Here is a 72,089-nt window from a genome sequence, read left to right as displayed (position 1 = left end):
CCTACTTCTCCACCCACCTCTGATCCAGGACATCTCCTCCTGATGCTCTGTGTAAACACACCTTTCTTCTGAGGGCAGCCACAGTTTATGCCCCACCCCATCGTTCCTCTCTCCAGCCCTACCCAGTGAACATTCCTTTTATGATCTTTGGAGTGTTTTTTTCCCTCTTTGTATACTTTTGATCTTCATCAGCACTACTAGAGGTTCACCCATGTCTTAATTCTCCTTAAAGAATTAAAGTAAATTTCTTTTATTTTATCCAACCTATTTCCACTGAAAATCTTATAAGATCTCACTGCAAAGATCAGCAATGAGCTCCATCAAAGATCTGTTGCCAGTCTAGTAGTTTCTTTTAGCATCACTGAGTGTTCCCTTATAATTTGGTCAACTCTTTGAAGCATGGCATGCATACTTTTGATACAGAAATTAAAGGTATACAGCATGATAAAACATCATAATGTAAACATATGAACACACTTGCCAAGCCACTGTCCAGATCAAGATTCAGACACAATGCTTCCAGGTTGTTGAGGTCTCTCTTTTCAGAAAGCTGTGGCCTACCTTAGTCTCCTAAGCACATTTCCAGCTCTGTTTTCACCTCTGACTTCAACCCTAAAGAGATACTCACATGAAGACCCAGAGGGTCATTAAAATCTAGCTTACAGAAGTCATTTAAATCAATAGGGACTCATAGGATATTTGATATTTTTATTCCTATTTTAAGGATGGGATATTCATAACTCAAAATTTTCTTTAAAGTTGAAATACTAATGCATAATTAATTTGAATGAAGCCTTTCTGATTATATAACCCTGCACCTCTACTCTCAAATCCAGTGAGCTCCCAATTGTCCCTAACCTTGGTTGCTTTTCTCAAAGTTCATCCTGAGTCCTAAAAAATGTCTGTCCACCATCCCAAGTTTAAACTTACCTCATATTGTTTCTGCTTTCAACCAAAGTTATCCTATGTTCCTGTCCCCTCTCCCACATTCTTCATCCTTCATCCTCCCTTCATTTCCAAAAGAATCTCTTGATGTTGGCAGTACTCTCCAGACCTGGAGAGTAGTCTATAATTGTGTTCTCCACTTGAATCCTCCTTTCTAGGGTAACCTTGGCCTTAAGACTCCATCAACCCAATCTTCAATCCCTAGGTCAATCATCCGCATCCCTGAAGTTTTCTCTATTCAACTTTCTCTGATGGTCTATGTCTGGTAGTCCACATTTCTGACACCCAATAGAGGGAGGATTTATACAAGGCCCCTCCAGAAGGGGAAGAGCAAGCCAAGGAAATCAAAGATGACAATGCAGAGTCATGATGATTATTGTCCTTTATAGATCCCCTCCCCCCCGGGAAACCTTCTTTCCCTGCTAGATACTCTGTTATCCCACCTATTCCCTCTATACCCATTTTTCCTTTACCTCAGCTGAGCAGCCAAACATTGACTAGTGAGACTAGTTTATCCCTGCACCCTGCCTCTGGGGCTTGCAGAAGATGCTTAGGGACTGAAGAGTCTTTCTTTCATCAAGTCCTCAGAGAATAATTAAATATCAGAGTAATGATATACAGTGCATCCTGAAAGGAAAATAAAAGGTCCAACGTTATGTTTGTTAAAGTCTGCTATATGCTTCTCATAGATTGTTCTCATCAGATTTCACAGTCCTCTGATGTGAGCCATCAGTACATCTACATTTCATAGATGAATGTGAGGTACATAGAAGGTCACATAGCTATCAAGCCAGAGAATCGAGATTCACATTCTATCATGACAAATTTCACTGTTTTGTACAACTCTTGTACTTAATTGCTACTGTGAAAATGAGTATGTCTTCAAGATCCTGATTGAATCCTTTGAATATATATCCTTAAGTGAGATTCATGCATCATATTTTAGTTCTATTTTTTTATTTTTTGAGGAACCTTCACATTCTTTAACAGTGGTAACACCATATTATATCTGTGTTGACACTATACAAGGGTTTCAATTTTTCTATATCTTTGCTAACAGTTTTTACTGTTTTCTCTGGTGACCTCTGGCCATGTTTTGTCTCCTATTCCCCAAGGTTTCCCTGCTTCTGCTTCCTCAGTGACACAGTACTTTGGTATCAATGGTCTCAATTAAAAGGACTGCTACCTGTGGGATTGTAGACCCCACAATGGTGTCTACAATCCCACAGGTAGCAGTCCTTTTAATATTTCGCATAGAGTTGCTGCTGTGTAGGCCATCATTGATACTGAAGTCCTTCCTGACTTCCGGCAAGCAGTGGGAAGGGGCAACATCAGCCTCCAGACTGACCTTGATGTTCAGCAGGGCTTTATATGTCCTGGGTCTGGTCTGCCTTTTTGCCTGTATCTGTGCCAACTCTGATTCCAGGTGTAGCAAGACCCCATTACGTTATTCTATACAGAAGATGTAGGAAGTTTACATGCCCCTCAGACTGTTCTCTAAACTGGACTTCAGATTTCTCATGGCGTCCAGGTGGATCTCCAAGGACTGGGCTATGCACCTCAGCTCTGTGAGCATTATTTCACCAGCTCCAATCTCAGCACACTGCAAAGTGACCACTGTGGTGCTCTCCTTGATCTGCTGGAACCAGTACTTGTTCAGCTCCTCTCAGTTCTTCTGAGCCAGTTCATCATACTGGGCCTGGATGTCTGCCATGATCTTGCTAAGGTCCTGAGATCTGGGGGCATTCAACTCTTGGTCAATCCACAGGTGGCAATCTAACCTTGAAGACATGCCTCCTCGTGGTTCTTCTTCATAAAAAACTCCTCCTCTTTTAGAGCCTCAGTTTCCTCTAGTTGAAGTCAAGTGATACTAGTGTCATCAATGACCTTGAGGAGCCCCTGGATGTCACTGTCTATCAACTGGCACATGGTCATCTCTGTCTCATAATTGACTCTAATGTCCTCAACAGCAAGATGAAAATTGCCAATCTGCAGAGTAATTCAGGTATTGTCCACAAAGTTTGCCAAGATCTGAGCCTGAAGCTCCTTGATGATCTTGTAGTAATGCTCCCAGTCTTTTACTTGGGGTCCCTTCTCCAGATGTTCCCAGAGTTTTCTTTCTAGGATCCTCACTCTATCCAGGTAGGAGGGCAAGTCTTGCATGGCCTCCATACTCTGAATGTTTCCCATTTCTGCCAGACCCTTGGTCATCCCCACCACAAGGAAATTGGAACCCCAGCCTCCCTGGAAACTAGGAAGAATGGGAAGCAAGCTAACATCCCTGAACCCAAGCCTCCAGAGCCTGCATAGACTCTGGCTGTGCTACTGCCAGGCCAGACCTGATGACGAGGTGACCAGATGGAGCCAGAGACCAGTAATTTGTGGAGCAGGGAGTGGAGTGGGTGATAAAACTCATACTGGAAGCAGGCCAGGGACCAGGATTCAGGTTCAGGCTGCCTCTATTTTATTTTTTATAGGTGTTATTCTAGTGGTCATGAGGTAATACCTACTTCTAATTTTCCTTACATTAATATTGATGATATAAAACATCTTTTATCCATTACATATCATCTTTACAGAAATACTAAGCCCTTTGCCCAGTTTTTATTGGGGTCTTTGATGTTTTTGTTGAGCTGTAGGTGTTCTAAAATTACTAAATAGGAGACCCTTAATAAATATGACATGCAAATATTTTCTTCCATTCTGCAGCTTGTTCTTTACTTGGTTGGGTACTTTGTTACACACCATCAATTATGTTTCATGCATATTTTGCCTTTGTTTACTGTGCTTTTGATGTCATATCTAAAAAATTCTCATGACAGGAGAACAGGTAAAATATTCTGTGTTTAATGACTATTTTTCTGTATTATTGATCTTATAAATAACTTATCTGATTATAAAATTTTAGTTTAGAGTGATTCCAAGAAAATTGAATAAAGTTACCCACAGATCACCTCCTCCACACCAAAAAATAACCAAATAAACAGATGTGTAATTGCATATTAAAATTAATGAACAACAGAGAATGCTACAACTGAGCAAGGGAAAGTCTGAAACCCTTTAAGAATCAGATACCTGGAATGGCAGCATAGAAACAAGGAACAAAGCACAATAATTAGGGAGCTACTGTTTGCAGAGAAAAGGGCAAATTGAAGGATCCATCAGAAACTCCATCAGTATGTTAGCAATCATAGCTACCAGAGAGTTCCATGACCTCACAGGCTTATAGCCTACATAAGGAAGCTAAGTGGGGTCCTCATAATAGATTTACTTCGGGGAAGGGACTAATGTTTTCTTCCTTCAAATCCTCATAACTCAGGATGCTGTAACTCAGCACCAGCCTGAAAAGAGAATAATTCATAGTGTCCTGTGGTCAGAAACATCTGAATAACCTCATATTTGGAACCCCATAGATATTTCACCAACCAGCACAGGGGCCTGAAGCCTCATGAACCCAGAAATATCCAGCAGAGCAACTATAACCCTAGAACCAAATGGTTCAACTCTGGATGAGGGAAGGGTGATGCTTTCAAGATCTGATACATGAAGACACTTGTTTCCTACAACAAGGGGCATGGCCAGCTGTTCCAGATGGGAATGAAGGCAGGTGCTGATACTGCCTTTCCTCATAGCCAAATGTTCCTGGCGAGCATGCACCACTGCTGGATCTGAGAGCATGTGCTGCAGCCTTCTCACCACCATTGAAGTTGCCATGCCAGAGGTCCTTGCTAGTAGTAGAGTGCCTGAAAAAAAATGTCTACCAGATTACCAAGACAATCACTCCTATTTTCAGAGTGTCTATATAGTACACACACAACCCACACTGCTGTATGTACTACACTTGCCAGGGCTGCTAGAGTGCCCCACACCAGCATGGCCCCTGAGTATAGTAGGTCTCTCTTACCCCAACACCACTCACACTATACCCAAAGAGATCAACTACAAACAAAGTAGTCATAGGGAGGCAATATCACAGTGCCCAGATGGATCCAAACATAAGATCACCTTCCAAATTGACACCATGTTTATAGCAACAAATGCATACATCAAAACAGCATATAAAAATTTCAAATAAACAACCTAATGAAAGCAAGAGAAGATCAAGCCCAAAATCAATAGCAGGAAAGAAGTAATGAAGATCAGAGCAGAAACAAATAAAACAAATAAAATAGTGACTAAAAAGTTTATTCAAAAATCAGTGAAACAAAGAGTGGGTTCTTTGTAAAAACAAACAAATCAACAAAACTTTATGTAGACTAATCAAGGAAAAAAAAGAGACAAACCAAATAAGATTAGAGAAAAAAATGAGATATTACAACTGATAATACAAAAATATAAATATCACCAGGGACTAAACAACTAAATTATTTGCTATAAATTGGAAAACCTAGAAGAAATGGATAAATTCCTGGGTACATATAACCTACCAAAAGTGAACTGTGAAGGCATGAAAAACCTGCACATATCAATAATGACTAATGAAATTGAATGAGTAATAAAAAGTCTCAGGACAAGGAAAAGCCCAGGACTAGATGACCTCACTGCTAAATTCTACCAAATTTTGAGGAAGAACAGAAACCAATTCCTATCAAACTATTCCAAAATATTGAAAGGGAAATAATTGTTCTAAACTCAATCAACAAATTCAACCTTACCATGATATGGAAATACACACATACTTTTAAGACCAACACCTTTAGTGAACATATGTGCAAAAGTTCTCAATAAAATAATAATAAATCAAATACAAGAGCATATCAAAAAGTACATTCACCTCAATCAAATGAAATTCATTCCAAGTATGCAAATATGGTTCAATATGAACAATAAGCACATCAACAATCAAAGGACAAAAATCATGATTCTTTCAATAGATGGAGAAAAAACATTCAATAAAATTCAACATTCCTTTCATCTAAAATCTATTCTATATTTTATGAATAGCTAGAAGGGAGGAGCTCAGAGTTTCTACACAAAAAATGATAAGAAGATGAGAATATTGAATTATTCTGATTTGATCACTACACATTATAGGTATGTATTAAAATATCCCAGTGTACCTCATAAATATGAACAATTTTATATTAATCAAAATTCAAAAAAATGTTTAAGGAGACAGAAATGCTAAATACACTGAATTTAATCACTATTCATTATGCTGATGATGACACATAATGAATTATCACACTGTATCTCAAAAAATGTACAATTAAAATTATAATAAATTAAAATAAACCATTAAGAAAAAAATATTTTTAGTTCATAATTTCGGTTCTTGAGGGGTTTTGTTTTTGGTTTAAAATTGTTACTCTACTCTTATTGGATTTACATTCTGCTATCAAGAAATGCTACCCACAAAAATATGGCCCCAATCAGAACAAGATATATTTTATACTTGGATGATTTTATCAAAGTAGATTCTACTGTCATGTACAACTAAGAAGAACCAATAAAATAAAATTTTTTAAAAAAGAAGTTTAAGCCTGGTTTTACTTTCCTTGAACATGACTTAGGTTTGAGTTGTTTTGTTTATCTGCTTTCTGTTTTTGTTCAGTCTGAAAACCAAAGGCAATTTTTGTTACTTTAAATATTTGACAGACTCAAAAATATTATTAAAAGAGTTGACAATGACAATTTCAGATAAATATTTCCAGGTGAGTTCTTTAAAAATACATGTAAAAATCATCTTTAATTCCATTAATTTTGAAATCCTCTTGAGGTATTCCATGGATATAAAAATCTAATGCATATTCATTACACTTCTTTGTCTTCTTATGTCTGTTATTTTCTATTTGATCCCTGTCATCTCCTTATTTTGTTTTCTAGTCCAAGTGTTCTAATATTCTATCTTCAATGTTCCTAATGAAATTTTAATTTCAATCTCTTTTTTTTACCAAAATATAATTAATTCCTGGATATAATTTTGTCTTCTTTAAAACTACATTCCCAAGACCAATCAAGGTTTTTTTTTTTAATAATTCCTGATTTTTATTCATTTTTCTTCAAGATCTGAGTTTCTTATGTGAAAAAAAGTAAATTGCAAATATTTAAGACAAATGAATTCATGTTGTACTGCCATTTTCATTATTATCAGATTTTTGTAAGGCTTCCTCCTACTTTGTTGGCACCCAAGTAGAAAACTTCTTGGTTGGTAAAGAAGTCCAATGCTAGCAAAATTTATGGATTATGAGTTTTAGTCAGCAAATTTTTTTGAAAGAGTTATCATATTAATATTGATTTACACAGGACTAAGTTCCAATCCTAGCATTATCTTTTAAAGTTTGTCTAACACTAGTGTAATTTTAAGTATATAAAATGTGTCAAATGTTATGTAATTTTTTCCATTCATTATTTCTTGGAATCTTAATAAGTAAACATGGTTTCCACCATCCATAAAAACAACCCTACCATCCATAAAAAAAAACACACTACCACCATCCATAAAAACAACACACTACCAATGGTTTCTCCTTATACTGTCAATTTTACCACTATTAAGAATTTATATTTAAATTGATATTCAAATGTACCCTAATCAAAAATATGTGTCTCCTATGTATGAGATCTTTTTTTTTTTCATGGAGTTGAAAACTAGGTTTAAGACTTTCTGAAAAAAAATATAAAACAAAACCCATGTAAGTATGCATGGACCTATTAAAGAATGGTGATATTTCAATGTCTTTTTCTATATTGTGAAAGAAAGATCCTGAGATGTACCCACAGGAAGAAACACCTAGGTTATATTTGGTCCCTCTTTTCTATGTCTTAAAGTTGAGTGACAAAGAGCAGAACAGGGATCTATCTTGGTGTCAGAGGTGAAATAGAGCTAAACAGCCAGAAAAATGTTATCTGCATCATATATTGATAATTGGCTATGATTCTTTCTCCTCTTTCCAAGTTCAAGTCTTGAAAAATTGCCACCATCTTTGATCTCAAGTTTGTATGTCCTCGGATAAACTGGAATCTATTGTGGTAGGAAGACACTGGTTTAGGTGTGAGCACATGACCCAAATGAGTGGATCCTTAATGGACCAAAGAAAAGAGTCACATAGTAAGAGCATCCTCCATGTAATCATATGGGGAAGAAACAATTCTGAGAATCAGAGGAGGATTGGGGAAAGTTTTTTAAATAGTTTTTTTCCTTCAGCAAAGGAACTCTTGAGATATTAGGTTAAAACTACAGGTTAGAAACTAAAGAAAAAAAATCAAAAATATATTTTCGATGTCCAAATTGGTCCCTAATAAACAGTAATAAAAATGTTGTCAGACAATCAGAATTATTTCATTAACATTTTATTAGAAATTGAAACTTCATTGGAAGGATGCTCTTTATGGCTTCATCTTAGAATTCCTGGGGTATAGGTTAAAAAAAAAAAACTCCATAGATCACTAAGATACCTTTGAAGTTGGCTGGAATGTTCATGGTCTGAAGAGTTTGGTGTTCATGAACACTCACAAGTGTGTTCCAACACACAACAGATGAGCAAACTCCATATTCTCTTGCGCATTTGTTTTGTCCTCAGGCCATAGATGATAGGGTTCAAAGTGGGAGGAATGACCAAATACAAGTCAGCTAACAACACCTGAGTGTGCAGAGGGACTGAGTCCTGTCCTAGCCAGGCTACATAAATGGATGCCATCCCAGGTAGATAGTACAAAGCCATGACCCCAACATGGGAGCCACATGTACTTAATGCCTTCCACTGAGCATTCTTTGAAGAGAGACCAAATACTGCCCTGAGAATCAGGATATAGGAGGCAGCAATTAAGACTACATCAGAGCCTACAATAATGGAAGAACCAATTAAACTATAGAGACAGCTGGCCATGGGGTCAGCACATGCTGACTTGGCCACAGCCATGTGCTCACAATAGGAATGGGGAACCACGTGGGAGCTACAAAAAGGTAGATGACTAATCATCCAACTCAATGGGGTCATGAATATGACAGCCCTGATGGTGATGGTCACACTCATCCCTAGCATCACTCTGGGTGTGAGAATGCTCTTGTAGTGTAGGGGCTTGCAGATGGCTACATAGCGGTCAAAAGCCATGGCCAGCAGCAGCCCTGTCTCCACAGCTGTGGCTGCATGGACAAAGTACATCTGAGTGAAACAGGCCTGGAAGCTGATGGAGCTGTGTCCTGAGGAGAAGATGCTCACCATCTTGGGGACCACAGAGGAGGCCATGACGATGTCCACAGCAGCCAGAACACACAGGAAGCAAAACATGGGCTCTCGTAGAGTGGAATCCATGCAAATTACCATCATGATGATGCTGTTTCCTACCAGGGCTGTGGTGTACATGGCACTCAGTGAGACAGCCAGCCAAAGGTGTGAAGACTGCAAGCCTGGAATGCCCACAAGGAAGAAGGTGGCAGGGGTTGCCACTGTGTGGTTGCAGGGTGGCCCCAGCATCACAGGTGAGACTGCTTTCCTGTGAATATAGAAAGTGGGATAAGAAAAGATGTAGACCTATAAAATTTGAACCTGTCTGTACTGATGATAAACTGTGTGAGTATTGTCAGCTGGATGGTAATCTCAGGATCAGAAAACTGACATATGATAATGTTATCCTACTCCACCTTCTGTCCTCCTCAATGTTCATCCCCTACTAATTTCTATTCATTGTTCAAAGATTAGCTTTTCAGATACCATCCTTGAGAAGTCATATCTCTTCTCTCTCCATGCCATGTTCAGTGAATTGAGGTACATTTGCTCTGGGCCTTCCTGAAATCTCACTTGCTGACCCGAGTGACCTAAACTGACAACTACAAGTATCGACCTATGGTTATGTATGCATTCAAGTATGTAGGTCTTGCTGGTTGCCTTATGCCAAATATGTAACCCTGAGCTGTGGTACAAAAAAACTATTATAAGTATATGTGTATTCTTATCATTTCCTCAGAATTAATAAATCCGAGAAGTTTTTCTTTCATCTCTTACGCTTAAGTACTAATAATCATTCTTGATCAACCTTAAGATCAAATGTTACATTTTGTGTCCTGTATAGAAACAAGGCAAAACCTCAACCAATCATTCTTGTGATTGAAGAAATTTATTAATGATTTCAGTCAAAATAAGATCACTAGAGAAAAACAGGAATTTCCACAGGGGATAACAAAATGTCTGGAAATATTTATAACCCCTATTTTCCCTAAATTTAGCTTGGATACCTTCAAGCTAGGTTCAAATAATAGATTAAAAAACTAAAAAAATAAATCCTTGGTACTAACTCATAGATGAACCCTCCCATAAGTTTTCTTGATTCTTCAATAAATTAACCAATTGATAATGATTAAGTGCCAAGACATTCTGGACAACAAGATGCTATATGCTTCAGAGAGTAGGCAATGTTTATAGCAGCAAAATTCACAACAGCTAAGCTATGGAACCCACCTAGATGCCCTTCAACAGATGAATGGATAAAGAAATCCTGATATATATACTTAATAGACTGTTACTCAGCCATAAAGAAGAACAACTCTAAGACATCTGTGACAAATAGATGGAACTGCGAAGTAAAATAAGCCGTCCCCCAAAGTCACAGGTAGAATGTTTTCTCTGATATGTAATCCAAAATAAGCAGGGGAGGGAGGAGAACAGAAAAAAAAGATTAGTGGAGAATAGACAAAGGGGAATAAAGGAAAGATAGAAGGTATGGGATTGGGAGAGACAGTGGAATGAATCTGACCCAACTGTTCTATATACCTATCTATATGAAATATACCACAGCAAATCTCACCATCGTGTACATCCACAAGACACTAATTTTTAAAAAAACCTATAAGTAAATATCAGATGATTGGTAAATTAGAAGAAAAGGAACAGGGAATGAGAGGAAGAGAGGAGAAGGGGAAGTACTGAGGACTGAATTAAAACAAATTATATTTCATGCTTTAATAATTATATCAAAATAAATTCTTTTTACTTATATATGATAATAGAACCAATACAAATAAAATAAAATACTCAATAAAAGAAAGTAAGACACGTTTTACAGAAGATGCTATGTGCTAGAACCAGAAGTGAACAATCCTTCCAAGGGCTCTTCTTCACTCAGTGGCATCACTCTGTCCTGGGAGATGTGGGCTGATCTTCTAGGAACCCTTATTCTACCTCTTATAATGTGCTGTTGTACCTACATCATTCTTGAAGGAATGATTGAACCAAAAAGAGAAGGAATTAGAGCATTCTTCTACAGTCATAGTCCCCAGACTGAAAACCACACTCTGTCATTTGCTGAACATTTTGCCTAGGTCAAAATACATAAATAATCCAAGCTTTAGATTGCCCCTTGGTAAGGTGGAGAGACTAGTTTCTCCATCAAAGAGATGTTTTCAGATTTATAGGAGATGCTATGTAAAAGGGCTTGGTACATAAGTGTTCAATAGATGGTAGCTAATAAAGCTGATATTACTTCCCTACATAATCCTATAGGTCCAGGTCGCTCCAAATAGCATAAATAAATGACTAAGTGTGACTCAGGGTCAAATTAAAAAAGAAAACATAACATATGCAAACCAACTCCACCTGAATTGGCTGAAGCTTTTCTCTTGTCCTCCCATGCTCTACCACTGAAGATCTCTCACCCCTGAGTGGCTATATACAATAAGGTTCTTACAATCTAGATAGAAATTATGTGGAGCTCATTGTGTTCCATTATGAGAATGTTACTCAAGTTTAGGCTATTTGTTTTGTTTGTTTGCATTTTCTTTCCATTGTTACTTCAGTGAAAAGGTTTCTTCTATATTTACCTAGAACCCATCTCTAATAATAAAGTCTGAGTGGTTAACACCTTTACTGCCATATAACAAATTGCTGAAATGAATTCATTAAAGGTGGAGTGCAAGTGGATATGATAGGCATCCTGATCCAGGCAAATTGCTACTGTAACTATTTCTACTGGCTGGGGGTATGGTTTGCCTAGCATGGACAAGGCCCTGGGTTCAATCCTCAGATCCTAAAAATAAAATGAAATGAAGTAAAAATGGTTTTTCCTGTTGTTCTCAGATCATTCTATTTCCTAAGGAAAGGATGCATGATTTGATCACAGACTTGGATTTGAGGTTCTAATTGTGGACCAGACCAAATTGTAAGTACTTTTGAGCTCCCGCCTCAAACCTTTATTGCCCTATTATTAATCTCTCAAGGACTCAGCCAAGTGGTCAGCACACCAATTATTTTGACTTATCAGTAGTCATATAACCCAAGAACTGTTTCCTAGGATTCCAGGCAAGCTTCAATGAAGGAGGCTTACTAGGCAAGGTTCAGGACTAGTCTGACATTAACTATCACTTCCTGTGTCTTTCCCTCCATAAAGGGTTTCCAGGTTGAGAAACTGCCATGTCCTTACCCTTGGATCCTGTCGCTATTTAATCCTTCCTATACTCTCTTAGGGGCCTAGCCGCTCCCTGAACAGTTGGCTAGATAGATTGATGGAATTCTGGGATCACATTCTCATCTCCTGCAGTAGATATTTTCTCTGTTACCAGACACTAGACAAGCATTCCCCTGGTTCTGCATTCTAACCATGTGGCATATACTTGCCTTCATTTTCCTCCTAAAGAGCTGATCAGTGACAACTCCATACCCAAGTGCCCTCAGTAGCCTGTAAGGAGTTCTCATGAGTTCCCTAAGAACACAAATATCTGAGAACCGATTCCACTCTGTTGTCTTCACTGAGACAAACAACTAAACAGCCACTAAAAGAAAAGGCCTATACATAAGAAATGATATATAATGGGACAGACACAATGAAATCATGGTCCCTATATCACAGATCATAAGAACTTTGCTGTGGGTAACCATAGGGTAAGATATGTTTGGTGATAAATCAGGAGAAGACAAGGGGAAGCTTATAAAGTAGGAGGTAAAAGTGGAAAAATGTCTGGGTATCCCTAAGCCTGCTGCACGTGGCCTGCATGACACAAGTTTAGAGCTGAGCATCACTTCCTGAACAGCTGGAGAAGAGCAGAGGATTCAGAATGCCTACTCCTCCATTCACCTTCGATCCAGGACATCTCCTCCAGGTCCACTGTGTAGATACTTTTCTTCTGATGGCAGCCTAGTTTATTCCCTGCCCCATCCATTCTCTCTCCAGTCCTAGAGACTTCTAAATTGGCATATCTTTGATGATCTTCATAGGTTTTTTTTCCCTTCATTTACTTTTCTTCTTAATCAGCTATTCCAGAGGTCTACATATGATATTGCTCTCCTCAGAGAACAGGACAGTGGTTTGTTCAGTTTCCTTTTTAAAAAAAATTTATTGTACTCAATGTATTGCCCCTGAAAATTTACTTGCTAAGATCAACAATGATCTCCACAAAATCTGTTACCTATCCACTGACTTCCTTTAGCATCCCTGAGTTCTCCCTTATATTTTGGTTAGCTCTTAGATTGAAATATAACATACATATTGTAAGATGCAGAAGTTAAAGATCAACAGCATAATAAATTTTATACTGTGGACTGGTTTGGTGGCATATTCCTCTGATCCCAGAGGCTTGGGAGGCTGAGGCAGGAGAATCACAAGTTCAAAGCCAGACTCAGAAACCTAACAAGGCCCTATGCAACTTAGCAAGAACCTGTTTCTAATTAAAACATAAAAATTGCTGGGGATGTATGTGCCTCAGTGGGTAAGCACCACTGGGTTCAATCCCTGATACCAAAATACATAAGTAAAATGATAAAAAAAATCCTTTATAATGTGAACATACAAACATACCCACATAGCCACTACCCAGGTCAAGATTCAAGCTTCCTGGTTGCTGAAGTCACACTTTCTGGAAAGCTATGGACAACATCTCCTAAGTCACATTTCCAGTCATGCTCCTCCCTGTGTCTTCAATCCTACATAGACACTCACATGCAGACCCAGAGGGTCAATCAACATAAGCAACCAAAATAAGTCACTCAACATAAGCAACCAAACCACAGGATATGTAAGGTTTTCACTCCTAGTTAAAGGATGGGAAATTCGTAATTCAAAAAATTTCTTAAAAGTAAAAGTACTACATAACTCATTTGAAAAGAGCCTTTCTTTTTACAATAGCCCTGTGGACTCAGAGTGCCTCTCCTCTCCAACTAAAAATGCTCCCAGTCGGCCTAAACCTGATTGCTTTTCTCATAACTCTTCTTGATCCTGAAAGTTGCTTTTCCACCTCAATTTTGAACTTACCCCATCTCCTCTCTGCTTTCAACCAAAGTTGTCCTATGTTCCTGTTTCCTATCCCACCTCCTCCATCTGCCCATCATTTCCAGAAGAATCTCTTGGTATCAGCAGTAGCCTCCAGGCTGGACAGTAGTCTATGGTTGTGTGAGGACATGAATCCTCATTTCCAGGGTGACCCTGGCCTTGAGATTCCATCAACCCAACCCTGGTTAGATATCCACATCCCTGGAGTTTTCTCTATTCAACTTTCTCTGGTGACCTATGCCTGAGAGTCCATATTCCTTTCACCCAACAGGAAGATTTATACAGGACCCTTTAGGAGGAGCAGTTAGAACCCAGGGGATCAAAGATAACAATGTATAGACATGGTTATTATTGTCCTTTTCAAAGACCTCTGGCTGGGAGTCTCCATTTTCTGTTAGACAATTTATCACCTGTCATTTCCCATGGGCACCCATCTTCCTTTGGCTTCTGCCCAGCAGTCAAACTGTGTAACTTCTCCAGAGACTAGATTTTCTCTCTGCTCTGCCCCTGGAGTTTTTAAGAATGCAGGAGGAGTTAGATTGTTAGTGTCTAAGATGTCTTTGTTTTTTCAAGCCTCCAGAGGATATCTAACCATTACACTAAGGGTGTAGAGTTTTCTACAAGGAATTTCACAGAAGGAAAGCAAAAGGTCCAAGATTGGTTAGATCTGTAAAAGCCCACCAGGAATTCCTTCAGATGCTTTCCAAAAGTTCTCATTCGATTTTCACAACCCTCTGATGTGGCTGTCAATACATCTGCATGTTGTAACAAATACAGGTACATAGAGTTTGAATCTTATTAGCTATGGTGAACTTCTGTCAATCATAATGTATTTCACTTTTGTGTACAACTCACATTCCTAATTTCTACTGTAAACATAAGTATGGCCCCCCCAAAAAAATCTAGGAGCACCTCATATCAATTCCTTGGATACACACCTTGAAATGAGATAGCAGCATCATACGAAAGTCCCTTGTTTTATTAGTTAATTAATTAATTAATATAAATTAGGTATTTATGACAACAGAATGCATTTTGATTCATTGCACACAAATGAAGCACAACTTTTCATTTCTCTGTACACAATGTAGCATCAAACCATATGTGCAGTCATACATGTACTTAGGGTAATGTCCATCTCATTCCACAGTCTTTCCTGACCCCATGCCCCCTCTCCACCCGTCCCTCCCCTTTGCCCAATCAAAGTTCCTCCATTTATCTCATTCCCCCCACCCCATTATAGATCAGCATTCACATATCAGAGAGAATTTTTGGCCTTTTGGTTTTGGGGGATTCACATACTTCACTTAGCATGATATTCTCCAACTCCATCCATTTACCTGCATATACCATAATTTTATTCTTTTAATGTCAAATAATAGTCCATTGGGTTTATATACCACAGTTTCTTTACCCTTCATCTAATGAAGGGCATCTAGGTTGCTTCCACAGTTTAGCTGTTGTGAGCTGAGCTGCTATAAACATTGATGTGGCTGCATTACTATAGTATGCTGATTAAGTCCTTTGGGTATAGTCTGAAGGATGGGATAGCTGGGTCAAATGGTGGTTCCATTCCAAGTTTTCTAAGGAATCTCCATACTGCTTTCCAGAGTGGTTGCACCAATTTTCAGTTCCACCAGTAATGTATGAGTGTGTCTTTTCCCCCACATCCTCGCCAACACTTACTGATGTTTATATTCATGATAACTGCCATTCTGACTGGCACAAGAGGAAATCTTAGAGAAATGCACATCAAAACTACTCTAATTACTAGAGGTGTTGAACATTTTTTCATATATTTGTTGATCAATTGTATATCTTCTTCTAAGAAGTGTCTGTTCAGCTCCTTAGCCCATTTATTAATTCGGTTTTGGGTTTTTTGTTTGTTTGTTTTATTATTTTGTGTGTGTGTGTGTTGAGGAACTTCCATATTCTTTATCATCGGTTACATAATTTCACACCTAAAAATCAACAATTCACAAGGAATTTAGTTTCTCCACATCCTGGCCAACAGTATTACTCTATTTTGTTTTGATTTTGATAGTTGTCACCCTAATGAGTATGAAGTATATTTCAATATTGTTTTGATTTTTAATTCTCTGTTGATCAGTGTTTAAAGCTTCTTTGCATACGTTAGTTGGTCATTTCCATACCACCTTTAGAGAATTGTAAAGTCCTTTGTCCAAATTTTAATTGGTGCATTAGATTTTTTTTGAGTTGTAGAAGTATTTTATTTATTGGACAGGAGAGCCTTATAAAATGTAGGATCAGGAAATATTTTCTTCTATTCTGTAAGTGGCCTTTACTCTTTTGTGTACTTTGTTACATGAAATGATTTACACTTTATGCAATGCCATTTGTCTATTTTTCTTCCTGTCACCTCTTAGAATATTAGAAACACCTACACTGGAAAACTATCTTCACTGTGCCTTATGAAATTCTAAGTTCAGTTATCAAAATATCATTCATCATGCAATTCCATGATGAGATTTTGACTTCTTAAATTTACATTAAGTTTGATCAATTATTTTTATAACTTCTGCTTTTTATCCATTTCACTTCTGAAGCTTTGAGTTTCTTGTGTGAAAATGTTATGTATAAATGTTTAAGAGATATTATTAATTCAATCTCTTGTGCTGCTATTTTCACTTTTGTCAGGTTCTCAAGAGGTTGATGCCTACTCTACTAGGCATTCAAAAGTAGAAAACATTTTTGGTAAATAAACAATTCTATTTTAATGTTCCTTATATTTTGGTGCTCAATTATTTTCTAATAAAAATGGGAATAGAATAAAAAAAACAAGTCCAGTGTTAGCAAAAAGTATGGATTCTAAGTAGTTAATCAGAAGATTTATTTCAAAGTTATATTAATACTACTTTACACAGGATCTGGAAATATCATTCAAACATGGAATTAGGAATGTGTTGGGTATGTTTTAAAGTACATATACTGTGTCAGATGTTGTGTTATCTGTTTTTCATCATCATCTCATTAAATCTTCTACAGTGGAAAGCAAGCCTTAAGACTCTCAGAGAACACTCATAGCAATGCAGTTTCTCCTTGTACTTTTAATTTGGGCACTAACATAACAGAAAGTTATGTTCTATTAAGATTTTTCAAATGACCCCTAATCAAATATATGTGTCTCTTACAAATAATATCTTTTCTTTTTAATTTTAGTGATTCTTCTTAGTTATACATGATAGTATAATCAATTTTAATAAAATTATATAAGCATAGTATATATCTTATTCTAATTAGAACCCAACTTGTGTAGGCATGCATGATGGTGGGGTTCACTTAGGTAATTTCATGTATATATAATAAGTTGAAAATAATTTTCCTATCTTTCCTATTCCCTTCCTCCTCCTCCTCCCTTCCTTTCATTCCCTTTGTCTCATCTACAGAATAGTCTTCCTGTTCCCCCTTTATTGTGGTTTAACTTCGACATATCAGTGAAAACATTTGGCCTTTGGTTTTGGGGGATTGGCTTATATCGCTTAGCATGATATTCTCCAGATCCATCCATTTACTGGCAAATGTCAAAAAGTCATTCTTCTTTATGTTTGAGCAATATTCCACTGCATATATATATATATATATATATATATATATATATCCCAATTTTTTTATCCATTTATCTTTTGATAAGCACGTAGGTTGGTTCCATAGCTTAGCTATTGGGAATTGTGCTTCTATAAGATATCAGTGTAGCTGTGCTTCGATAGTAGGCCAATTTTAATTTTTTAATTTATGCCAAGGAGTGGGATAACTTAGTCAAATGATGGTTCCATTCCTAGTTTTGGGGAGAAATCTCCATACTGCTTTCCAGAGTGGCTGCATCAATTTGCTGTCCCACCAACAAAAATATGAGTGTTCCCTTTTCTCCACATTCTCACCAACATTGGTTGTTATGTCTTCTTTTTTCTTTTTGAATTTTTTTTAGTTGTAGATAAAAACACATAAATAAAATAAAGGTATTGTATCTATGTGGTGCTGATGACCAAACCTAGTGCCTCACCTGTGCTGGGCAAGTGCTCTACCACTGAGCTAGAACTCCAGCCCTTGCCATTCTGACTGGAGTGAGATAGAATCTCAATGTAGTTTTAATTTGCATTTCTCTAGTTGCTAGGTGTTGAACATTTTTTCATATATTTGTTGATCTATCATTTTTCTTATTTGAGAAATGTCTATTCTATTCAATTCTTTGCCCATTTATTGATTGGATTATTTGGGGGTTTCTTTCAGTGTTAAGTTTTTTGAGTTCTTTGTATATCCTGGAAATTAATGCCCTATCTAAAATTGCATACAAAAACACATTAAAAAGATTCTGCAGCCAGGTATGGTGGTGCATGCCTTTAATACTAGCAGCTTGGGAGGCTGAGGGAGGAAAATCATGAGTTCAAAGTCAGCCTCATCAAATTAGTGAGGGCCTAAGCAACTCAGCTAAACCCTGGCTATAAACAAAATATAAAAAATGAGCTAGGGATGTGGCTCAGTGGTTAAGTGCCCCTGGCTTCAATATTCAGTACCAAAAAAAAAAAAAAGATACGGCACCACAATCAAGTAGGTTTCATCTCAGGGATGCATGTTTGGTTCAACATATAAAAATGAATAAATGTAGAACATCATATAAACACACTTAAACACAGGAACCACATGACTATCTCAACTGATGCAGAAAAAAACATTTGACAAAATACAACATCCATTCATGTTTAGAACAATGGAATAACTAGAGATAGAATAAGCATACCTCAACATTGTAGAAGCTATGTGACAAACCCACTGCCAACATCATTCCAAATGGAGAAAAACTGAAAACATTTCCTCTAAAACAAGAACAAAACAAGAATGCCCTCTTTCACCACTTCTATTCAACATAGTCCTTGAAACTCTAGTCAGAGCAATTAGGCAATAGAAAGAAATTAAAGGGGTAGAAATAGGGAAAGAATAACTCAAACTAACTCTGTTTGCAAGAGTATGATTCTATATTTAGAAGACCAAAAATCTCCACCAAAAAACTTCCAGAACTCATAATTCAGCAAAGCTCTTTTTCTTTTAATATTGAGTACACAGTTTAAGACTTTCTTAAAGGAGAATATAGAATGAAATAAAAGCAAAAACAAGGTAAGTATCCAGGTACCTAGAAAGAAAATAGTGACATTTCAGTTTCTTTTTCTATATGGATGTCAATTAATCTTTTCATCCCAGAAAGATCCTGAGAGGTGCCCATCAGAACAAAGCCCTCACTTATATTTGATCCCTCTCTTCTGTCCTTAAACCAGACAAGGACTAGGAAGAAAAATGAAGTATGCCCTAAGCCAAAAATCACATTGACCTGGCTACCACTGTTTAAGAACAAAATGTTGAAAGTCAGCACACTAATTTCAGTGTACTGACAAAAGTCTGAAAGGATGTAGAGATCTTACAGAAGTTAATAACAGAGGTGTAACTTGGTGTCCAAAGTGAATTGGAACCAGAGAACAGAAAAATAAACATTCTTTGCATCCCATACTGGTAATTGGATGCTCTTCCTATGGTTCAGATTTCTTTTTCCAAGTTTCTATGTTGAAGAATTGCCACCATTTTTTTTATCTCAATATCATAACCCTCAGATACACCAGAATTCTCAGACTAGAAAGGGACTCCTGTCTGCATGTGAATACATGACCCAAGTTAGGGCCAGAGAGTTACAGCTTTTTCCATATAACTTGAAGGCTGCAACAATTCTAAGAAAATGAGACAGGTTTTGGGGTCTTCTAGGTATAGAATCATATCGTCAGCAAATAATGCTAATTTAAGTTCTTCTTTTCCTATACATATCCTTTAATTTCTTTCGTCTATCTAATTGCTCTGGCCAGTGTTTCAAGAACTATGTTAAATAAAAGTGGTGAAAGAGAGCATCCCAGTATTATTCCAGTTTTTAGAGGGAATGCCTTTAACTTTTCTCCATTTAGAATGATGTTGGCCTGAGGCCTAGCACAGATAGCCTTTATGATGTTGAGATATGTTCCTGTTATCCTAGTTTTCCTAGTGTTTCGAACATGAAAGAGTGCTATATTTTGTCAAATGAGGGAAAGGGAAATGGAAAGGGATTATCAGGATGGTGGAATGTGATAGACATCATCATCCAAAGTACATGTATGAAGACATGAATTGATGTCAACATACTTTATATATGACCAGAGATATGAAAATTTGTGCTGTATACATGTAATGAGAATTGTAATGCATTACACATTTATATTTTTAAATTTTAAAATACTATTTAAAAAAAGAAAAAGAAAAAGAGATAGGTATTGATGGAAGAGTGCAAAAAAGTTGTTTTCTTCAGCACAGAGACTCACAGGATATTAGGTTGGAAATATTGAACAGGAAATAAAGGAACAAAAATACCAAATCTATATTCTCTGTATAAACCTATCTAAAAAGGCATCAGAAATCAGAATCATTTAATTGTCATTCCTTTTATGTTTTTATCAGCACATTACAGTTATACATAATGATGGGATTCATTTTGACATAATAATATATGCATGGAACATTACTTGCTCCATTTCAGTCCCTAGTACTTCCTTATCATTCCCTCTTCTTTCCCTTTGTATCCCTTATTCTAATCCTCTTATATACCTTTGATGATCATGGGATCCCCCATTTTTGTCCTCATGTTGGTCTAGCTTCTCTACATAAGAGGAAACCTTTCACCTTTGATTTCCCAAATCTGATGTATTTCACTTAGCAAGATATTCTCCAGTTTCCTCCATTTACAAGCAAATGCCATAATTTCATTCTTTTTTATGGCTGAGTAAAACTCCATTATGCATCAATCACATGCTATCTTTATCCCATTCATCTATTGACTGGAACCTGGGCTGGATCCATAAATCAGCAATATTGAATTCACAATGATCTAAAAATAATTAAATACTTGGAATAAATCTTACCAAGGAGGTGAAAGATCTTTACAATTAAAACATAGAACACTGAAGAAAGAAATTGAAGAAGAACCTTAGAAAATAGAAAGACCTCCCAAGTTCTTGGATAGGCAGAATTCATATTGTCAAAATGACTATATACCAAAAGCATTATACATTATACATCAATGCAATCCCCATCAAGATTCCAATGACAGTCTTCCCAGAACTAGAAAAACAAAACAGTCGTAAAATTCAACTCAAAGAATAAGAGATCCAAAATAGCCAAAGCAATCCAGAGCAAGCAGAATGATACCTCAAATTATACAACAGAGCTATAGAAACAAAAATGAAATGGTATTGGTATGAAAACATACATGAAGACCTATGGAATAGAAGACACAGAGCCAAATCCACATAGATGCAGTGACCTGCTACTTGACAAATGTGTCAAAACCATACATTGGAGAAAAGACAGCCTTTTTAAAGGAAAATGAATATTGCTAAGGAGAAGTATGAAACTAGATCCCCATATCCCACCCAGCACAAAAATCAACTCAAAGTGGATCAAGACCCTGGAATTAGACCAACACTTTGCAACTGCTAGAAGAAAATATAGGTTTAACAATCCAACATATTGGCACATGCCCTGAACTTCTTAACAAGACCCTTAAAGTGTAAGAAATAAAACTATGAAGCAATAAGTAGAACAGCATCAAATTAAAAAGTTGTAAGGAAAAGGAAAAAAAGTATGAAAAGATTGCATAAAAAATGGGAGATTTTTGCCAGTTGCTCCTCCCACAGGGGATTAGTATCCAAAATATATAAACAACTCAAAACAACCCCCCAAAAGCAAATAATCTAATCAAAAATAAGCAAAATAGTGGAGCATGGTGATACATGCCTATGATCCCAGAAATTCAGGATGCCGAGACAGGAGGATTGCAAGTTCAGAGCCATCCATCTTCAGCAATTTAACGAGCCCTAAGCAATTCAGTGAGACCTTATCTCAAAATGAAAAATAAAAAGGGCCAAGAATGTGGCTCAGTGGTTAATTGCTCCTGGGTTCAATCACCACTTCCCACCCCACCCCTGCAAAAAAGCGGGGGAAGGAAATGGGCAAATGGACTAAACAGACACATCTTAAATGGAGAAATACAAATAGCCAACAAACAAATGAAAAAAAAAGTTCAACATTTCTAGCAATCATGGAAATGCAAATAAAAACTACATTGAAATTTCATCTCACTCAGTTAGAATGGTATTCATTGGGGATACGAATAATAATAAGTACTGGCAAAGATGTGGGGGAAGGATACACTCACACATTGTTAGTGGAATGGCAAATTAGTACTGGAAAGCAGTAAGGAGGTTCCTCATAAAACTAGGAATGGAACCACCATATAACCCAGTAATCCTCCTCCTGGGTATTTATCCAAAAGAACTGACATAAGCATAATACAGTGATACAGGCATATCAATGTTTACAGCAGCACAATTCATTGATATTCTTTTTTAAAAAAACATCAGAAATTTATTAGTTGCTCAAAACATTACATTGATATTCTTACTAGAAATTAAATCTATGCAAGGATGCTCTTTACAGCTTCATCTTACAATTCTTGAGGTGCTAAGCAAACAATTCACCTCCATAGATTACTAAAGCATCTTTGAAGATGAATTGCTCAAGGCGTGAACAGTTCTGTGTCACTCACCTTGACTGGGATGGTGAAAGAGGAAGAACATCAACAAACTCATTCTCTTCCGTAGTTGTTTTGTCCTCATGCCATAGATGATGGGGTTCAAGGTGGGTGGAATGACCAAATAAAAGTCAGCTAACATCACCTGAGTGTGCAGAGGGACTGAGTCCTGTCCTAGCCAGGCTACATAAATGGATGCCATCCCAGGTAGGTAGAACAAAGCCATGACCCCCACATGGGAGCCACATGTGCTTAATGCCTTCCACTGAGCATTCTTTGAGGAGAGACCAAACACTGCCCTGAGAACTAAGGTATAGGAGGCAGCAATGAAGACTACATCAGAGCCAACAATAATGGAGGTACAAATCAAACTGTAGAGACAGCTGGGCATGGGGTCAGCACATGCTAACTTGGCCACAGCCATGTGCTCACAATAGGAATGGGGAACCACATGGGAGCCACAAAAAGGTAGATGACTAATCATCCAACTCAATGGGGTCATGGATATAATAGCTCTGATGGTGATGGTCACACTCATCCCCAGCATCACTCTGGGTGTGAGAATGCTCTTGTAGTGTAGGGGCTTGCAGATGGCTACATAACGGTCAAAAGCCATGGCCAGCAGCAGCCCTGTCTCCACAGCTGTGGCTGCATGGACAAAGTACATCTGAGTGAAACAGGCCTGGAAGCTGATGGAGCTGTGTCCTGAGGAGAAGATGCTCACCATCTTGGGGACCACAGAGGAGGCCATGATGATGTCCACAGCAGCCAGAATACACAGGAAGCAAAACATGGGCTCTCGTAGAGTGGAATCCATGCAAATTACCACCATGATGATGCTGTTTCCTACCAGGGCTGTGGTGTACATGGCACTCAGTGAGATAGCCATCCAAAGGTGTGAAGACTGCAAGCCTGGAATGCCCACAAGGAAGAAGGTGGCAGGGGTTGCCATTGTGTGGTTATAGGGTGGCCCCAGCATCACAGGTGAGAATGCTTTTCTGTTCATCTAAAAAAATGGTATAAGAAATGATATAGTCTTATAATATTTGTTTCACTCTATAGTATTAGTGAAGTATAATATAGAACAAACATGCATGTTTCATAGTCGGCAAAACATAAGCTATTTCATTTAAGATAAATTTATTGTATAATTGCTATTTTAAGATATTTTAAAGTCTAGGTCTTTCCAGTTGTGATTCCAGGAGTTGAATTGAGTAAATACAGTTATAATCAGGTGAATAATTATGGATACTTATCCCAAAAAATTGTTATTGCTTCACTGGGACAATTTTTTTAATTAATTTATTTTAATTAGTTATATATAGTAGCAAAATGCATTTTGATTCATTGTACACCTGGGACAGTTTTGATAAGGAAAAAGCTACCCATCTGCACATCCAGAATCTGAGCTCCAACACATGGAAATTTCAGTTCATTTTCACATCTGTCTTACATCTCCTCATTCAGGTGTTGCCATGTTATGTATTTGAGATGACCTGGTGAGATTAAACTTAAAGGTTCATTATGAAGTCATTCTCTGTTCATCTATAGGCTAGCTTTCAAGCTTAGTTTTTTTGTTTGCTTGCTTGATTGCTTTTTTTTAAAAAAATGGTCAATTCTGTGAAAATTTATTTTACATTTACTTATAATCTATCTCTAATAACAAATTCTTGGTAAGAGTGGTTGACACCTCTATGGCCATTTTTTTTAATGAAATTAAAGATAAAATGAAAGTGGGCAATATGAGCATCTTTGATTCAAACTGAAGTGATGCTTCAACAGTTTTCCAGTTACTGTCAGATCATTCCACTCCCCAGAGAAATGGGCAAGTATCTCAGTCCCAGAACTAGACCTAATATTTCAAGTGTGGATCATAACATCTATGTCCATTTGATGTATTGTGGTAAACAGTCATTATCCTAATACTGTAACTCTCAAGGCCTCAGCTCAGTGAGTCAGCACACCAATTGTGTTGATTTACAGTAGTCAGATCTAATCCAGGAACTGTTTCCTATATTTCCAGGCAAACTTCAAGGATGGAGGCTTATTTGCCAATAATAATAGCCTGACTTCAGCTGTCACTTCCTGTACCTCCCTGTAATAAATGATTTCCAGGTTGAGAAGTTGCCACATCCTTACCCTTGGATATTAACTATATCCACTCACTCAAGTCTAATTCTCTTCAGGGGCCTGGCCCCTCATTGAATAGTTGGATAGATCAGGCTGATGGAGTTCTGCTTCAGTAGACATTTTCCCTGTGAGCCAGGCCCTAGAGAGACATTCACCTGACTCAGCCTCCCAACCATGTGGCGTACACTTGCCCCTTCCATTTGCTTCTGGAGGGCTCATCAGTGATGACTCAGGAGCCTTGTGGGGAGTCCTCAGGAGTTCTCAAAAAAGCCCAATGTCTGAGACCTGAATTCAAACTATGGTCCTCACTTAAACAAATAACAACACAAAAACCCTTAAGAATAAATAAATTCTATATAATAGGACAGACTAAATGAAATAATTGTCTCTTCAGAGCAGGTCATGAGAAACTTGCTGTGTACCACCACATGATGAGATGCTTTCAGTGATAGATCAGAAGACGGGAAAGCTTTGAAAGAAGAAAACTGGTGACAAGTAGAAAAAAATATCTGGATGTCCTTAAGACTGCTCTGTGAATGATGGATGCCACAAATTTAGAGCTGAGCCTCACTGCCTGAACAGCTGGAGAAGAGCAGAGGATTCGGAATGCCTACTTCTCCACCCACCTCTGATCCAGGACCTCCCCTCCTGGATGCTCTGTGTAAACACACCTTTCTTCTGAGGGCAGCCACAGTTTAGGCCCCACCCCATCCTTCCTCTCTCCAGCCCTACCCAGTGAACATTCCTTTTATGATCTTTGGAGAGGTTTTTTTCCCCCTCTTTGTGTACTTTTGATCTTCATCAGCACTGCTAGAGGTTCACCCATGTCTTAATTCTCCTTAAGAACAGGGCATTTGGTTGGGTCAGTTTTATCTTTTAAACTTTTTATTTTACCCGACCTATTGCCACTAAAAATTTTCTAAGATATCACTGCTAAGATCAGCAGTGAGCTCCATCAAAGATCTGTTGCCAGTCCAGTAATTTCTTATAGCATCACTGAGTCCTCCCTTATAATTTGGTCAACTCTTTGAAGCATGACATGCATACATTTAGATGCAGAAATTAAAGGTATACAGCATGATAAAACATCATAATGTAAACATATGAACACACTTGCCGAGCCACTATCCAAGTCAAGATTCAGACACTGTGTTTCCTGATTGTTGAGGTCTCTCTTTTCAGAAAGCTCTGGCCAACCTTAGTCTCCTAAACACATTTCCAGCTCTGTTCTCACCTCCGACTTCAATCCTAAAGAGATACTCACATGAAGACCCAGACGGTCACTAAAATCTAGCTTAGAGAAGTCATTTAAATCAACAGGAACTCATAGGATATATGAGATTTTCATTCCTATTTTAAGGATGAGAAATTCATGACTCAAAATTTTCTTTAAAGTTGAAATACTAATACATAATTCATTTGAATGGAGCCTTTCTATTTATATAACCCTGTACCTCTACTCTCAAATCCCAGTGAGCTCCCAATTATCCCTAACCTTGGTTACTTTTCTCATAGTTCATCCTGAGACCTAAAAAATGTCTGTCCACATCCCAAGTTTAAACTTACCTCATATTGTCTCTGCTTTCAACCAAAGTTGTCCTATGTTCCTGTCCCCTCTCCCACATTCTTCATCCTTCATCCTCCCTTCATTTCCAAAAGAATCTCTTGGTGTTGGCAGTATCTCCAGACCTGGAGAGTAGTCTATAATTGTGTTCTCCGCTTGAACCCTCCTTTCCAGGGTAGCCTTGGCCTTAAGACTCCATCGACCCAACCATCAATCCCCAGGTCAATCATGCACATCCCTGAAGTTTTCTCTATTCAACTTTCTCTGATGGTCTATGTCTGGTAGTCCACATTTCTGACACCCAGTAGAGGGAGGATTTATACAAGGACCCTTCAGAAGGGGAAGAGCAAGCCAAGGAGATCAAAGATGACAATATAGAGTCATGATGACTATTGTCCTTTACTACCTCCCCCTGGGAACCTTCTTTCCCTGCTAGATACTCTGTTATCCCACCTATTCCCTCCATACCCATTTTTCCTTTACCTCAGCTGAGCAGCAAAACACTGACTCCTGAGAATAGTTTATCCCTGCACCCTGCCTCTGGGGCTTTCTACAATATAGGTTGCAGAAGATGCTTAGAGAATAAATAGTCTTTGTCTCTACAAGTCTTCAGAGAATAACTAAATATCAGAGTAATGATATACAGTGCATCCTGAAAGGAAAATAAAAGGTCCAACGTTGGTTATTTTGTTAAAGTCTGCTATATGCTTCTCATAGATTGTTCTCATTCAGTTTTCACAGTCCTCTGATGTGAGCCATCAGTACATCTACATTTCATAGATGAATGTGAGGTACATAGAAGGTCACATAGCTATCAAGCCAGAAAATCAAGATTCACATTCTATCATGACAAATTTCACTGTTTTGTACAACTCTTGTACTTAATTGCTACTGTGAAAATGAGTATGTCTTCAAGATCCTGATTGAATCCTTTGAATATATATCCATAAGTAAGATTCATGCATCATGTTATAGTTCTATTTTTTTTTTATTTTTTGAGGAACCTTCACATTCTTTACCAGTGGTGGCACCATATTATATCTGTATTGACACTATACAAGGGTTTCAATTTATTTATATCTTTACCAACAGTTTTTACTGTTTTCTCTGGTGACCTCTGGCCATGTTTTGTCTCCTGTTCCCCAAGGGTTCCCTGCTTCTGCTTCCTCAGTGACACAGCACTTTGGTATCATTGGTCTCAGACACCATTGTGGGGTCTACAATCCCACAGGTGGCAGTCCTTTTAATATTTTGCATAGAGTTGCTGCTGTTTAGGCCATCATTGATACTGAAGTCCTTCCTGACTTCCAGCAAGCAGTGGGAAGGGGCCTCCAGACTGACCTTGATGTTCACCAGAGTTTTGTATGTCCTGGCCTGCCTTTTTGCCTGTATCTATGCCAGCTCTGGTTCCAGATGCAGGAAGACCCCATTGAGTTATTCTATATAGAAGGTATAGGAAGTTTTCATGCCCCTCAGACTGTTCTCTAAACTGGACTTCAGATTTCTCATGGCATCCAGGTGGATCTCCAAGGACTGGGCTATGCACCTCAGCTCTGTGAGCATTATTTCACCAGCTCCAATCTCAGCACACTGCAAAGTGACCACTGTGGTGCTCTCCTTGATCTGCTGGAACCAGTACTTGTTCAGCTCCTCTCAGTTCTTCTGAGCCAGTTCATCATACTGGGCCTGGATGTCTGCCATGATCTTGCTAAGGTCCTGAGATCTGGGGGCATTCACCTCTTGGTCAATCCACAGGTGGCAATCTAACCTTGAAGACCATGCCTCCTGGTGGTTCTTCTTCATGAACAACTCCTCCTCCTTTAGAGCCTCAGTTTCCTCTAGTTGAAGTCAAGTGATACTGGTGTCATCAATGACCTTGAGGAGCCCCTGGATGTCACTGTCTATCAACTGGCACATGGCCATCTCTGTCTCATAATTGACTCTAATGTCCTCAACAGCAAGATGGAAGTTGCAAATCTGCAGAGAATTCAGGTATTTGACCACAAAATTTGCCAAGATCTGAGCCTAAAGCTCTTTATGATCTTATAGTTATGCCCTCATTTTTTTACATGGGGTCCCTTCTCTAGATGTTCCCAGAGTTTGCTTTCTAGGATCCTCACTCTATCCAGGTAGGAGGGCATGGTCTCCATACTCTGAATGCTTCCCATTTCTGCCAGACCCTTGGTCATCCCCACCTCAAGGAAATTGGAACCCCAGCCTCTCTGAAAACTAGGAAGAATGGGAAGCAAGCCAAAATCCCTGAACCCAAAAATGTCTGATGAAGCCTTAAAAATAATAGTTACAAGGAAACAATGAGGTTCAAGAGAGTACAGAAAAGACAGATGAACAAAATAAAAACAAAACTCATGATATGAATCAAAAATTTAGCAAAAAGATCTTTAAAAGGGACCAAATAAATTTTTCAAAAGAAGAACTCAGTAATTCAAACAAAAATATATTTTAAATAGCTAAAATATGAAATCAACACAGATGCCCTTCAGTGAATGAACAGATAAACAACATATGGTATATGCACAATGGAATATTATTCAGTCACAAAAGTAATGAAATTCTGCCAGACACAATGGTGATTGCCTGTAATGACAATGGCTCAGGAGGCTGAGGCAGGAGGATCACAAGTTCAAAGCTAGCCTCAGCAGCTTAGCAAGGTCCTAAGCAACTTATCAAGAACCTGTCTCTAAATAAAATATAAAAAAGATTGGGGATGTGGCTCAGTGGTTAAACACCCCTGAGTACAATCCCCAGTACCAAAAGAAAAGAAAAGAAAAGAAAAGAAAAGAAACAAAGAAAGAAAGAAATTCTTTTATTTTTCATTTGAAACAACATCAATAGAACTGAAGGTCATTATATTAAGTGTAATAAGCCAAAACAAAGAAAAATCTGAAGTTATCAGGCATTTTTGTAGAAAACAGAGAGGAAAGTGGTCATGAGAGACTCGAAGGGTAGATGGGAGGGGATCCAATCTGCTAGTCTATGTCTTTTTAAAAAAAAAAATTATTTTTTTAGGTGTAGATGAACACAACACAATGCCTTTATTTTTATATGGTGCTGAGGATTGAACCCGGGTCCCGCCCATGCTAGGCCAGTGCTCTACCGCTGAGCCACAATCCCAGCCCCCAGTTTATGTCTTTTAATTGGTGAGTTTAGGCCATTAACATTCAGGGTTATTACTGAGACATGATTTGTATCCCCAGACATTTTTGTTTATATTTTGGTATTTAACATGACTTAGTTTCTCCTCTGATTAGATTTTCCTTTAGTGTAATCCCTCCCTCTGCTGATTTTATCATTGTTTGTCATTTCCTCTTCATGGAATATTTTGCGAAGGATGTTCTATAGTGCAGGCTTTCTAGTTGTAAAATCTTTTAACTTTTGTTTATCATGGAAGGTTTTTATTTCATCATCAAATCTAAAGCTTAATTTTGCTGGATATAAGATTCTTGGTTGGCATCCATTTTCTTTCAGAGCTTGGTATATGTTTTTCCATGATCTCCTGGCTTTGAGGGTCTAGGTTGAAAAATCTGCTGAGATATGAAATGGTATTCCCCTATATGTATTCCTCTCTCTTGTGGCTTTTAAGATTCTATCCTTATTTTGTATGCTAGGTATTTTCATTATAATGTGCCTTGGTGTAGATCTGTTATAATTTTGTACATTTGGTGTCCTGTAAGCCTCTTGTATTTGGTTTTCCAATTCGTTATTTATGCTTGGGAAATTTTCTGATATTATCTCATTGAAGATATTGTGCATTCCTTTGGTTTGAAACTCTGTGCCTTCCTCTATCCTAATAAATCTTAGATTTGGTCTTTTGATGCTATCCCATAATTCTTGGATCTTCTGTTCATGGCTTCTTACTATCTTCACTGTGTATTCAACTTTATTTTCCAAATTGTATATTTTGTCTTCATTATCTGATGTTTTTTCTTCCAAGTGATCTAGTCTGTTGGTTATGCTTTCTATTGAGTTTTTTATTTGATTTATTGTATCCTTCATTTCAAGGATTTCTGACTGTTTTTTTTTTTCAGGATCTCTATCTCTCTCTTGAAGTAATATTTTTGCTATCTGCATTTGCTCTCTTTCTTCATCATTGGAGTGGTCAATTTTTGCTTGTATTTGCTCATTTAGGTCATTCTTTAATTCACAGATCATTTTAATTATGAACCATCTGAACTCCTTCTCTGACATTTCATCAACTTTGCTGCCTGTGGGTTCTGTTATTATAGTGTCCTGGTTTGTTTGGGGTACTTTCTTCCCTTGTTTTTTTCATATTGTCTATGTGTCTTCCTTTCTTGCTACATGGATCTGTGATATTAATTTCTTCTCTATATTCTTGTAGTACCTGTGTCTGTACCTCACCTTGATGTTGGGCTTCTAGACCCTGCTGGTATCCCTCAATGGATGCTACCGCATCCTGTGTTTGGGACCTACTTAAGTTGGAGTGAGTGGATCTGGGCCACTGGGCTTGAACCCTGCAGTAGTCTGCTGATAGGAAGGGGTGGTCCTGCACCAAAGGCTAGGCTCTGGCAGTGTCTGTGCCACCAGGGGAGGGGTGAACCGGGCCTACTGAAATCCTGGATACTGCATGGGCTCTTGTGAGCTGTCTGGGCTGGATCTTGGCTCTTGAGGTAGTGCACTGGTCAGAAGGGGTGGTTGAGACACTTTAAAACACACACACACACACACACACACACACACACACACACACACACACATCCTATAAGTAAATAGCAGAAAGATCAGTAGAGTAGAGGGGTGGAAACAGGAGAGAGGAGAGGGATAGAAGAAGTACTGGGGAGTGAATTAAAGCAAATTATATTCCATTCTTTTAAAAATTGTGTCAAAATGAATCTTTTTAGTTATATAACATTATGAAACGATAAAATGAAAAAGGAGATTATAATAATATATCAATAGTCAAAGGCTGTGGTTCTATTTCTAATCTTGGATCATTTAAAACTATGGGGTGCTATCTTGGTTCACCAGACTGGGTCAAAATGGTTCAATTGTTGACACATAGCTGTCTCCTTAAGTACTATATTTATCTTTAGTGAATTGTACCAAGAAAGATTTGTGTAACAACTCATAACACATTTGTAAATGATACATTGATCTCTAGGAAAAACTGCTGTCTTTTATTTGATTCCCTTGATCTGTATTGAATTTCAGTAAAGTTGAAGAGATATAAAAATCTAACATATTCATTACACTTCTTTGTCTTCTTATGTCTGTTATTTTCCATTTGATCCCTATCAATTCCTTATTCTGTTTTCTAGTCCAAGTGTTCTAATATTCTATCTTCAATTTTCCTAATGAAATTTTAATTTCAATCTCTTTTTTTCTTTTACCAAAATATAATTAATTCTGGATATGATTTTGTCTCCTTTAAAACTACATTCCCAAGACCAATCACGCTTTTTTTTAATTTCTGATTTTTATTCATTTTTCTTCAAGATCTAAGTTTTTTATGTGAAAAAAAGTAAACTACAAATATTTAAGACAAATAAATTCATGTTGTACTACCATTTTTATTATCAGATTTTTGTAAGGCTTCCTTCTACTATGTAACTGGAAACAAGCTCAGGCAATTACTGTGCATGCATGAACTTCACATTCATTGTATTGACCGATGGCTCTCAGAGAATTGCACTTGTCCAATCTGTCGGCCCCCTGTTTTAGGATCCGGCATAGGAAATAATGGGTGAAATGATGGGATCTATTCAAATATTGTATTTTAATAGAGATGACTATTGAAGCATTCTTTTGTTGAGTTATTTGTGATAAGCTAACCAGGATGAAAAATAACAGATTATAGTTTGAACTATTTTTTGTGTGCTTTTTTAACTTGTTAAAAAGAGGAAATTTATATGAAATTTAAAATGCAAATGTTAAATTATCCAAAAGTCCAGAATAGTTAATATTGCTAGAACCAAATAACCTTTAAAATGTTTTTATTTTATTTTGGCACTCAAGTAGAAAACGTTCTTGGTTGGTAAAAAAGTCCAATGCTTGCAAAATTTATGGATTATGAGTTTTAGTCAAAATTACTTAGAAAGAGTTATCATATTAGTATTAATTTACACAGGACTAAGTTCCAATCCTAGAACTATCTGTTAAAATTTGTCTAACACATGTGTAATTTTAAGTACATAAAATGTGTCAAATGTTATGTAATTTTTTCCATTCATTATTTTTTGGAATCTTAATAAGTTAACATTGTTTCCACTTTCCGTAAAAACAACACTTAAGACAGATATAACAACACACTACCAATGGTTTCTCCTTATACTGTCAATTTTAGCACTATTAAGAATTTATATTTAAATTGATATTAAAATGTACCCTAATCAAAAATATATATGTCTCCTATGTATGAGATCTTTTTTCTTTCACAGTGTTGATAACTAGGTTTAAGACTTTCTGAAAGAAAAATATGTAAAACAAAACCCATATAAATATGCAAGGACCTACAAAAGAATGGTGATATTTCAATGTCTATTTCTATATTGTTGTGAAGTAAACTTTTTATCCCAGAAAGATCCTGAGATGTACCCACAGGAAGAAACACCTAAGTTATATTTGGTCCCTCTTTTCTATGTCTTAAAGTTGAGTGACAAAGAGCAGAACAGGGATCTATCTTGGTGTCAGAGGTGAAATTGAGCTAGACAGCAGAAAAATATTATCGGCATCATATATTGATAATTGGCTTCTCTTGCTATGATTCTTTTTCCCCTTTTCAAGTTCAAATGTTGAAAAATTGCCACCATCTTTGATCTCAAGTTTGTACGTCCTCGGATAAAGTGGAATCCATTGGGGTTGGAAGACACTGGTCTAGATGTGAGCATATAACCCAAATGAGTGGATCGTTAACGGATCAAAGGAAAGAGTCACGTAGTAAGAGCTTCCTCCATGTAATTACATGGAGGAGAAACAATTCTGAGAAAATCAGAGGAGGATTTGGGGAAGTGTTTTAAATAATTTTTTCCTTCAGCAAAGGAACTCTTGAGATATTAGCTTAAAACTACAGGTCAGAAGCTAAAGAAAGAAAAATCAAAAATATATTTTCTATTGTGCAAATTGGTTCCTATTAAATACTAATAAAAATGTTGTCAGACAATCAGAATTATTCCATTAACATTCTTATTAGAAATTGAAAGCTTTGAAAGGATGCTCTTTATGACTTCATCTTAGAATTCCTGAGGTGTAGGTTAAAAAAAAAATCTATCTCCATAGATCACTAAGATACCTTTGAAGTTGGCTGGAATGTTCACAGTCTGAAGAATTTAGTATTCATGAACACTCACAGGTGTGTTACAACAGACAACAGTTTGCACATTTGTTTGGTTCTTGGGCCATAGACAATAGGGTTCACAGTGGGAGGAATGACCAAATACAAGTCAGCTAACAACACCTAAGCATGCAGAGGGACTGAGTCCTGTCCTAGCCAGACTATATAGACTGACACCATCTCAGGTAGGTAGTACAAAGCCATGACCACCACATGGGAGCCACATGTGCTTAATGCCTTCCACTGAGCATTCTTTGAGGAGAGACCAAATACTGCCCTAAGAATCAGGATATAAGAGGCAGAAATTAAAACTACATCAAACCCTACAATAATGGAGGAACCAATTAGACTATAGAGGCAGCTGGCCATGGAGTTAGCAACATGCTAACTTGGCCACAGCCATGTGCTCACAGTAGGAATGGGGAACCACATGGGAGCCACAGAAAGGTAGATGACTAATCATCCAACTCAATGGGGTCATGAATATGACAGCCCTGATGGTGATGGTCACACTCATCCCCAGCATCACTCTGGGTGTGAGAATGCTCTTGTAGTGTAGGGGCTTGCAGATGGCTACACAGCGGTCAAAAGCCATGGCCAGCAGCAGCCCTGTCTCCACAGCTGTGGCTGCATGGACAAAGTACATCTGAGTGAAACAGGCCTGGAAGCTGATGGAGCTGTGTCCTGAGGAGAAGATGCTCACCATCTTGGGGACCACAGAGGAGGCCATGACAATGTCCACAGCAGCCAGAACACACAGGAAGCAAAACATGGGCTCTCGTAGAGTGGAATCCATGCAAATTACCATCATGATGATGCTGTTTCCTACCAGGGCTGTGGTGTACATGGCACTCAGTGAGACAGCCAGCCAAAGGTGTGAAGACTGCAAGCCTGGAATGCCCACAAGGAAGAAGGTGGCAGGAGTTTCCACTGTGTGGTTGTAGGGTGGCCCCAGCATCACAGGTGAGAATGCTTTCCTGTTAATATAGAAAGTAGGATAAGAAAATATGTAGTCCTGTAAAAATTGTACCTGTCTGGTGTTGGTAAAGCTTGTAGTGTTGACAATTGGTTGGTAATCTTAGGATCAGAAACTGACATATGAGAATGTTATTCTGCTTCACCTTCCATCCTTGTTCAAAATCAGCTCTTAGGTTACCTCCTTTGAAAAGTCATCTCTGGTCTCTTTCCCTTTTCCATGGTCATGTGAATTTAGGTATCTTTCTTTTTTCTTTTTCAGTTCCCATGAAATATTCCATACTGACCCAAGATAATCTAAATTGATAATTCCAATACTCCATGACTTTATTATATGCACTCAAGTGTGTATCTCTTGTCTGTGCCTTGTACCTAGTATGTGATCTGTCATGCAATATAAGAACATATATATTAATATATATTCAGTTTATAATTATCACAGAGTGAATAATAAAGTAGAAGAAATTGTCCTTTTTCTCTTAGTTACCAGTAATCACTGTTAAAAGAAGCAATGAATTTCTGGAGATCAATCATGTCATGTTTGGTATCCTTGTGGTAGTACCTAAACAAGACCTAAATAATTCATCCCTGTGGCAGGTGAAATTAATTAGTGGGTTTAGGAAAATAAGGGCATTAGAAAACAACACTATTATTTTCCATAGGAAATAATAAACTGCCTGGAAATATTTATAATCCCTACCTTCTCTGCATTTCCTTCTGGATTTCCTATTGAGCTAGGTTCAATTGATAGTCTCAAGAGTTTATTATGTAGTTAATCTAACTCATAGTTGCATCCTATAATTAGTTTTATGTTTGTTCATTAGAGCTAACCTCTTTTTCATGATGGACCACCAAAACATTACAGATAATAAGATTTATGCTTTAAGAACATAAAGCATATTTTAAAGAAGATACTATATGTTAGTACCCAAAGTATAGTATTTCTGAAAGATATTTCTTCTTTTATGGTATAAAACAAACATCCACCTGTAACTGTCAATATAATTTAAATGACATAAAATATTTCCTCCAGTATCACTTCACAAATACATAGTAAATTGGAAATACAAGTCCAGGTCTTCCAGGTATGACTCCCGTGCATTTCCAACCCAACATTTTTTTTAAAAAAATCAACCATAAAAAATCAGCTATACATACCTAAGGAAAAAAGTGTTGCAGCTTCATTTGGCCAGTATCAACTGCACAATCAGATACTGACCCAACACTTGGAAAATTTCTGTTTATTATTGCCTTTGCCTTACTTCTGCCTCACACATGTGTTGCTATTTATATAATGTCTTATGACCTGGTGGGGTAAAGCTGAATATAAGGGGTCAGCATTAATTACCATTCCATTCTCAGGTGATATTCCTTTAGTTCTTTTCTTTTAGTGTGATTGAACTTCATGAATTCATAAGGTGGTTAGGCGTGTGTACAAACTTGCAGCACTCTGAGAAGACTCCTTGTAAGAGACCCATCTTTTATTCTGGGTATCATTTAGCCTAGGAAATGTGATTGATCTTCTAGGAAGACTAGTTTTTCTTTGAATACAGCATTAAAATCCTGCACACTTGTAATGACCCACTTAAAATGTGTTGTTGGTCCTACATCATCAAGAGGCAGGAAAATAAACTGGCTAAATGCATTGCTTCTAAAGTCATATTCTTTAAAATGAAATACTTACTCTGCCACTACCTAGTTATTTTACCTTAATCATATTATTCTAACAATCCAAGCTTTTATTTTCTCATTAGCAAGTTGGAAATAATATTTACTCCATTAAGTAGATGTTTAGAATTTCAAATGATAAGCCATATAAAAGTGCTTAGCATGATGCTTGGTAATAGGTGTTCAAATTATTCTAAATAGCATTCTGAAGTGGGTAGGTGTCACCTGGAGGCCAGTGTGTGTGTGCGCGCACACACACACACACTGCCCCCCCGCATTGTTTGAACCTTTGTTCTCGTCTTCCCCTGATGTACCACTAAAGATGTCTCCCACAGTGGCTATGCATAGTAAGGATCTCCTAACCCACCATGAGGATCTCACTCTCTGTTCCTCACAGGACATTTCTCAAGAAATGGGGTTTTGTTTTGTTTGATTAATTTTTATCATCATTTCAGGAAAAAGGTCTCTCTTACATATATCTACACCCCATCTCTAATAACAAACTCTGAGAAGTTGACTTTGCACTGACCATTTAACAGGAATGCCAAAATGAAATCAGATTAAAGATGGAGTGGAAGTGGGTATGACAGGCATGTGTGATCCAGGCTAAATTGCTGCTTTGACTTTTTTTTTTCCTACTCTCAGATCATTCCACTTCCTAAAGAAATGTACATGTGATTTGGCCCCAGACTTGTGGACTCAAGAGTCCAAATGTGGACCAGACCATATTAAGCCCATTGAACTCCTCCTTCAAACTCTCATTGCCCTATTATTGCATCTCTCAAGGCTTCAGCCCAGTGAGTCAATACCCCAATTGTGCCAATTTAACAGTAGTCATATATAACTCAAGACTGTTTCCTAGGTTTCCAGGTAAGCTTGGATGAAGGAGGCTTATTTGCCAAGACTCAAGACTAGCCTGACTTTAGTTATCACTTCCTGTGCCTCCCCTCAATAAAGCGTTTCCAGAAGATCTACCTTGCTCTTGGATAGGCAGAATTATTATCAAAATGAACATACTACCAAAAGCACTATACAGATTTAACGCAATTCCGATCAAAATCCCAATGGCATTCCTCATAGAAAAAGCAATCATGAAATTCATCTGGAAAAATAAGAGACCCAGAAGAGCTAAAGCAATCCTTGGCAGGAAGAGCAAAGCAGGTGGCATCACTATACCAGACCTTAAACTATACTACAGAGCAATAGTAACAAAAACAGCATGGTATTGGCACTAAAATAGAATTGTAGACCAATGGTACAGAATAGAGGACACAGAGACTAACCCACAAAATAACAATTATCTTATGTTAGACAAAGGTGCAAAAAAACATGCACTGGAGAAAAGATAGCGTCTTCAACAAATGGTGCTGGGAAAACTGGAAATCCATATGCTTAAACCTTTATCTCTCACCATGCACAAAACTTAACTCAAAATGAATCAAGGACCTAGGAATTAAACCAGAGACTCTGCATCTAATAGAAGAAAAAGTAGGCCCTAATCTTTATCATGTGGGATTAGGCTCCAACCTCCTTAATAAGACTCTTATAGCACAAGAATTAAAACCAAGAATCAATAAATAGGATGGACTCAAACTAAAAAGTGGTTTTTTTTCTCATCAAAAGAAACAATAAATGAGGTGAACAGAGAGCCTACATCCTGGGAGCAAATCTTTACCCCTCACACATCAGATACAGCACTAATCTCTAGGGTATATAAGGAACTCCAAAAGCTAAGCACCAAAAAAACAAATAACCCAATCAACAAATGGGCCAAGGACCTAAACATAAACTCCTCAGAAGAGGATATACAATCAATCAACAAATATATGAAAAAATATTCATCATCTGTAGCAATCAGAAAATGCAAATCAAAACTACTCTAAGATATCATCTCATTCCAGTCAGAATGGCAGCTATTATGAAGACAAACAACAATAAGTGTTGGCAAGGATGTGGGGAAAAAGTTACACTCATACATTGCTGGTGGGACTGAAAATTGGTGCATCCAATATGGAAAGCAGTATAGAGATTCCTTGGAAATCTGGGAATGGAACCACCATTTGACCCAGCTATCCCTCTCCTTGGTCTATACCCAAAGGACTTAAAAACAGCATAATACAGGGACACAGTCACATCAATGTTTATAGCAGCACAATTCACAATAGCTAAACTGTGGAGCCAACCTAGATGTCCTTCAGTGGATGAATGGATGAAAAAATGTGGCATATATACACAATGGAATTTTATTCAGCAATAAAAGAGAATAAAATCATGGCATTTGCAGGTAAATGGATGGCGTTGGAGAAGATAATGCTAAGTGTAGTTAGCCAATCCCCAATAAAACAAATGCCAAATGTTTTCTCTAATATAAGGAGGCTGACTCATAGTTGGGTAGGGAGGGTGACCATGGGAGGAACTGATGAATTTTAGATAGGGAAGAGGAGAAGGAGGGAAAGGGAGAAGGCAGGGGATTATCAAGGATGGTGGAATGTAATGGACATCATTATCCAAAGTACATGTATGAAGACATGAATTAGGTGTCAACCTACTTTATATACAGAGATATGAAAAATTGTGGTATATATGTGTAATAAGAATTATAATGCAAAAGAACCAAAATACATGTATAAAGACATGAATTGGCATGAACAGACTTTATATACAAAGATATGAAAAATTGTGCTCTTTATGTGTAATAAGCGAAATGTGTAATGCATTCTGCTGTCATGTATTTAAAAAAAATAAAATAAATTAAAAAATAAATAAATAAAAACATTAAATAAAGCATTTCCAGGCTGATGAAACTGCCATGTCCTTACCCTTGGACATTGTCTCTACTTACCCTTTTTTTAACTCCTTATCAGGGACCAGGATCCTTCCTGTGCAAATTGGATAGTGAATTCTGGGCTCATATTCTCACCTGCTGCCATAGACATTTTCTTTGTTAGCCAGGCACTAGACAAACAGTCCCTGATTCTCCATCCCAACCATGAGGCATACACTTGCCCTCCCATTTGCCTTCTGGAGAGTCAGTGATTGATTCCATACTCAGGTACCTGAAGAGTCCTCAGAAGTTTTCCTAAAAGTCAGATTTCTCATACTTTATTGAAACAAGCCAACCATGAAGACACAACCTCTAAACATAAGAAATGCTATATATTGAGACAGAAGAAGGAAGTAGACAGCTCCACCTCATAAGAACCTTATCATAATAGCAATTGGGATCATATCTTCAATGACAGATTGAAGAGGACTGGGAAATCTTTCAAAATAAAATGCTAGAAAAGAACTAAAAAATTCCAGAAATTTCTGGACTGCTGTATAGTTTCTCAATGCCAAAAACTTAGGGTTGAGCATCACTGCCTAAACAGTTTAAAAAAAAAAAAAATGATTCAGAGTGCCTATTGCCCCAGTTACCTCTCATCCATGACATCCCCCTCCTGGCTGCCCTGTGTAGACACTTTTCTTTTGAGAGTAGCCTCAGTTAATTCCTTGCCCCAACCTCTTTGATTGAAGTATGGCATACATACTGTAAGATGCTGAAGTTGAAGATAAACAGTATGATGAACTTTATAATGTGAACAAATAAACACACCCATATAGCCACTACTCAGGTCAAGACTCAAGACAGTTGCTCCCTGGTTACTGAGGCCTGTTTCCAGAAAGCTTCAGCCAACATCTCCTAAATCATATGTCCAGGCCTGCTCCCACCTCTGCCTTACATGCAGATCCAGAGGGTCTATCACTGAAAACTAGCTTAGACAAATCACTAAACAGGAGTAACCAACACACAGGATGTGTGAGGTTTTCATTCCTATTTAAAGGATTGGAAAATTCATAACTCAATTTTTTCTTAAAGGTAAAAGTACTCAATTTGAATGGAGCTTTTCTGTTCATCGTAAGCCTGTGCCTCTATCCTGGTATTTCTCCTCTCCATCCAAACACTCTCCCAATTTGCCTTACTACTTGGTCTTGGTCTTTTTTAATAACTCTGCTTGTCCCCTAAGAATTGTCTCTGCACCATCCTACTGTTGAACTTATTTTTCCTTCTTTTCTCTGCTTTGAACCAAAGAATTCCTGTTCCCTCTCCTGCATCCTTTACCCTCCCCTTACTCTAGAAGTTCTTGGTCTCAAGAGGATCCTCTAGATCTGGCCAGCCCTTTATAGTTGTGTTGAGGACTTGAATCCTCCTTTCTTAAATGATTCTGGCCTTGAGTCCTACCATCCCAATCCTTGATATCCAGGTTAGTTACCCACATCCTTGGAGTTTCTCTATTCATCTGGTAATCTATGCCTGGTAGTCCACATTTCTTTCACTCAAAAGACAGGGGATTGATACAGGATCCTTGAAGAGGAGTAGTAACAATCACAAAGATAATGTAGAGTCAAAGTGACTACTGCGCTTTTCAAAGACTACCTATGGTGAGTCCTCCTTCCTAGTTAGATACTTTATTATCCTGCCATTTCCCCAGACATGGTAAATTCCCTTTACCTGGAAATGAAAATTGTAATTTCTCCAGAGACTAGTTTTTCTGAGCTCTGGCCCCTGGAGCTTTCAAGATTGCAGGAGGAAGCAGATGCCTAGCAACTGAAGGGATTTGTTTCTTCAAGTCTTCAGGGGATACTGAATGCTACACTATTTATGTAAGGTGCATCCTGATAGAAAAAAAAAAAAGTTCTAAGTTACAGTAAACCTGTGAAAGGATGCTATGTGCCAGACACACTGATAAACATGTTTCAAGAATTATCTCATTCACTTTTCACATCCCTTTGATGTAGCTCCATCATGACATGTACATTTCATAGATCAATGTGAAGTACTTAGGTCACAAAGCTAGTAAGTTGGAGAATTAAGGTTCAGATTCTAGCATTGTAGTGCATTCACCTTTTTTGTACAACTACTTAATCTCTCAAATTGCACTTTATTGTTCCTCTTTCTTCCTGAGGACGCACAGTAGGCTCTACAGATTTAATATTTCACATGACACTGTGTAAAATCCTGTGTGAATGCAGAAGGGAAACAGGATGAAGGGAAGAAGGCATATATACTTTCCATACTGAGGAAAGGACTCAGCACAAAGGAATGAAAAGGGAAACATTCTCCAAAAGAGAATATACAACTTGTTATTTATTTCTGATGCTTTCCTGCCAAGATTTCCCAGGAGGCCCCTTCAGTAGGTAGCAAACAGATGGTACCCAGTGGTCTCTGGTATTCATACCCATGTGAAATTCCCTCATCCCAAGTGTGGGCTGGACATCAGGACCAACTTGTAATGCATATGATGCTGCAGAACTAATGGTACTTCACAGTCTAGATTAATTTACAAACAGACTGTGCTTTACATCTTGCTAATACTGTCTTTCTTTTAATCCTGAGGTAAGGCATCTGCCATATTATGAGCTACTGTGGAGAGGTGGATATGGTAAGGAAAGTATGTCTTTGACTAATTGTAGAAAAGAACCTAATGTTTAACAACAGTAATGTGAGAGAACGTAACAGTGTATCCTGTGAGGCTTCTGACACCCAAATGTGTTGACCCAGATGTGAATCTCTTTAATTGAGCCTTTAGAATGACTGTAGCCCTGGCCAACCCCTTGATGGTAACCTATGAAAGACTTTGAGCCAAAGGCAATTAGCACCTGGATTCCTGGATCCCATCAACTATGTTATACTTTTTTGGGTTTTTGTTTGTGTATTTGTTTGAAGCTGCTAAATTTTGAAGCAATTTATTAGAAAACAAAGTAATAATTCGATAGCTAACCACTTGCCTACAGTTTCACTTTAACAACAGTAAAAAAAATTGATGCCACCAGTTGCTGGTCACTTTTGCTATTGGGGATAATTAACCTGATTATGAATGTTCTGGAGATTCTGACTCTTAAAACTATATGAAAATCTCTAAGTAAGACAACCCTGTTTCCTAACTGTTAACTATCTGATAATGCTGTTCCAGTAAAAATTGAGAGACAGATTTCAAGGCAATGTTTCTTATGTCAAGAGTTTTCTTACAATGTTCTATGCCTGGAACCCATGTATAACCCACAGGATGGACAGGGGACACATGTAATCAATAGCCTCCAGGTTGTTCACCTAAATCACCTCTCATCCTGTGTGAATGCAGAAGGGAAATACAATGAAGGGAAGAAGGAAGATATACTTTCCATACTGAGGAAAGGACTCAGCACAAAGGAATAAAAAGGGAAGTATATATTGTTCCTGAAGCTCTTAGCCACACTCTGAAAGCAGAAAGCAGACTCTTTTGGGGATATCCATTTCTGCTACATTCCCAGTGGAAAATACTGTCAGTATCTAAAACAGATAAGGAGTTAACAGAGCCTAAAAGAACTTCTGGAATACTATAAATACAAGAACAAATAGAAGGAAAAAACATAAAATAAAATATTATTCTGATAGAAAATAAGTCAAGCTACAGAAAGGGTACCTTTAATAGCTAAAACATGTCAAGATATAAAAACTAACAGTGAAGAAACTACAATAATAGCATTTGTCAATAACTGAGAAAAAAACAGAAAGTTGGATAACCCCATGGATTGGTGGGGATATGAGGATATGGGAATTTTCAGGCACAAAAATTCAGAAGTGTATTAACACATCCCAGGGAACTTCAACAGCTGATAGATGGAGCTTCTAGTTAATACCTTGGCCTCCTCACCCCTCCTATGCAATATCTGGGGCATGTACTGCATAATTTCTCAAAAGTCTTCATCAGGAATGACCCTTTCTCGCCCAGTGAGCCAAAGTAGAACCTACTCATTACACAGCCTTGTAATGACCTTATTTCTTTACCTATATATTACTCCCAACTATCCTACCTTTGCTTCCTAGGGTGACTTCTAAAATAAAATACTTGCATTCAAATAATTGATTCAGGATCTGCTTCTGAGAAAACACACTATGTCAGTATGTATTTATGCCATTTTTCTAATCTTTCCTACTCTTAGAATGCTTTACTACTTGTTCCTTAAGTAAGAATAATGAGGTATACATAGAAATTATAATTGCTTTTTTATTTTATGGAGTATTGTATGAGTAATGGGTGTTAAAGGGCCTTTTGTACATCTTTTGAGAAAACTGTATTATTTTTTTGCCTTAGATCTTTTAATATGATTTGTATCAAAGGATTTCCTAATATTGAACCATATTTACATTCATGGAACAAGTTCCACTTGATCTGACATTATTTTCTTAACACAATTGGACTCTGTTTGCTGACATTTTCTTTAGTATTTTTGGATCAATACAAGACATCAACCTCATTCCTTCAAGCCCCTTCATAATTGGCATTAATCTATTCATAGTGGTAAAACCCTCATAAACTGAGCCCCTACTCCCACTGGGCCCCAATTCCCAACACTATTACGTTGCAGAATAAGTTTCCAACATATGAACTTTGGGGGACACATTTAAACCATAGAAGTAATAATGCTCACTCCAAAATAGCTAGTGCAATTATGTTCTCCCCACATCCCTTTCCACTCCCCTCACTCTCTCTCCTTTTGTTCCATCCTACCATGGGATGATGCACCATCAGATCTCCTACCACAGCTGGCACCTTCATGTTGGAATTGTCAGCCTTCAGAATTGCAAGAAATAAATTTCTTTTCTTTATAAATTACCAGTTTCAGATATTCTATTATAGCAGTACAAACAGACAAAGGAAAGCTACTTCTGGAGAGATGGAAGCGACTTTTTATTGATTTGAAAAGACCCCTGCATCCTGCACTTGTGTGATTCAGTGCTCTCATATTTCATTCTCCACCATGCCCAACCACAGTTAACTTCAGCATATCACACAAGTGAACATGCATTATCATATCATTCCCTTTGTTGTTTTATGAACTAAGGAATGTTACATTTTCTGATTCAAAAGCTAAGCAAAATGACCCATGTACAAACAACAGGGAAAATTTTGGTAACTGAGGTTTTGCTCCTTTACAAAATAGAATTGATTCTGTTAGATATTACCAATGGCCATGCATTGTCTAGTATTTCAGGTGATGTGCTGAATCATGACAATGACAAAAATAAATAGATAAGAACTAATATGAACTTTTAATTGTTTAAGTACTAAGATTTACAAATGAAATATTCAAGAGTTATTCATTTATATGAAGATTTTAATGAAACTACAGAAAACAAACCCACTGTGCTTAAATTGTCAATCATATATATGTATGTAAACCACATATTTGTAAAAAAAAAAATAAAAATAAAAAAAGAAAGAAAATAAAATTAAGAATAAAAAAAACCACATATTTGTGTGTTCAAGCATACATATGTATTTATTTAGTGTCCATAGAAGGGCTTCCATTTCTAATGATAGCCAGGCCACTTGATTTCCAATGTTTGAGGAAATATCTATGTTTAACCTGATTTAAACATTATACAATATATTCATTTTTCAAAATATTATGTGTACCCTTCACCATGTACAATTTTGTTTTATGTATCAGTTAAAATAAATATAAAAACAAATGTCTCCTAGACTGAGCATTTAACCTAGTCCCCACTTGCCAGACATATTGGGTTGATAAACCCTGAGTTTTTAGAAAGTAAAGTCTATCAACCTCTCATTTAAACAAAAAAAAATGTATTACCTTCTAACCAGATCATTTAACTTCTTTCTATCTGAGTTTCCTCATTTGTAATTTGGAGATCCTGAATAGCACATTATTTACTACATGATTTTTAAAAATAAATGAGTCAATAGTACCCGTGCAGAGTTTATCATATTGCCTAGCACAAAGTTAATTTCTTAATAAACATTTATTGCTATGGTCACCAATTAAAATACTTATCATAAGTGGAATAGTCTTTGTAAGTGTTGAAGGTGAGATTTCAGTAGTTTCAGAAATAACCAGGGTCTTTTAAACTGTTATTACTCATGGTATGGTGCTTAGAAAAGTAGTATATCACCCAAGACCTTATTAAAATGCAAAATTTTGTCCTTTGCCCTAACATACTTAATTTTTGCATTTTAACAAGACTTTCCAAGTGGTTTTCATACATATTAACATATGAGAAGCACTATTCTAAGCCATGATTTTTTTTAAAAAAAAATCACTGCCTCAGGCATCAGGAATATTGTAGTAAGGCCCAGAGTAGAGCCAAGGATAGTTAGAGGCTGACTCTAGCTAATAAGGTTACGTGTCGGTTTATATTCAGTAAGTCTAATGACACTGATTTGGATTAATTTTATGGTGTTTTTATAAATTGAAATATGCCACATAAAATTGCCTAGGGTATGCATTGAACAGCTTAAGAAAGTATAGCATGAAAGTAAGAATGGAGGATTAGTGGAAGTCTTCAAATGCCTGCAAGCATTGCAACCTCAGAAGTAATGTTGATGGGCTTATCTACCATTCACCAAACTAAATCTTTATTTGGATGTTCCACCTTGGCATAAAGGCAATATTAGCCTTATGCATGCAGGTGTATTTGTGTATGAGCAAACCAGGCAAATTACCTGAATAATTTGATACATAAGTTCCATTTCTTTTATTAGTTCTAAGCAATTATATATGGCAGCAGAATGCATTCCAATTCATTGTACACAAATGGAGCAAAAATTTTCATTTTTCTTGTTGTATACCATGTGGCATCGCACCACGTGTGCAGTCATACATGTACCTAGGGTAATCTCATTCCAACATCTTTCCTGCCCCAATGTCCCATCCCCTTTCCTCATTCCCCTTTGCTCATTCAAAATGATGATGGATCAGCATCCACTTATCAGAGAGAACATTTGGCCCTGGTTTTGGGGAATTGGCTTACTTCACTTAGCATTATATTCTCCAGCTTCATCCACTTACCTGCAAATGCCATGATTTTATTCCCTTTTCATGCTGAGTAATATTCCATTGTGTACATATACCACAGTTTCTTTCTTTATTCATTCATCTGTTGAAGGACACCTAGGTTGATTCCACAGTTTAGCTATTATGAATTGAGCTGCTATGAACGTATGAGTTCCATTTTGATCTCAGAGAACTATTTGATTGAGCTAATTTTCCCTAGAACCCTGTAGTATTTTCCAAGGAAGGAATTTCATTTTGTACCATCAAGAGTCACCCATAATGCCACCTGGTAAAAATGTCCACAAGATTCTAGTTGCTTCTTCTCAAATGTATCTCTTTATTATAGAGTAGAATTTTCCAAACAGTGTAATACTTCTCCTTAGGGTCATATTAGTTTAACAAGTCTCTTGAGTCTTGTGTTCAGCTATAGATACATTAATACTCAATGCCTTTGGACTTCTACCAGAAGAATCTATCTCTGGGCTCCAAAGTTAACCAATAAACAAACACATTTTAAGTGTTTAATTTAATTTTACCAATTTATCTGTTTCACAGTTTTATTGTAATAATTTTGTCTCTTATTATGAAATAAAAGAATGGAATAGAAAATAATCAAATTTAAGGTAAATGTATTTTTATTATGTCTGTTTTCTTTGTATCTCTGTTTTTTTTAAAAAAATTATCTTGATTGTAGTTTATAATTAAATTCAATTTCATTGTATCTGTTTTATGACCTCAACAAAGAGAAACTTTGATAACAAGTATGGAATGACAATGGGAGTATCCATTCTAGAGCCAGAAAAACTGTATTGTTTGTTTGTTTATATATGACAGTGGAATGCATCACAATTCTTATTACACATATAGAGCACAATTTTTCATATCTCTGGTTGTATACAAAGTACATTCACACCAATTCATGTCTTCATACATGTACTTTGGAAAAGAATGATCATCAATGTTCCACCATCATTTCTAACCCCATTCCCCTTCCCTTACCCTCCAACCCCTCTGCCTATCTAAAATTCATCTATTTCTCCCATGCTCCCACTCCCTATCCCACTATGAATCAGACTCCTTATATCAAAGAAAACATTTAGCATTTGTTTTTTTGGGATTGGCTAACTTCACTTAGCATTATCTTTTCTAACTCCATCCATTTAGCTTCAAATGCCACAATTTTATTCCTCTTTTATTGCTGAGTAATATTCCATTGTGTATATATGCCACATTTTTTAATCCTTTCATCTACTGAGGGGCATCTAGGTTGGTTCCACAGTTTAACTATTTTGAATTGTGCTGCTATAAACATTGATGTGGTTGTGTTTCTGTAGTATGCTATTTTTAAGTCCTTTGGGTACAGACCAAGGAGAGGGATAGCTGGATCAAATGGTGGTTCCATTTCCAATTTTCCAAGAAATACTGCTTTCCATATTGGCTGCACCAGTTAGCAGCCATTATGACTGTATTGAGATGAAATCTTAGCATGGTTTTGATTTGCATTTCTCTAATTGTTAGTGATGATGAACATTTTTTCATGTATTTGTTGATTGATTGTATATCATCTTCTGAGAAGTGTCTGTTCAGGTCCTTGGCCCATTTATTGATTGGGCTTTTTTTTTTTTTTTGGTGTTTAGCTTTTGGAGTTCTTTATACACCCTAGAGTTTAGTGCTCTATCTGATGTATGGGGTTAAAGATTTTCTCCCAAGATGTAAGGTCTCTATTCACTTCACAGATTGTTTCTTTTGCTGAGAAGAAACTTTTTAGTTTGAGTTCATCCCATTTATTGATTCTTGATATTAATTTTTGCACCACAGGAGTCTTATTAAGGAAGTTGGAGCCTAATCCCACATGATGGAGATAGGGCCTACTTTTTCTTCTATTAGACGCAGGGTCTTTGGTTGTATTCCTAAGTTCTTGATCCATTTTGAATTGAGTTTTGTGCATGGTGAGAGATAGAGGTTTAATTTCATTTCATTGTATATGGATTTCCAGTTTTTCCAAGCACCGTTTGTTGAGGAGGCTATCTTTTCTCCAATGCATGTTTTTGGCACCTTTGTCTAATATAAGATAATTGTAATTTTGTGGGTTAGTCTCTGTGTCCTCTATTCTGTACCATTGGTCTACCAGTCTATTTTGGTATCAAAACCATGCTGTTTTTGTTACTGTTGATAGCTCTGTAGTATAGTTTAAGGTCTGGTAGAGTCAGGAAAACTTTAAGGGTTAACTCCTTCATCCCCAAGTCACCACAGATGACTAAGCAGTCATGCACTTTCCCCAGTAGCAGGCTATGAGCCCCACACTTCCCCCTTCAGAACACAAGCACTCTTTTGCTCAGCAGCTGAGATCTTGTCTTTGCAAGAATTGCCTAGACAAAGGGAGCTGCATTACCCTAAATTATGCATGCTTCTAATGCAATGACTGTATCCTATGGCTGGTTGATGGATGCTGGGTTTGTCTGTCTTTTGCCCTATTCAGGATAAGCATATAGGACAATCTTAAATTCAGAACCCCTCATAGGATCAGCTGTGAATTCTGATGAAACAGCATTGTAATTCACCTTCTCTCTCTGCACAGTTCTGTTTCCTTCACACTCATTGGAATATATTCCTGATTATACTCTCTGATAAACTTCCTGCATGGAAGGATCCCAGAGTCTGTTCCTAGGAAGCCCTAGTTAAGACAACTGATAGCAGGAATGGACCCAGAAGGTACACTGTCAACCGTAATTACATGCTGGCAAGCAAGAAATGAGTATGCAGAAGACCTTGTCAAAGTTATCCTGGGCACAATTAGAACAGGAGAGTCTTTATCATGCTGGACCATATACTTCTCTTTTTCTTTTGCTAGGGACAATTCACTAATATTAACTAATATTGACTGTGTCTTTATTGAGTTAGTTCTAGTTCTGATCATAGAATTTAGGATTAAGTTAGAAGGATATTGTAGGCAGTCTCCCCCAGTAATCCCTACTTCCTGGTATTCATGTCCTTCTGAGGATGGGCAGGACCTAAGGACTTGTTTCTAACAAACTGAATGTGGTAAAAGCATTGAGATGTCACTTTTGAGATGAGGTCAAACAAAGACTGATTTCCATCATTTTTTGCCATTTCTTACCTTCTCCCTTTCAAAGCTTTCATTCTTGGGGAACAAAGCCAAACCTCTGTGTTGTGAGAAGCCCTGTGAAGATGTCCATATAATAAGGACCTGATCTCTTTAGTAAATAATCAGGGAAGGACTAAGGCTGCCACCAACCATGTGAGTGAACTTGGACATACACCATTCCTCAGTTGGGCCTTGAGATAACAGCAATCCTGGACAGCCTTGTGAAGGACTCCGAGTCAGAGGTATCCGCCATGTCCAGATTTGTAACCCACAAAATAGTGACATAATGTACTTTTTAAGCCACAGAACTTAAATATAATGGAGTGATTTGTTATATGGTAGTGAACTAATACAGAAGGTAGCTGCTTCCTATCATATATTATGTCCTGGCTTGCAAACATGGGCTTTGCCATATCGAGTTTAAGAGTATCAACCTTCCAGACTGAGTGAAAAATCGCATATTTGTAACCATATGTAAATATGACTTCAAGGATGGGATAATAGTGTCATGTTACTGGATTTCCTTAAAAGTTGACTTCAATCATTTCTGTCTCTAGAGTGTCATTCATTTCAGAAAAAGAAGCATGAAAACAAATCTAAGTGGCAAGAGAATTTTTCAATCCTTTGAAAAATCTAAATATGCAGAGAAGTCAAAATAGTATATTGAATACCTACATACCCACTACCTAAATAAATTACTAAAATTTGGCAGTTTGTTTTTAATACACAAATGGACATGTACATATGACTGTGTGTGTATTCACTACATATACACAATACATACATGATGAGGCTTTACCTCTAAATATTCCAACATGAATCTACCATATAAGTACACTTTTCTACATAACCATAGTACTCACTTCATATTTAAGTTTTTCTAGTTGTCCTAAGGACTTATTTAATATTTGCTTTACTTTTTTGAACTAAGAGTTATTCAAGTTTCACATATCCCACTTAATTATGTCACTTTCAGTTTTTTAATCCAAATTCATTTTCCTCATCTTTTCACTTCATTACCTTTTTTTTGAAACTGTGAAACTGTTTATATTACTTATCTTCCTTTTTTTAAAGAGAGAGAATTTTTTTAATATTTATTTTTTAGTTTTCAGCAGACACAACATCTTTGTGTGTGGTGCTGAGGATCGAACCTGAGCCATACGCATGCCAGACGAGCACACTACCGCTTGAGTCACATCCCCGGCTCACTTATCTTCCTTTTAATTATGAAACTTTTCAGCAGAGTATAGGACATACTAACATGTCATATGTTGACACATAAAAACAGTAGTGTGTAAGGACCGACAACTACTCATTGCCCAACTTCAGCTTCAAAAATTACTAACTGATGATCATTCTTTTTTTCATTTACACTTTTGTTTATATCTTATCACCCTTTCCTTACTATTATTTTTATGCTTGTTAACATTTTTTTTGACAGAAACCCTTTTAAGTCAAGGAAACCCCACCATCCCAATCCTTCTGGGAAAAGGGCAAGACCATGTGCACCGTGAGAGAAAGTGGCTCTGGGGTTTCAGGGGAACAACTGCAGCTGAAACTTTGGGGACCACTCCAGGGCACTTTTCACCACCACTAGTGTGGCTGCTCCTAGGGCCACCATCAGCCCCATCACTACCAGTTTCACAGAGCGGTTGGTCCTTGGTTTGGTCAGACATCTTTGTTCAAGTCTCAGGTCCCAGAAGTCCCCAAAACCACTGTGGCAGCACCATATCATCCTCTGTTGGGCTGATACCAGCTGAAAGTCTTTGAAGGTAGATGCTTCCTTCTCTAGACCTGCTGCTGGGCAAGTTCAGAAGGGGGAAAGTGAACAAAGAGGTCCTCTGCTCTACTGATTAGAGTCCCATAGGACAGGTCCTGAGGGATCTGAGGTCCGTGAGGCCATGTCCCAGTCACAGTCCAGAACTTCCTGCTCACGATACAACACAATCACAGCTGAAAAGTACATGGGCATCAGCAGATGGCAGGCCAGGAAGAAATAACCACAGGACATGCCTGAAGTCAGACAGAACGTGCCCAAAGCAGGTGATGAGCCTGCAAAGGACAAAGACGGTCCCCACCGCAGCACTCTGCATGAAGTCATGGAGCCCTGGGTTCACCTGGTCTAGGATGGGCATCAGGTAGTTTACAATGGGCCTGGTGTGGTCCATTATGGGATCCATGAAATCCCTGAGGTGATGGGTAGACAATTTTTCTACCAGGGATTTTGCCAGCCTACCACCAGCAGAAACACGACCACAATGTCATGGTAGCCCTGATAGTTGTGCAGCTGAGGGTTGTACTCCAATGAGGAGGAGGATGTCAATGAGTTCTTCCTGGAGCCTCTCTCTCTGTTCATCTGGCATGCCAGGAGGGGACCGCCCTAAAGACTGCCTGATGTCCAACAGCACTTGTTGGTAGTTCTTACTTATCTGTCTTAGGTTCTTCCCTGATATAAGAGGTGTCATTCATATTGACATTGAGGAGCTTGGGCCACACTGATCTCATCAATTTGGAGACCTCCTTCGCTGATAACCATGTGTCTGAGGGCAGCCACATCAGTGGGATCACCATTCAGAGCCTGATATATCTATGGCACTTTTTCCTTTTGGCATTAAAATCTGCCTTCTGGGTGCCACAGACCCAGCGACTGGAGTTGGGGCTGTACCCTTGCCCAGCCAAGGGTCAGGCCCTGGGGGCAGGGCCCCCAGCCTGAGCTTGGGCTGGTGGTGGAGCCTACGGAGACAGACTGGCTACAGGATGCTGCACCCACAGTGTTTGTTAGCATTAAATATTGTAATTTTTTTCTTAAAACAGACATTTGACACATATTGAAATGTGCAGATATTAGCTGTTCAGGTTAAGGAGGTTTAATAGGGTTTATAACCAATTACTACCATCCCAATGAAAATACAGAATAGTTCTATCAAAGAAAATTTATTTGTCCCATTTTATACTCAGCTCCCTGCAAAGGCAACCATCCCCATAAATAATTTTACTTGTTTTTAAAATTCATCTAAACAAAATCGTAAGTAATTTTTGTATCTGATTTCTTTTCCTCAATATAATTTCAGTAAGATTATCATCACAATTTTCTTATCCACTCAGCCATTAAGGCCACAGTGGGTTACTTCAGTTTTTGGAAATTATGGTAAAATCATGATTATTTTTTATGAAATCATTGAATGGATATGTGTTCATTTCTCTCATACAAATACCCAGGAGTTCAATTGCTATATGAAATGCATATACCTGTTTTACTATGATGTAGGTCTTACCAACCTGACAGCTTGATAACATATCTTTCTTGAGAGGAAAATTCAATTTCCCCATAGTAGAGAGGAGAATCTCAGAGTGTAAACTAGTAAAAATAATCCCAGGGAAAGGTAAGAGGAGAACAATAGGTTAAGGATAAAAAGATAGGGTGCAAATGTGGCTCAGGCAGTAAGAAGCTTTTAAGTTGTTATCTTAGTCCACCTGTGCTGCCATAATAAAATACCTGAAAGTAGGATAAAATTATACATGACAGAATTTTTTTTTGTAATAGGGATTGAACCCAGGGGTGCCTTTCCACTGAGTTATATCCCTAGTCCTTTTTTATTTAATTTTGAAACAATATCTTACTAAGTTGCTGAAGCTGACCTTGAACTTGTGATCCTCTTGCCTCAGCCTCCTGAATTGCCAGGATTATGGGTATGTGCCACTGCACCCAATTTTTAAGGACAGAAATTTATTTGTTATAGTTTGGAAGTCTGGGAAGTCCAAGATAAAAGGACCAGTAGGTTCAGTATCTGGCAAGGGCCTGGCCTCTGCTTCTAAGATCACAACTTGAATGCTGTGTCCTCAAAGGGTGAGGGAGAAAAGGGCAAATAGGGCCTCGAGAGTGCCCTCCAGCCCTTTGACACTGGCTTAATCCATTCACAGAGGCAGAGTCTTCTCGAACTCATAGCCTCCTTACAACCCTACCTCTTAATACTGTCACACTGGGAATCACGTTTTCATGTGAATTTGGATAGGAACATAGACATTCAAATAACAGCAGCTATCATGGGGGAAGAGTCACAGACCCCTGAGGGGGCAGCTGTGACAACCAGTCCACCAGTCCTGCACCTCTGTGCTTTTCTCTAGGTCCAAAACTCAGTCTGAGAGACTAAAGCAAGAACTTCTACTAGGCTCAGCTTCACGACCTTCAGACCCCACGAGAGGGTGCCAGAGAAGAGAGTGAAGCTGTTTATGTATAATATGTCAAAATCCATTCGACTGTCATGTATAACTAAAAAGAACAAATTTTAAAATGTAACCCAAAAAAGAGGGCAGCCTCTCTCTCTGTTCATCTGGCATGCCAGGAGGGAACGGCCCTAAAGACTGCCTGATGTCCAACAGCACTTGTTGGTAGTTCTTACTTATCTGCTCTAGGTTTTTGGTTACAGCACCGATGCAAAGAGGAAATCTGTACTGCAGAAACAGAATTCTGAAAAACCCAGGAGTCTCATCTGGAGGCACCACTTATAGAAAGTAATGAGAAAAGGGTTTCCAAAGCTCATTCCCTTTTTAACCTCTGACTCATCACAGCTGGGGAGAAGACACTTGGTAAAGAAAGGGCTCAGGTGAGTAGACAGAATAGCAATGATACCAAGAACACAGATCTACAAGGTAAGTATGCGTGGAGGGGTTACAGATGGGTAATTAATTACTCATCACGAGCCATACTTGTTTTTCACAAGCATCTGGATTTTTCTACAGCAAGGACTTCATTCTCAATAAACTTTTTGTCTATACCTATTTTTGATACACAAGAGATACTTGAGTGCCCACTTATCATTTATTGAATAAATAATTCATTGAACTAGTAATGCTGGAATTGCTTGCCTGCTCCTTTTGTCACTAGAATCTTGAAAAAAAGAAAAGAATGCTTGTAGCAGTAACCTTAAGTTTGATAGAGTTTAAAAGCCTTATCATATACTGGGGAAATGGAGGTTCACAGAAGAGGACTTTTCTTGATACATCAGAGAAGCATCTCTACCTTGTTCCCCCAAATATAGAATTTTTCCCCTGCTCTATGATACCCTCCTTTCAAGATTTTCTGTGCCTTGTGTGAAACCTATCTTTCTGTTGTTTTTAGAAGTTTCTAAATTGTTCTGAATCTGGGCTTTGCCACTTATTAGTGCCTAATTTTGAGCAAATCCTCAGTTCTTTGCCTGTAGAAGGGTTATAAAAACAGCTACCTCAGAGGGATCGCACAAGGATGTCAAATTGTTGATACTTTGCCATCATTGTAATTAGTTCTCTAAAAATATTGACTGTGAGGTTTCCCAAAGTCAGTAGGCTATAGTGGCCTGAGAGTGATGAGAGAGGCCTGGAGTAAAGATTTGAGAATCACCTTCAGTTTGCATAGATGACAACTGAACCTGTGACTAAATAAGGGAGTTGTTTCCAACCTTGGCTGTGAATTGAGACTTTTACAAAAGCAACATCTGATGTCTACAAAAACAGTACAGCCCCAAATATTCTGAGTTAATTGGAATACAGTGTGCTAACTTTAGCATGCAATACAATCACCTGAAGGCTTGGTAAATTGCTAAATCTGAACCCTGTGGTAAGAGTTTGTGGTTCAAAAGTTCTTTAGTGGAGCTTAATAATTATTTACATTTCTAACATATTTCAGATGATGCCAGCACAGAGGCTGGAAAGATGATTCATAAACATGAATATTCTCCTGGCAGCATATGCATTCTTTTCCTAAGGTTATTTCACAGAAGGAAAAACAATAATTGTATCAATTAGAGATTTCATCTTTTCTTTCTAAGCTCAAAGCCAAGAGTAATGATAGATTGAGAAAAATTCTAAGTCATGACAAACAGGTATTGATATCAAGCATCAAGCGTGGCCAACCAGTGGAACATTTGAGAACACGAAGTAACTAAACAGTTCTAGTTCCACTATCTTGTTTTGCCCTGACATGATTCTGGAAGGAGAGGATTGGGACTGGTAAAAGAGAGCCTGAAAAAGAGGGAGCTGTCAATGGTTTCTGTTCACATGGAAAGTGATATGACTTAGCATTTCCTTCTTTTAAAAATATAGAGGAAGAGCTTATTTTTCACATGGAGTGATATACATTTCACAACTTACAAAGTTCATTTTCTTTACTGTCATTTAAAATTCTAACCCATTTCTGGTAGTTGCAACTTTTTTTTTTTTCCTGGTGAATCCTAATTTTAAATGTTGGAGAGTAAATTAATATATCTGCTACAAGTTACAGGTGGACACACTCAGGGTCTCTCAATTTAACTTTCAGCACCATCCCTCAGCTGTGACTTTTCCAGATTTGATTGGATTCAGGAGGTTCAGTGGCTCCACCCAATTGGGACTTCAACTCTGACCAATCGCATTCTCCCGCCTTCTACTTAAGTCAGCCTGAGGCCCCCGTCCACTCTTTAAGCTGGTGGCTGAGGGAGGATTGGATCTGAGGACTTTGGGTGGGGCCTGGAGCCGGGCAGTCGGGGTTTCTCAAAGTTTCTGTTTTCTGTGGGCTCTTCCCCACACCCTCCCTACTTTCCTGTTTCTATTCATTCAAAGAACGAATTTCCTGCTGCTTAGCTGGAAGAAAGGCAAGAAGATAACCACCTAGGTTATTCCTAGGTCATTCCTCCCTCTCAATCACGGGATGTGCTTGAGAATTCGGAGACTTGGGCAACAGGCTCAACATTCTTTGGCTAACAAAGATGAAACTTGGTGCTGAACCGCGGGGTGAGGGATAAAAAACAAACTTTGGGCTGATGAAATAGTGGAAGCTGTAACGTAAGTCAAGCGAAGCTCGTTCCTTCTGTCCCTGCTCCCTTTCCTGGGGCCGCTAGAAAACCCAGACTTGAAACCTCAGTACTTAAAGGTGGCATCACCAAAGGGCTGGGATGGCGCGTTAACTCTCCTCTCGGTAGGAATGGTGTTTCTAACTATCATTCCTTCCAATGGAAGGATCCAAAAGAACCTTGTGTAGCTGGCTTACCCTCTTAAAAACTATCCTGAATGCCTTTTGCAAGGGAGGATGGTGGGCTGCTATCTCTCTTGTTCTCAATTTCCTAAGTCAAACATCTGAGGCAGGCCCCAAGGAAGTTCCTGGGGAATGGAAACATATTATCCCTAATGCCCTCATATTCCTCATATCCACCGTTGCTGTCCCTCCTTCACATTTCAAACAGTTCTTTCTCTTTCAGAGTATGCGTATATGACCCCTTTAGCCTATACTTTCTCAGCCCCTAACCTTTTCAGTCCCGAGACTCTTCTGACTCAGTTGCTTGTTTGGGGGGACCTTTACTGTCTCTGAAATTCTATACAACATTATAACCTAGCTTTGAGACCAAGTAACGGTTTCTGTGTGGAACCCTAGACCCGTAAGTTCCTTTTCACGTTTATGTGCAACCTACAGACATTGCCTTCAAGAATATACTTCACTAACCATCTTGTAACAAGGTTTTCTACTAATATTCCTCAGCCTACAGCTAAGAGGTCCTTAGTTAACCTCCTAACGTCTAAGCAACAAGATCCCTGAAGTGTATATGGACTAGGGGATGGAATTGAGCCATAGGCTGACACTACCCTTAGAAATTCTCCTATGTGCTACTCCTACGAAGGAATGAGGCAGGTAGAAGCTATAAAATGCATTGACAGTGAGCTCCAAGTACACTTCCCATACAATTTTCCTATCTAAGGACTTCAAATTTTCCTTACTTCCGTCTGCCTAAGGGATGAGCTATGTCATTAATTCAGAAGATCACAGATGCTTCTCATCACTAATGAAACTGGTCCACCTGTGCTTGCTTCTGACAAGTTTATCTTGATCCAGTGTGATGACTTTTTGGGTTGACTCGTGAGGAAACAATCTAAGATGTTCTCATGGGGTTTTTTAATGCAGGCCTTAACTTAGATGAGAAGGTTATACCTGATCAACCACTCACTGGTAGCACTGGGTCATGTGGTGACAAGCAGTAGCAACCATGACCTTTGTGGAAAGGTAGTCAAAACCTGGATCATGAGCTGAGGAAAGACTTACAGCAGGGAAAACGAAGAAAGGGCTTCCAGGCTCAGTAAAACTCTTACACTGGAGTGCCACAGGTGTCTGTAGCTACAAGGATGCCCCTCGGGGATCTAGCTAAGAAACAGGAGCTGCTGTCTCAAAGTACTTCAAGCAGCTGATGTGCGACACTAAATTCCAGTGGAAGTCTTCTAGCTTCTTTTATTAACATTACTTTGCTCTTATTTTGGGATAGCTTATCCCAGAGGAACTGAAGGCTGGTAACTCGCCAGATCTGCATTCCTTAATGATTCTTTCCAGCTAATTAGATCAGGTGAAGGTCCCTTTCAAAGTTCTTTTATAATGGCTCACCTTTCAGCTAAAGTGAGTTCTGCATGTTTGGAAGCGGACCTCTACTTGTGCTATTTGGGTTTGCAGAAGCTGCCCAGGTTGGGGCTCGCTCTCTCCTAAGAGCATGGCAAGTTAACTCTAGATCTCACTGTTATCTTCTATCACTGAAGATCCTAAAACATACTAATTCCTGGAGACTTGAGAATCAAGAATCACTCCTCCTGAGTGGAAGCAGTCCTTCTAGGATTAGGGGAAGTCTGGACTTGCTGCACATACATACTATATTGAAGGCTTATCCATGGTGATACATAACTCCCATAGTCCGGACTAACGACTACAGTGGGAGTTCTAATGAATTCATTTCTAGCCTGCTTTCCAATATGCTTGGTTTCAGGCTACACTGAACTAAAACAGGAATATTACCTTTTGTACTTGTTCTAAGCAGACTTACTACTGGCTGCCTTATCCCAAGCTCTTCATGGAGATAGTAAAATCCATAGGTCTGTTAGTGGGGCAGGGTGGGGGAACAGTGGATGGCTTGTGAAAGCTGTCCACTAGTCTTCCAGATGCTGTGTGGTTTAGACTAGTTTCTTAGTCAGAAAATCTTATCTTGTCTATAATGATGACCAACTGTACGTTTTAAATCACTATCTGACTTGACAACTTTAAACATGTCACTAACAAAGGACCTCTTGTAAAGTCACCCACCCTGTCATTGGCTGCCTAATGTTTCAGAATGCTTCCTCATCTTGGCCCAAAAAGGGAGTTTTAGAATTAAGTTCCTTTTAAAACCTTTTTTTGAACCCAAAATCGTGATTATTGACCTCCAGTTCTGAATCCAGAAACAGTAGGAGAGCTCTATTCCTGCTAGCTTCTACTGCTTGACGAATGCTTCATGATCTCCCTGTTATTGTGAAGGGACTCGTCTACTCCCTGTAGAGAGCAGTATGGGAAGAAACGCTTCAATCCTTCATCTTGATGCCCTTAAAGGGATGCATATTGATTCCTCTGTATTAAAGGGTAAACGCCAATATTTTTCTACAAAGGGATCTTTAATTCTGGGGCCAAAGGATCATAACCTACAGAGGGGAAGCAAGTGACGTTTTTTCCATGAAGCTAGCTAATATCTGCTCAGTCCAGTATCACCTTGGATTGAAAATAGGCAGACGGTGGCTTTGTGTCTATTACATACTCTAAACCAATCCAAGGCAACCTAATATCTGTTGGCAAAAAATTACTGCCATCTGTCGATTCTTAAGCCTCTGAAGTTCCTAAATTGTTTTCCACGTGGGACTCAAAGCCCTGGGGAAATGTGGCTTCCCACCAAGTCTAAGGCCTAGAAGGGTTTCTGATGCCAGACTTCTCCCAGATTATCCTTTGTCCTGAAAGGTTGGAGAGTAACTGGTCCCTTGGTTATACCTTAACTACAGCCCTTCAAAATTTGTCATGATCATAATACTAGATGATCACATTCTATGTCTAGCTTTGGGGGATGATCCCAGGATATCAGCCCAAGTTATAGACCACAGCTATCTTCCAATTTGGAATTACATGGTCACACACGTGTATCCTTAGGATGTGTACCAATCTCTAAATCCCTTCTTCCAGAAAGCCCAGCTATGAGCAAAGGCATTTAGGAGTCATCTAGACGGTGTTGCACTCACGTGTTTTACCATTCGGCTCCAATTTTACCCATTCACTTGTCTAAAGATGCTGTGGGAACACTAACTCTTATTAAACCTGGGAGGCCATCAACTGCACCAAGCCAAATAAACCAAATCAACAGTTTAACCATAACTTAATCAGTGACTCTACTACAGCAGAAAAGTCTATAGCCAGTTAACTGACTTCAGCTATAACCTAGCTTTATAACTAGTGTACTAAGCTATAGCAAACTAGGTTTTCTATTACTTTTAGACTATAAATACTGATCATATTGTTAGATGGGGACTTCAGAACCTAGTATCGTTGAGAGCTGCCTGACCTGCAAAACTCTGGGCTCTCTGCCTCAATGTGCTCTACATTTAACGGGCCTAAAGAATTTCTCAACACCACAGATACCTACTTTGGAGACCCTATGTCTTGTCAGGCTTGTGTTGAACTACTTCATGAGTAATGTCCCAATTGTAAGAAGTCCATGTCAAAGCACCTTGGCAGGAAAAACTCAGACTATAGGTACTTGAACTCAATAGGGGGGTTAAGTCTAGTCACAGGCTCAAAAGTAGAAATGAAAACTGAAAGGAAACACTACATGGGAATGATATTTCCAGAGCAGGTATGTCACTTCATTTAGACTGCTGGAATCAAACTGGATAGCTTATAAACGGTAAATGTATTTCTTAGTTCTGGAGGCTGGGAAACCTAAGATCAAGACAGATGAGATTGTGAGAGCCCAATTTCTGGCTTAGATAGGATCTTCTTGTACATAGGAGACTTCCTTAGAGAAAGATTCTCTGGGGCACCTTTTTACAAGGTGACTACTACCAGTCATGAGAGCTCTGCCAATCGCCTCATAAATGTGTCACCACCTAGAACAAGCTGCTCAAACTACTGAACTTAACACTGACAGATATCCTGACATACAGATGTTCTGACCATAGCATGTAGATGCCATAAACCTCATGCCTGTTGCCTTTTCTCTAAGAAACAGTAATGTGTCTCTCCCTTTGTGGTCTCTTTGAAGAAAGAGAAGGAAATCAAGTTACTAAAACCACAAATTGGTAGGGAATTCTGGGTTATAGAACCTTGATTAATAAATCTAGGGAAGGGACTTGGAAAACAGGACTCTGTGGACATGCAGTGAAAGGAGTTACATGCTGTTTATCAGTTTTTTTCAGATAACAATGGGATGCCTATATAAAGACCTATTACAAGGAAATGGCTCCTGTAACTACGGAGGCTAAGACCTCAGAACTGCAGATATCGAGCTGAAGAGCCAAGACGGCTGATATTGTAGTCTCTGTCCAAGTATGAAGGATGGGGAGCCAGGTAGACTCTTAATCCAAAAGCCAGAAGGTTTAAAACCAAAGAACAATCTCTTCTCTTCTCCCTCTGCAAACTTTATTCTCCCTTTACCACATGAGAGAATCTCTCCTTTTTGGGGGGAGGGAGTGGGGGGGTCTGGTTTATTTTACTTAGCATCATAATGAATGATATGATGGCATTTGCTGGTAATGGATGCACTGGAGAATATCATGCTATCTTGAAGTACTGACCTAAAGCTTCAGGATGATACTCTTCTGCAGCTTCAGTATATAACTCCCAGACGGAGCTCCACTCTACTCTTTAGACCCAGGTAGAGTGCAGAATACTAAAATGGTGCTCCTAGATAAATCTGGATATGTCAGACACCACTAGTTGTCTTCACCCAATAGTTGTGAAATGGTATCCTATGTGCAACAGGACTTAACATGTAAAAATGACTTTCTGAACACGAGGGGATAGGTCATAGCAGGCATCTCGGTACCTCAGGTACCAATGAGTCTCGCGTCAGGGTTAGGTGTCCCTGAGAGGCTCAACAAATATACAAAGAAGCTGAGTTACGGTGAGTTGGATTTATTTTTATGCCATTTTTTTCATGTCCCACATCCTGAAGCTGTAAAGTTTAGTTTAAGCACTGCTCTAGTACCCCTCCAAGTCCTTGCTATCCTTAGCACATGTCTAGTGGAATCCATTTACATCCTGAATATGAGCTCACCTGGAGAGCAGCGCAATCTCGGCTTCTACTTATCAAATTTCTACCATGTTCTCTGGCCAATGTCTTGTGTTCAGACATAGCTACTACATATTAGGCTGTCTTTTTCATATGTATAGGGAATACCTGGCACCTATGGCTCCTAGCTGAGTCTTCAACAGACTTCTCGGTGCCCCAGCCTTTATTAGCACAACAGCAATACCATGGACATTGATAGACTTAAATCCACATTTAGTAACTGGTAGTCATCTTACTCATTCTGGCCACACTGTTCTTTTGACTATTTAAAGATGGGAAATGGGAGGACTATTTCAAACAGCTGAACATTGCCAGGATATTAAGTGTTACCATGTACCATGAAGACACTTCAGTTTACTTCCATACAGCCATCCATGTGCATCTACTTCACATCAACTTGTCACAGATCATCAATTTTTCCACTTCAGGCCACTGACCAGCCAAGCCACTTTCCGCTGCCTGTCAGTGTATATACTAACAAATGAATTTTTGTCACACAACTGACAACCACATTCTCTCCCTTAATCAATACCCAAATATCTTTCAAGCTTATCCTTAAATAGGGTTGTTCTGCAGTTAATATCACTTCGTGCTTGCTTGTACCCCAAGTAGATCCATCTGCCAACCAAACTTGGGCACTAGTGTATATTCCCATGCTCTAGAGTAGGAGCCTCAATGACATCAACTCGTTACATTTCGATGCTTGGTTGTCTAGTGGGCACTTGTTGGACATCTTAATCTCTTGATGTGTTCTGCTCTGTACTGCTCATACTACCTTGTTGCAAAGTGAGTGTTCCCCGAGGCAAAACTCTTTACCTCATCTGAAGGGAAAAGGTTTGTAGACTCAGAAGAGTCTATAGAAGACAAAGCACTTGCTAAACAGATGCATACCACATGATGCTGTTTGCTCTAATCGACATCAGAGCAAACAGCTTAATTGGAGCTGCTAACTGGCCAAACTTGGTAGCTTCAACCTTAACCCAAGATCCATCTAGCTTTTTCAGGTTCCACATAGGAGTTGTTCATGAAGGGAACAACATCTCTGCATCCTCGGTCATCTAAGTATCACCAACTTCATCCCCTTCAAAACCTTAACCAACCTGTCCTGGAAAGGGAAGCTTCAGCCTTCCTCTTGGCCTTCCCTCCCCACCCTACCACCCACTTCCCACATGGGCAGTGGGAATGGGGTTCCCCTCAGTGGAATGGGCTGGGAAATAATAAAAGCTGAGAAAACCAGAGCGGCAGGAGAAAACGGAGTAGTTTTTCTAAATGCGAGGGCATGATAAAGCTGACCAGACTGAGCTTCTGACAATGGATCCCATTCCTGCTTTATATCAAAGACTGTATAGAACCATCACTTCCTAAAAGTTAAAGGTGGGCTGCTCAGTTCCTAATGGGTTATGCTCCTCTGTTACTATGAGGAACCTTCCTAGCAGAGCAGTGAGAAGTCACATGCATTGGGCAATTTATTGCCATGGGAGACAACAGAAAGTTCCCAATGCCAGGCCTGTTCTTCCCTGGCTTCCATGCCAAGAGAAGGTCCCATGTATCTGGATGGCTTCCTGCACTACCCCTCAGCCATAGGTCAAGATTCTGAGTAGTCATATAGCTACTGATACATTCAGGGAAGCAGAACGTGGACATGATGCATCTCGGCACCAAAGGATCAATCATGAACTGGCTATACACTATCCCCCTATGAGCTTAAAATTCACTAACTACCTGGTTCTCTTCCCCCACTGGAAGCCATAATAATCTTTAGACTTCTGGATGTCAATGCTATCCGAGGCTTAGAATAAACACTCCTCAAATGTTCAGGTAATTATATGCCAGAAAACAAATGGCCATAGGTATCCTTGGGAAAGACTGGATGAATCATTAATAGGCTTTCATCACTAGGCTTTGCCAGGTACTTCCTCAAAATACATTCATGTGTCTCAAGTGTGAACTCCCGGACCTAGGATCATGAATATTTAATGGAAAAACCACTTGGCAATTTCATTAACCTTATTTATACGTCGTTTGTATCGTTTGTGTTTGTATTCTACAAATGGCTATTATACTATCATTTCCTTCAATACCTTATCCCAATACAAAATGACGTCTAAGTTTACATGGAACTGCTACTAGGGGTTCTCTACCACCAGGGATGAGGTCCTTATCAAATGGTCAGAAGGTGTTAGAACTTACTGTGAGAGCTTGGAGAGCACACATTAACTGTTGTTCAGGATGTTAAGTCCCTTGTGCATTACAATCATTAAGGAACGTCCTGTAGAAAGAAGCAAAAGTGGGCAAAATCAAGCAGTGATGGCCTTGGCCAAATGTACCAGGAGCTCTGGTTTCTGAATAGCTACTGCCCCGACTTGGCTCACATTAATCATGTTTTTCTAATCCCATGTTGATCAGCCACTACCCATGGACTTCTCTAGAATGTGACCTTAACTTGAGATGATCACTGAAGAAGCGAATAACTGAAGCCTCTCCTAAGTTAGGGCAAAAGTCCATCAAAGTCCAAATTGACACAACAGTATCACTACACCTGGTAAAGAAACAAGTGAAAAATCACTAATTCTGAACTTCACTTTCTGGGTTTCTAGAGTCTAGCCAATTCCAAGTTTTAAATGTCAATTTATAAAATTGATAAGTGAATGGAAGACTTTACAGGTTATTTGACACAGAACTTTAAACCTCAAACACATGAACCTTTAAAGACGACTACTAGGTAGGTGCCTGTAGAGAAGTAACTTAACTACTGGTGCATGTAGAAGGGAAAATAATCTGAAATATTGTCTTTGTCCAGACAAAGTTCTGGTACAACTAGGCCATGTTGGGCCCCACATTTTTTTTCTTACTAATTTATGCTTATACTTTCAGTTAACATGCATCCCACTTGCTTTGGGTATCCACACTCTGCCTTTTGTGCACTCACTTGTCTTTAGGCTAAACTTTTCTCTAGTGCAGTGCCTTCTGACACATCTGAAATTTCTCTTCAAGGTAACCTCAACTCATCCCAGGCTGGCTCTTCATGTTTATCTTCTATTTGGATTGACCTTCTTGGACCCCTGTCCAGTTTCAACTTAAAAACCTCATTTTCAGAATCCTAACTCTAACTCATGGATTAAGCAATCCATACCTGGTTGGAAAGGATTCCATAAGATCCTATAAGATCCTATAAGTCAAAAGTAAATGTTCAAGCCAGTGGGTTGGCTCCTGGTCTTAGTATGGGGCTGTTCAAAGTCCTTAAAAAAAAAAAAAACCTAATATGAACTGCAGCAAACTCGGGTCTTATCTGCAATAGGACAAGCATGTAATTCCAGTTATCCAAAAGTCTGAGGCAGGATTGCTAGTTTGAGGCCATACTGGGCGACTTGATGAGACTCTCAATTCTTCAAAGGGAGAAGGGAACTAGGTAGCATTTCGGTGACGGTGCCCCTGGGTTCAATTCCCCAATACCACAAAGAATCTCCTTGGCCTATGGTTAGCCCCTTATTTCCTTCTCCATAAAATAGTTCCTCCTTCCCTACCCTTCCTCTCAATCTTAGATTAAAGAAATGGCTATGTGACAGGTTGTCCCACTACTACCAATATGGACCATGGGTTAGGTGAGAGGAATGGGGATAAGACGAGCTTTTTCAAAATCCAGAAAACCTTCCAATCACCTTAAGGCTCTTCTTAACCAGTCTGACAGACATCATCTTGTGTCCATTGAGAGCATTAACCATACCTGAAGCTTCTGGAAAAAATAAACTCAGTACCTGTCTTCCCTGGACCTACTGCTAGCTTTCCTTAAAGATTCTTTAACGTCTTTACTCATGATTAATTAATTTACCTGAAGACCCGGCTGATACTTGTGACTTACCTATTATCTAGGTACCCTGAACCTGTTGATTTGACTTCTTTAATGGAAATGTTTGGCAAGCAAACATCTGCCTCGTGAGCTAACGTGACTATATGCAAATCCTCAGGTTGAGTCCTTATTTTAACATACCGGAGAATCGGCCATCACATCTTCTGGGTCGAAAATTTCTCAGCCAGATATTAGAAACACAAAATGTTTCCCTCCTGAAATGCAGCCAAATTTAAATCTGTCACAAGGATGTTAACTAGTCTAAAATGGACTAATATTGAGTTGAGCTAGGAAAGCTATTATCCAATTGCAGAATCCAGGTATATTTGAAGCTATTCGATATTTAATACCGACTAGTGTGTATTCAAGTGGCAGTGTCATGTTTAGGAAAGAATCCTTCAGGAACTGGAGATGTGGTCACAGGGAAAGCTATGGAAGCATCCTGTCAAATGAATCTCCATAGTTATCCCTCTTTCACACATCAACACATATCTTATATATCTTAAGATATATAGCTATAAGATAATCTTATATCTTATATCTTCAAGATAAGCACCTACCTTGAGGACTGCCCTCCTGGAGTCCTCCTGGAGTCCTATCTCCTAAGAGAAAATTGCCCCTGAAATTTGTAAACTTACTGCTGAATACATAGAAATGTTTTTTATAGTGGGCATCTTGGACCTCTGGGTATTTCACACTGCATGTTCATCATGGAACAATCCCATTACTCTGATCTTATATAGCTTCATTCAAATCTTCTGTAGATACTATCATGAAGTAGGCTTTCAGAACGGACTGTCCTTTTCCATTGAGATAAACATAATTCATGTTCCTCTTCACAAGATTAAGTATCTGACAACGTTCTCCAAAACAACACTAATAGTGTGTTGGACTCTTAAATCAATGGGGTTTGTTTTAAAGATCTCTGCCACCGCTAACAACTTCACCTTCTGCATGTATACCTGAGGAAAGTATGTGGCTTCATTTTTTTTCCACAAGTCCTTAATCACAATTCTCGACTCCTGCTCTACATATTATACTTCCTACAATCACTTAACCAACCATGACTATCAGGAAAGATTGTCAGTAAAATTATATGTGAAAGTGTTTAAAATGACAGCCTTGACTGAAAACAGCTTAGGCCTCAAAAGCAATTTGTCAGTTCTTGAACTATGGTAACCCTAGGTACAAGGAAATTCCAATGTGACTCTGAAGTGAAAGTTTTCACAAATTCAAGTATATTATAGCCGCATTCTCCATAGGAATCTAGATCTTTGAGGCTATCATTCCATGAGCTCTCTTTATAAGATGAGGTATATTACCCACTAGCCTCCTAGATTTTTCTAGGCTTAAATCTGTAGCAGGTAATTGACTAATCTTAACCAAGGTGAGGGAATGGGTTCTCCCCCCACAGAGGGATGGGGATGGGGATGGGGTACCTGAGATACCATGAAATAAAGACAGAACACATGATGCTGCCCCACCCCCGGCTCTGAAACAAAAGGTAGCCCATGCTTGCCTTACTTATACCAGAACACATCAAAGAAATTCTACAGAAAGCTCTTCACCAGGATAGAGGTGGGGGCAGGTAAGCTGCTTGGTTCCTAGCAGATCTCCAGTGCTGCATGGGACCATTAGCAGAGCTGAGGGGGAGTTCACTTGTACTTGGGAGATCTTACCCAGTGGGACTGCCACGGGAAGTTCCCAGTACTAGACCTACCCCCTCACTGGCTCCAATGCTGAAAAAAGATCCTCTTGCATCTTATGGATGGCTTCCTGCAGACCTTAGGGTCTTTAACTATAAAAAGAGCTGGACCCTAAGCACTAATAGTGTTTCCAAAGCCATGTTATTTGACTGAGGTAAATTACAAAACTCTAACAAACCTTTATCTGAACCCTAAGTCTCCATGTTAAGTGTTTCCCCCTTCTCACTGGCTCTACTTCCAGTGAAGTATCAAGCACTTGATAGACACTAGTATTGCTCTATGTATATACGTGACTGTATGAGCAATCTGACTCTGCAACCTGTACACAGAAAAATGAGAAATTATCATACACTTGAATCAAATGTGGTATATGTCAAGATCACTGTACTGTTACGTGTAATAAAGAACTGAAAAAAAATCAAAGACAGCAATTAGAGCCAACTTTTTGCCTCTACTTGGTACTTTCTTAGTAAAACTTGGAACCTTTATACTTGTATGCTTAAAATCAAACATTTTCCCTTTAATTGGTTTTAAGTTCACTTATAGTGTCCTTGCTTTCCATCAAGTCAAACTTAGTTTTCCTATAAAATGCTTTGAACTAAGTACCTCAGACACATAATAAAAGTATGCATTATAAACTTGAAGATACAACAAAGACTAAACATTGCCTTAGTAAATGATTTTAGATTCTCCATTCAGAGGTGCTTATCACATCACAAAAATTAAATTATCCAAAGACTCTCCAAGGAAACAAAGAATCTGGCAAAAATTTGAATTGGGCTAAACAAAAGTGCTAATCCAGCTACTAAATAGGCAACTTTTCTACTGGGGAAAACATGTGACAAACACAAATTGTGATTAGAGCATTCCACAAGGCTATCATACTATGACAACTAGTATGTCCATGCTATGCTGATAGCAGCTGGATGTTCAGAGGTCCCCAAGACCCCTTGCAGACTTGCAAGTCTCTAGAAGGACTTGCAGTACTACCATCATACTCATGGTTATGGCTGATACAATATAAGAACTGGATATTAACAATCCCTTAACCTTTGCCACTAAGATGTTCAAATAACAATGTTACTTTGTCTTTGAAGACTGAAGCATAAGAGCTTTCCGTATCAGTTTCCATTTGTATTACAACTAGGTCCTTAACAAGCTTTCTACTTGGGCATGTTACTTATTGCAATCAACTTGCTAGGATCATTGTTATGGTTAGATACGTGGCATTCCCCCAAAAGCTCATGTGTGAGACATGCACAGATTTAGAGGTGAAATGATGTGTTTGAGAGCCCTAATCCAATCATGTGCAACCGATTAGATTAACTGACCCTAGGATGTGGGTCATTGTGGGCCTGCTTTGGGGATATTTTGTATTGTGAGTTGAGCTTAGTCTGTTTCCTGGTGTGATGTCTTAAGCCACTTCCACATTTCCTCCACCATGATCAGTCTTGCCTCAAACTCCAAAGAGTGGAGCCACCCATCTATGGGTTGAGACTTGAAATTGTGAGCCACGAATAAACCTTTCTTCCTCTAATTGTTCTTGACAAGTCTTTTTGGTCACAGGGGTGAAAAAGCTGACTAAAACACATATAAACAATTGTTGTAAACATTTTTCTGAATAACTTTCAACCTTTATAGTACTAACAGTTTTTCCAAAATGTAAAAACCTAATTCATTGGTGGCTTCCTATGTTTATTACAGCCCCATGCTTCCTACTTGAGAAACGTGCCTGATCACCAACTGTTCCAATGGAAACTGACTCATGTGTAAGGTACTTTTTAGAATTGAATAAAGTACTAAATAGTTCTTTCAGACAACTACTTGAACTTGTATTTTATCAACGCTTATCTAAAGTTTCTTAGGATTGTAAAGTAACTAGACTATAGTTTTCATTCTCTATTTGCATTACATTGAATACTTGAGCAAAATTTCTACCAGAATAATGTAAAACTATGAATGCTAATATAATAAACATAATTGTGAAGCAATGTTTTAAAATTTAAACAAAACAAATAGAATTAAGAACAAACTGTGATCTCAATAGGCACAGAAAAGGCTTTAATAAAAATTTTTACTAAACTGCAGAAACTAATGGAGAAAGGAATATTTTTTTTCCACAAAAACACAACATGTGACAAACCCAAAGCCAACATCCCCTTAAAGGGGGAAAAGCAAAGTCTTTCCTCTAATCTGAGAATAAGCCAAGAATGTCCACTCTCACCATTCCTAGTCAATATAGTACGTGACAGCTTGGCCAGAATAACTGGGCAAGAGAAGGAAATAAAAGGGATACAAATATGAAAGTCAAACTGTCACTGTCTGCAGATATGATGTATACTTTATCAGCTCTAGAAGCTTATCTTTTTCTAAGGAATTCGGCAAAGTAGCGGAACATAAAATCATTGGTACATAGCAGAGCTATTGGATTTTTTTTAATAAACTCACTGAAAATTGGAAAGGCTACTTTCAAAACAGCTTCTTAAAGTTCCCAGAAATCTAAAGAGGTGAAAGACCTCTACAAAAAGTTACAGAACACTAAAAAACTGAAGACACAAGATGGAAAGATCTTCCATGTTCTTGAATAGATGGAATTTACACTTAAAAGATAACATTACAGAAAGCAATATGCAACTTCACTGTAATTCCGATCAAATGACACTTCTCAGCTGGACTTGGTGGGACACCTGTAATCCCAGCAGCTCAGGAAGCTGAGACGAGGAGATCACAAGTTCAAAGCCAGCCTCAGCAGCTTAGGCCCTGTCCCAATTAAAAATAAATTTAAAAGGCTGGGGATGTGACTCAGTAAAGAAACCCCTGGGTTCAATCCCTGGTGTTTTAAAAACATCTTTCAGAACTGGAAAAGTGCTTTGGCCATTTTGGATCCTTGTTTATTCCACATAAATTTTAGCAGTCTTAAACAATGAAAGAAATGCTGGAGTCATCACAATACCCAGTTTCAAATTACACTATTGCTGGGGCTGGGGATGTGGCTCAAGCGGTATCGAGCTCGCCTGGTGTGCATGCGGCCCGGGTTCGATCCTCAGCACCACATACAAAGATGTTGTGTCTGCCGAGAAGTAAAAAATAAATATTAAAAAAATTCTCTCTCTCCCACTCTTTAAAAAAAAAAAAAAATCAAACTACCCTATTGCTATAGTAACAAAATGGCATGGTATTGGCATTAAAAGACATGGACCAGTAGAATATCTATGAAGTAGTTACCTGATCTTTGACAAAGGTGCCAAAAACATGGAGAAAATAAACAGATGTCCAGTTACCCCAGCACCATTTATGTGTAAAACGAGATTCCCTATCTGACCCTGCAGAAAATGAACTCAAAATGAATCAGACCTAGGAATTGGAGCAAAAACATCGTACCTGCAAAATAGTTAACACACCAACATACAGGCATAAACAATGACTCTCAATTCTTTGTTGAGATTTAGTCCTATTAACAGGCTGACAGCAAATTCCTTTGCTGTGCAGAAGCTTTTTAATCTAGCACGAAGCACCTACAGAATGGGAGAATCCTCTTGCCAGCTACTCATCCAATAGGACTCCCATTCAAAATATATGAACTTAAACTTAATATAAAACTGTCAAATGGGCAAATGAATTAGATAATTCTCAAACACAAATGGCTGGGGTTGTACACTTGTACAACCACCATGTAAATTGTTATAGAATTTCATCAAGCCTATGAAATGGAGCTGCCATATGATCCAGCTATACCACTCCTTGGTATTTTCCCTCAAAGTCTGTATACTAGTGATACATACACCATTCTTAGACTGGTTCTATAACTTGGCTATTGTGAATTGTGCTAAGTAGGTTAGATGAATGGGTAAAGAATGTGTGAGGCATGGGTTTGATCCTCAGCAACACATTGAAAATCAAATATAGGGAGGGAGAGCATAGGAGGAAAACCACCTCTAGATAGGGAAGAGAGGTGGGAGGGAAAGGGAGGGAGAAGGGGAATAGCATGGATGGTGGAAGGAGACCCTCATCATTATACAAAATACACATATGAAAATGTAAATTTGTCAACATACCTTATATACAGAGATGTTACCTTGTGGTATAAAGATGTATTAAGAAGCTAATGCAAAAAAATCAGAGCTCATGCATAATGGCAAAAAAACCACAATGGAATTTTATTTGGTCATAAGGAATTATCATAGGAAAATGGCTCAACTTTTGGAGAGGATCATGTTGAGTGAACGTCAAACTCAGTTAAGTGTTATATGTCCCTTCTTTTGAAAACAAAGACTAATAGATTTGAGAGAACTGATCAGGGAAAGGAAAGGGGCTAGTACCAGGGAATAAAATTGAACTATTCACATACAAATGTTTATGGGTTTATGTAGAACAGTGATTCATTATAATTTTTTTTTTATAAAAGCAGTACTGGGGGTTAAATCCAGCACTTTAACACAGTGCAGCAAAGCACCCACTTAATACCTCCAATCCCCTTGAAGGGGGAAAATGTACTAGAGCTAGGGTTGTAGCTCAGTGGTACAACACTTGCTTAGCACATGAGGCACTGGGTTCGCACTTGGCAAACTATGAGCCTTTCAGCACCATGTAAACAGTACAATCTTTAAAAATACTCTATCTAGTACACAGTCCCGCTCAAACTTGGGGGAAATCTGTTTAAAGAATAGGAGAAAAAAGCCCTTGACAACTCATCCCAGGTAGGAGGTACCTCAAGATCCATTAGTGGATATTCGTACTACTAGCAATGAACACAACTAGGTGGGCCCCCCCAACCATGAGGGGACCTATCATAGGTTGCCCCCAAACAATCCTAGGATGCACAGTGCTGACAAGCCTGGAGGAATAACAATGTCTCATACACCAGTGTCGTACCTGCCTGAACTACCAGAAAGACCACATTCAAGTGCTACAGAGTGGGCCCTCTCGGGTTCCAACACGGTATGCAGAGCAAAAGTTTCATCAATACAACGTAAGAAGCCACGGGGAAACCACACGAAATTCATCTGGAATTAAACTCAACACTACACTACAAACAACCTCGGGGCACATTGTCAAGAGAAGGCTGCTCTCTAAGACTCCAGCAGAACAGATACATCTCAACATACGTGCAAATCTCAACACAAACATAAACATGAAAAGAC

At 38.4% G+C, this 72,089-nt stretch overlaps 2 protein-coding genes and 4 pseudogenes across 2 annotated transcripts; all 6 read right to left on the bottom strand.

Annotated features, from left to right (window-relative positions):
• Positions 1-2,080: 2,080 nt before the first annotated feature.
• LOC143391336 (keratin, type I cytoskeletal 18 pseudogene) lies at positions 2,081-3,361 on the bottom strand (annotated as a pseudogene).
• A 5,026-nt stretch (positions 3,362-8,387) lies between these two features.
• LOC143391335 (olfactory receptor 52I2-like) lies at positions 8,388-12,787 on the bottom strand. The gene is made up of 2 exons (XM_076844031.2): positions 12,772-12,787; positions 8,388-9,394 (listed from the first exon to the last, which is right to left on the bottom strand). Exon 2 carries the CDS (start codon positions 9,360-9,362, stop codon positions 8,388-8,390), a length of 975 nt encoding a protein of 324 aa, XP_076700146.2. The 5' UTR covers positions 9,363-9,394; positions 12,772-12,787.
• A 9,979-nt stretch (positions 12,788-22,766) lies between these two features.
• LOC143388383 (olfactory receptor 52I1-like) lies at positions 22,767-23,765 on the bottom strand. The gene has a single exon (XM_076842181.2). It carries the CDS (start codon positions 23,763-23,765, stop codon positions 22,767-22,769), a length of 999 nt encoding a protein of 332 aa, XP_076698296.2.
• A 3,855-nt stretch (positions 23,766-27,620) lies between these two features.
• On the bottom strand, positions 27,621-28,642 carry LOC143388403 (keratin, type I cytoskeletal 18 pseudogene; annotated as a pseudogene).
• A 5,129-nt stretch (positions 28,643-33,771) lies between these two features.
• Positions 33,772-34,738, bottom strand: LOC143388360 (olfactory receptor 52I1-like; annotated as a pseudogene).
• A 16,123-nt stretch (positions 34,739-50,861) lies between these two features.
• LOC143388349 (TBC1 domain family member 20 pseudogene) lies at positions 50,862-52,657 on the bottom strand (annotated as a pseudogene).
• Between the last annotated feature and the right edge of the window lie 19,432 nt (positions 52,658-72,089).

The sequence above is a fragment of the Callospermophilus lateralis genome, chromosome 2 (assembly GCF_048772815.1).
Source record: "Callospermophilus lateralis isolate mCalLat2 chromosome 2, mCalLat2.hap1, whole genome shotgun sequence".
NCBI classification, from domain to species: domain Eukaryota; kingdom Metazoa; phylum Chordata; class Mammalia; order Rodentia; family Sciuridae; genus Callospermophilus; species Callospermophilus lateralis.
Note: the sequence above shows the minus strand (reverse complement) of the source record. Positions and strands in the feature narration are given on the sequence as shown.

Bases quoted from the DNA above. Each gene is read 5' to 3' on its own strand.
- LOC143391335 (XM_076844031.2), bottom strand. From the start codon at position 9,362: ATGCTGGGGCCACCCTGCAACCACACAGTGGCAACCCCTGCCACCTTC.
- LOC143388383 (XM_076842181.2), bottom strand. From the start codon at position 23,765: ATGAACAGAAAAGCATTCTCACCTGTGATGCTGGGGCCACCCTATAAC.